The following is a 72,089-nucleotide window of genomic DNA, read 5'->3' on the forward strand; positions in this document are numbered from 1 at the left end:
TTCTCTACAAAAAAGGTCTCTTAACATTTTGCCATAGCTCGCTTCGTTTCCGAGATATTTGCAGATATATCTCAAGGGAAGGCGCCTGACGGACATATTTCGAGATATTTCTTCTTCTTGTTGTTCTTCTTCTGCACAGCTGAGCTGGAAGTGGCATTTGCAGGTCGCAATAGTGCAGAGTTATCTCAAAGAAAGGGGCCACGGTGTTTCTGTATCTCTATTATGTTGGTGCGGCTTCGCAACTTTTAAATATCTCGATATATCTCGAAAACTACGCTTCTGATCAAAAAATATCATAGAACGTAAATTGTAGGAAACATTATTCTCTACAAAAAGGGTCTCTTAACATTTTGCCATAGCTCGCTTCGTTTCCGAGATATTTGCAGATTCATCTCAAGGGAAGGGGTCTGACGGACATATTTCGAGATATTTCTTCTTCTTGTTGTTCTTCTTCTGCACATCTAAGCTCGAAGTGGCATTTGCAGCTCGCAATAGTGCAGAGTTATCTCAAAGAAAGGGGCCACGGTGTTTCTGTATCTCTATTATGTTGGTGCGGCTTCGGAACTTTTAAATATCTTGATATATCTCGAGAACTACGCATCTGATCAAAAAATATCATACTACATAAAAAGTAGGAAACTTAATTCTCTACAAGAAAGGTCTCTAAACATTTTGCCATAGCTCGCTTCGTTTCCGAGATATTTGCAGATTTATCTCAAGGGAAGGGGCGTGACGGACATATGTCGAGATATTTCTTCTTCTTGTGGTTCTTCTTCTGCACAGGTAAGCTGGAAGTGGCATTTGCAGCTCGCAATAGTGCAGAGTTATCTCAAACAGAGGGGCCACGGTGTTTCTGTATCTCTATTATGTTGGTGCGGCGTCGGAACTTTTAAATATCTTGATATATCTCGAGAACTACGCATCTGATCAAAAAATATCATACTACATAAAAAGTAGGAAACTTAATTCTCTACAAGAAAGGTCTCTAAACATTTTGCCATAGCTCGCTTCGTTTCCGAGATATTTGCAGATTTATCTCAAGGGAAGGGGCCTGACGGACATATATCGAGATATTTCTTCTTCTTGTTGTTCTTCTTCTGCACAGCTAAGCTGGAAGTGGCATTTGCAGCTCGCAATAGTGCAGAGTTATCTCAAACAGAGGGGCCACGGTGTTTCTGTATCTCTATTATGTTGGTGCGGCTTCGGAACTTTTAAATATCTTGATATATCTCGAGAACTACGCATCTGATCAAAAAATATCATAGAAGATAAAAAGTAGGAAACTTTATTCTCTACAAAAACGGTCCCTTAACATTTTGCCATAGCTCGCTTCGTTGCCGAGATATTTGCAGATTTATCTCAAGGGAAGGGGCCTGACGGACATATTTCGAGATATTTCTTCTTCTTGTTGTTCTTCTTCTGCACAGCTGAGCTGGAAGTGGCATTTGCAGGTCGCAATAGTGCAGAGTTATCACAAAGAAAGGGGCCACGGTGTTTCTGTATCTCTATTATGTTGGTGCGGCTTCGGAACTTTTAAATATCTCGATATATCTCGAAAACTACGCTTCTGATCAAAAAATATCATAGAACATAAAAAGTAGGAAACTTAATTCTCTACAAAAAAGGTCTCTTAACATTTTGCCATAGCTCGCTTCGTTTCCGAGATATTTGCAGATTTATCTCAAGGGAAGGGGCCTAACGGACATATTTCGAGATATTTCTTCTTCTTGTTGTTCTTCTTCTGCACAGCTAAACTGAAAGTGGCATTTCCAGCTCGCAATAGTGCAGAGTTATCTCAAAGAAAGGGGCCACGGTGTTTCTGTATCTCTATTATGTTGGTGCGGCTTCGGAACTTTTAAATATCTTGATATATCTCGAGAACTACGCATCTGATCAAAAAATATCATAGAACATAAAAAGTAGGAAACTTAATTCTCTACAAAAAAGGTCTCTTAACATTTTGCCATAACTCGCTTCGTTTCCGAGATATTTGCAGATATATCTCAAGGGAAGGCGCCTGACGGACATATTTCGAGATATTTCTTCTTCTTGTTGTTCTTCTTCTGCACAGCTGAGCTGGAAGTGGCATTTGCAGGTCGCAATAGTGCAGAGTTATCTCAAAGAAAGGGGCCACGGTGTTTCTGTATCTCTATTATGTTGGTGCGGCTTCGCAACTTTTAAATATCTCGATATATCTCGAAAACTACGCTTCTGATCAAAAAATATCATAGAACGTAAATTGTAGGAAACATTATTCTCTACAAAAAGGGTCTCTTAACATTTTGCCATAGCTCGCTTCGTTTCCGAGATATTTGCAGATTCATCTCAAGGGAAGGGGTCTGACGGACATATTTCGAGATATTTCTTCTTCTTGTTGTTCTTCTTCTGCACATCTAAGCTCGAAGTGGCATTTGCAGCTCGCAATAGTGCAGAGTTATCTCAAAGAAAGGGGCCACGGTGTTTCTGTATCTCTATTATGTTGGTGCGGCTTCGGAACTTTTAAATATCTTGATATATCTCGAGAACTACGCATCTGATCAAAAAATATCATACTACATAAAAAGTAGGAAACTTAATTCTCTACAAGAAAGGTCTCTAAACATTTTGCCATAGCTCGCTTCGTTTCCGAGATATTTGCAGATTTATCTCAAGGGAAGGGGCGTGACGGACATATGTCGAGATATTTCTTCTTCTTGTGGTTCTTCTTCTGCACAGGTAAGCTGGAAGTGGCATTTGCAGCTCGCAATAGTGCAGAGTTATCTCAAACAGAGGGGCCACGGTGTTTCTGTATCTCTATTATGTTGGTGCGGCGTCGGAACTTTTAAATATCTTGATATATCTCGAGAACTACGCATCTGATCAAAAAATATCATACTACATAAAAAGTAGGAAACTTAATTCTCTACAAGAAAGGTCTCTAAACATTTTGCCATAGCTCGCTTCGTTTCCGAGATATTTGCAGATTTATCTCAAGGGAAGGGGCCTGACGGACATATATCGAGATATTTCTTCTTCTTGTTGTTCTTCTTCTGCACAGCTAAGCTGGAAGTGGCATTTGCAGCTCGCAATAGTGCAGAGTTATCTCAAACAGAGGGGCCACGGTGTTTCTGTATCTCTATTATGTTGGTGCGGCTTCGGAACTTTTAAATATCTTGATATATCTCGAGAACTACGCATCTGATCAAAAAATATCATAGAAGATAAAAAGTAGGAAACTTAATTCTCTACAAAAACGGTCTCTTAACATTTTGCCATCGCTCGCTTCGTTTCCGAGATATTTGCATATTTATCTCAAGGGAAGGGGCCTGACGGACATATTTCGAGATATTTCTTCTTCTTGTTGTTCTTCTTCTGCACAGCTAAGCTGGAAGTGGCATTTGCGGCTCGCACTAGTGCAGAGTTATCTCAAAGAAAGGGGCCACGGTGTTTCTGTATCTCTATTATGTTGGTGCGGCTTCGGAACTTTTAAATATCTCGATATATCTCGAAAACTACGCTTCTGATCAAAAAATATCATAGAACATAAATTGTAGGAAACATAATTCTCTACAAAAAACGTCTCTTAACATTTTGCCATAGCTCGCTTCGTTTCCGAGATATTTGCAGATTCAGCTCAAAGGAACGGGCCTGACGGACATATTTCGAGATACTTCTTCTTCTTGTTGTTCTTCCTCTGCACAGCTAAGCTGGAAGTGGCATTTGCAGCTCGCAATAGTGCAGAGTTATCTCAAAGAAAGGGGCCACGGTGTTTCTGTATCTCTATTATGTTGGTGCGTCTTCGGAACTTTTAAATATCTCGATATATCTCGAAAACTACGCTTCTGATCAAAAAATATCATAGAACATAAATTGTAGGAAACATAATTCTCTACAAAAAACGTCTCTTAACATTTTGCCATAGCTCGCTTCGTTTCCGAGATATTTGCAGATTTATCTCAAGGGAAGTGGCCTGACGGACATATTTCGAGATAGTTCTTCTTCTTGTTGTTCTTCTTCTGCACAGCTAAGCTGGAAGTGGCATTTGCAGCTCGCAATAGTGCAGAGTTATCCCAAAGAAAGGGGCCACGTTGTGTCTGTATCTCTATTATGTTGGTGCGGCTTCGGAACTTTTAAATATCTCAATATATCTCGAAAACTACGCTTCTGATCAAAAAATATCATAGAACATAAATTGTAGGAAACATAATTCTCTACAAAAAAGGTCTCTTAACATTTTGCCATAGCTCGCTTCGTTTCCGAGATATTTGCAGATTTATCTCAAGGGAAGGGTCCTGATGGACATATTTCGAGATATTTCTTCTTCTTGTTGTTCTTCTTCTGCACAGCTAAACTGGAAGTGGCATTTCCAGCTCGCAATCGTGCAGGGTTATCTCAAAGAAAGGGGCCACGGTGTTTCTGTATCTCTATTATGTTGGTGCGGCTTCGGAACTTTTAAATATCTTGATATATCTCGAGAACTACGCATCTGATCAAAAAATATCATACTACATAAAAAGTAGGAAACTTAATTCTCTACAAGAAAGGTCTCTAAACATTTTGCCATAGCTCGCTTCGTTTCCGAGATATTTGCAGATTTATCTCAAGGGAAGGGGCGTGACGGACATATTTCGAGATATTACTTCTTCTTGTTGTTCTTCTTCTGCACAGCTAAGCTGGAAGTGGCATTTGCAGCTCGCAATAGTGCAGGGTTATCTCAAAGAAAGGGGCCACGGTGTTTCTGTATCTCTATTATGTTGGTGCGGCTTCGGAACTTTTAAATATCTTGATATATCTCGAGAACTGCGCATCTGATCAAAAAATATCATAGAACATAAAAAGTAGGAAACTTAATTCTCTACAAAAAAGGTCTCTTAACATTTTGCCATAGCTCGCTTCGTTTCCGAGATATTTGCAGATTTATCTCAAGGGAAGGGGCCTGACGGACATATTTCGAGATATTTCTTCTTCTTGTTGTTCTTCTTCTGCACAGCTGAGCTGGAAGTGGCATTTGCGGCTCGCACTATTGCAGAGTTATCTCAAAGAAAGGGGCCACGGTGTTTCTGTATCTCTATTATGTTGGTGCGGCTTCGGAACTTTTAAATATCTTGATATATCTCGAGAACTACGCGTCTGATCAAAAAATATCATAGAACATAAAAAGTAGGAAACATAATTCTCTACAAAAAAGGTCTCTTAACATTTTGCCATAGCTCGCTTCGTTTCCGAGATATTTGCAGATTTATCTCAAGGGAAGGGGCCTGACGGACATATTTCGAGATATTTCTTCTTCTTGTTGTTCTTCTTCTGCACAGCTAAGCTGGAAGTGGCATTTGCGGCTCGCACTATTGCAGAGTTATCTCAAAGAAAGGGGCCACGGTGTTTCTGTATCTCTATTATGTTGGTGCGGCTTCGGAACTTTTAAATATCTTGATATATCTCGAGAACTACGCGTCTGATCAAAAAATATCATAGAACATAAAAAGTAGGAAACATAATTCTCTACAAAAAAGGTCTCTTAACATTTTGCCATAGCTCGCTTCGTTTCCGAGATATTTGCAGATTTATCTCAAGGGAAGGGTCCTGATGGACATATTTCGAGATATTTCTTCTTCTTGTTGTTCTTCTTCTGCACAGCTAAACTGGAAGTGGCATTTCCAGCTCGCAATCGTGCAGGGTTATCTCAAAGAAAGGGGCCACGGTGTTTCTGTATCTCTATTATGTTGGTGCGGCTTCGGAACTTTTAAATATCTTGATATATCTCGAGAACTACGCATCTGATCAAAAAATATCATACTACATAAAAAGTAGGAAACTTAATTCTCTACAAGAAAGGTCTCTAAACATTTTGCCATAGCTCGCTTCGTTTCCGAGATATTTGCAGATTTATCTCAAGGGAAGGGGCGTGACGGACATATTTCGAGATATTACTTCTTCTTGTTGTTCTTCTTCTGCACAGCTAAGCTGGAAGTGGCATTTGCAGCTCGCAATAGTGCAGAGTTATCTCAAAGAAAGGGGCCACGGTGTTTCTGTATCTCTATTATGTTGGTGCGGCTTCGGAACTTTTAAATATCTTGATATATCTCGAGAACTGCGCATCTGATCAAAAAATATCATAGAACATAAAAAGTAGGAAACTTAATTCTCTACAAAAAAGGTCTCTTAACATTTTGCCATAGCTCGCTTCGTTTCCGAGATATTTGCAGATTTATCTCAAGGGAAGGGGCCTGACGGACATATTTCGAGATATTTCTTCTTCTTGTTGTTCTTCTTCTGCACAGCTGAGCTGGAAGTGGCATTTGCGGCTCGCACTATTGCAGAGTTATCTCAAAGAAAGGGGCCACGGTGTTTCTGTATCTCTATTATGTTGGTGCGGCTTCGGAACTTTTAAATATCTTGATATATCTCGAGAACTACGCGTCTGATCAAAAAATATCATAGAACATAAAAAGTAGGAAACATAATTCTCTACAAAAAAGGTCTCTTAACATTTTGCCATAGCTCGCTTCGTTTCCGAGATATTTGCAGATTTATCTCAAGGGAAGGGGCCTGACGGACATATTTCGAGATATTTCTTCTTCTTGTTGTTCTTCTTCTGCACAGCTAAGCTGGAAGTGGCATTTGCGGCTCGCACTATTGCAGAGTTATCTCAAAGAAAGGGGCCACGGTGTTTCTGTATCTCTATTATGTTGGTGCGGCTTCGGAACTTTTAAATATCTTGATATATCTCGAGAACTACGCGTCTGATCAAAAAATATCATAGAACATAAAAAGTAGGAAACATAATTCTCTACAAAAAAGGTCTCTTAACATTTTGCCATAGCTCGCTTCGTTTCCGAGATATTTGCAGATTTATCTCAAGGGAAGGGTCCTGATGGACATATTTCGAGATATTTCTTCTTCTTGTTGTTCTTCTTCTGCACAGCTAAACTGGAAGTGGCATTTCCAGCTCGCAATCGTGCAGGGTTATCTCAAAGAAAGGGGCCACGGTGTTTCTGTATCTCTATTATGTTGGTGCGGCTTCGGAACTTTTAAATATCTTGATATATCTCGAGAACTACGCATCTGAGCAAAAAATATCATACTACATAAAAGTAGGAAACTTAATTCTCTACAAGAAAGGTCTCTAAACATTTTGCCATAGCTCGCTTCGTTTCCGAGATATTTGCAGATTTATCTCAAGGGAAGGGGCGTGACGGACATATTTCGAGATATTACTTCTTCTTGTTGTTCTTCTTCTGCACAGCTAAGCTGGAAGTGGCATTTGCAGCTCGCAATAGTGCAGGGTTATCTCAAAGAAAGGGGCCACGGTGTTTCTGTATCTCTATTATGTTGGTGCGGCTTCGGAACTTTTAAATATCTTGATATATCTCGAGAACTGCGCATCTGATCAAAAAATATCATAGAACATAAAAAGTAGGAAACTTAATTCTCTACAAAAAAGGTCTCTTAACATTTTGCCATAGCTCGCTTCGTTTCCGAGATATTTGCAGATTTATCTCAAGGGAAGGGGCCTGACGGACATATTTCGAGATATTTCTTCTTCTTGTTGTTCTTCTTCTGCACAGCTGAGCTGGAAGTGGCATTTGCGGCTCGCACTATTGCAGAGTTATCTCAAAGAAAGGGGCCACGGTGTTTCTGTATCTCTATTATGTTGGTGCGGCTTCGGAACTTTTAAATATCTTGATATATCTCGAGAACTACGCGTCTGATCAAAAAATATCATAGAACATAAAAAGTAGGAAACATAATTCTCTACAAAAAAGGTCTCTTAACATTTTGCCATAGCTCGCTTCGTTTCCGAGATATTTGCAGATTTATCTCAAGGGAAGGGGCCTGACGGACATATTTCGAGATATTTCTTCTTCTTGTTGTTCTTCTTCTGCACAGCTAAGCTGGAAGTGGCATTTGCGGCTCGCACTATTGCAGAGTTATCTCAAAGAAAGGGGCCACGGTGTTTCTGTATCTCTATTATGTTGGTGCGGCTTCGGAACTTTTAAATATCTTGATATATCTCGAGAACTACGCGTCTGATCAAAAAATATCATAGAACATAAAAAGTAGGAAACATAATTCTCTACAAAAAAGGTCTCTTAACATTTTGCCATAGCTCGCTTCGTTTCCGAGATATTTGCAGATTTATCTCAAGGGAAGGGGCCTGACGGACATATTTCGAGATATTTCTTCTTCTTGTTGTTCTTCTTCTGCACAGCAAAGCTGGAAGTGGCATTTGCGGCTCGCACTATTGCAGAGTTATCTCAAAGAAAGGGGCCACGGTGTTTCTGTATCTCTATTATGTTGGTGCGGCTTCGGAACTTTTAAATATCTTGATATATCTCGAGAACTACGCGTCTGATCAAAAAATATCATAGAACATGAAAAGTAGGAAACATAATTCTCTACAAAAAAGGTCTCTTAACATTTTGCCATAGCTCGCTTCGTTTCCGAGATATTTGCAGATTTATCTCAAGGGAAGGGGCCTGACGGACATATTTCGAGATATTTCTTCTTCTTGTTGTTCTTCTTCTGCACAGCTAAACTGGAAGTGGCATTTCCAGCTCGCAATAGTGCAGAGTTATCTCAAAGAAAGGAGCCACGGTGTTTCTGTATCTCTATTATGTTGGTGCGGCTTCGGAACTTTTAAATATCTTGATATATCTCGAGAACTACGCATCTGATCAAAAAATATCATAGAACGTAAAAAGTAGGAAACTTAATTCTCTACAAAAAAGGTCTCTTAACATTTTGCCATAGCTCGCTTCGTTTCCGAGATATTTGCAGATTTATCTCAAGGGAAGGGGCCTAACGGACATATTTCGAGATATTTCTTCTTCTTGTTGTTCTTCTTCTGCACAGCTAAACTGGAAGTGGCATTTCCAGCTCGCAATAGTGCAGAGTTATCTCAAAGAAAGGAGCCACGGTGTTCCTGTATCTCTATTATGTTGGTGCGGCTTCGGAACTTTTAAATATCTTGATATATCTCGAGAACTACGCATCTGATCGAAAAATATCATAGAAGATAAAAAGTAGGAAACTTAATTCTCTACAAAAAAGGTCTCTTAACATTTTGCCATAGCTCGCTTCGTTTCCGAGATATTTGCAGATTTATCTCAAGGGAAGGGGCCTGACGGACATATTTCGAGATATTTCTTCTTCTTGTTGTTCTTCTTCTGCACAGCTAAGCTGGAAGTGGCATTTGCGGCTGGCACTAGTGCAGAGTTATCTCAAAGAAAGGGGCCACGGTGTTTCTGTATCTCTATTATGTTGGTGCGGCTTCGGAACTTTTAAATATCTTGATATATCTCGAGAACTACGCATCTGATCAAAAAATATCATAGAACATAAAAAGTAGGAAACTTAATTCTCTACAAAAGGGGTCTCTTAACATTTTGCCATAGCTCGCTTCGTTTCCGAGATATTTGCAGATTTATCTCAAGGGAAGGGGCCTGACGGACATATTTCGAGATATTTCTTCTTCTTGTTGTTCTTCTTCTGCACAGCTAAGCTGGAAGTGGCATTTGCGGCTCGCACTAGTGCAGAGTTATCTCAAAGAAAGGGGCCACGGTGTTTCTGTATCTCTATTATGTTGGTGCGGCTTCGGAACTTTTAAATATCTCGATATATCTCGAAAACTACGCTTCTGATCAAAAAATATCATAGAACATAAAAAGTAGGAAACTTAATTCTCTGCAAAAAAGGTCTCTTAACATTTTGCCATAGATCGCATCGTTTCCGAGATATTTGCAGATTTATCTTAAGGGAAGGGGCCTGACGGACATATTTCGAGATATTTCTTCTTCTTGTTGTTCTTCTTCTGCACAGCTGAGCTGGAAGTGGCATTTGCGGCTCGCACTATTGCAGAGTTATCTCAAAGAAAGGGGCCACGGTGTTTCTGTATCTCTATTATGTTGGTGCGGCTTCGGAACTTTTAAATATCTTGATATATCTCGAGAACTACGCGTCTGATCAAAAAATATCATAGAACATAAAAAGTAGGAAACATAATTCTCTACAAAAAAGGTCTCTTAACATTTTGCCATAGCTCGCTTCGTTTCCGAGATATTTGCAGATTTATCTCAAGGGAAGGGGCCTGACGGACATATTTCGAGATATTTCTTCTTCTTGTTGTTCTTCTTCTGCACAGCTAAGCTGGAAGTGGCATTTGCGGCTCGCACTATTGCAGAGTTATCTCAAAGAAAGGGGCCACGGTGTTTCTGTATCTCTATTATGTTGGTGCGGCTTCGGAACTTTTAAATATCTTGATATATCTCGAGAACTACGCGTCTGATCAAAAAATATCATAGAACATAAAAAGTAGGAAACATAATTCTCTACAAAAAAGGTCTCTTAACATTTTGCCATAGCTCGCTTCGTTTCCGAGATATTTGCAGATTTATCTCAAGGGAAGGGTCCTGATGGACATATTTCGAGATATTTCTTCTTCTTGTTGTTCTTCTTCTGCACAGCTAAACTGGAAGTGGCATTTCCAGCTCGCAATCGTGCAGGGTTATCTCAAAGAAAGGGGCCACGGTGTTTCTGTATCTCTATTATGTTGGTGCGGCTTCGGAACTTTTAAATATCTTGATATATCTCGAGAACTACGCATCTGAGCAAAAAATATCATACTACATAAAAGTAGGAAACTTAATTCTCTACAAGAAAGGTCTCTAAACATTTTGCCATAGCTCGCTTCGTTTCCGAGATATTTGCAGATTTATCTCAAGGGAAGGGGCGTGACGGACATATTTCGAGATATTACTTCTTCTTGTTGTTCTTCTTCTGCACAGCTAAGCTGGAAGTGGCATTTGCAGCTCGCAATAGTGCAGGGTTATCTCAAAGAAAGGGGCCACGGTGTTTCTGTATCTCTATTATGTTGGTGCGGCTTCGGAACTTTTAAATATCTTGATATATCTCGAGAACTGCGCATCTGATCAAAAAATATCATAGAACATAAAAAGTAGGAAACTTAATTCTCTACAAAAAAGGTCTCTTAACATTTTGCCATAGCTCGCTTCGTTTCCGAGATATTTGCAGATTTATCTCAAGGGAAGGGGCCTGACGGACATATTTCGAGATATTTCTTCTTCTTGTTGTTCTTCTTCTGCACAGCTGAGCTGGAAGTGGCATTTGCGGCTCGCACTATTGCAGAGTTATCTCAAAGAAAGGGGCCACGGTGTTTCTGTATCTCTATTATGTTGGTGCGGCTTCGGAACTTTTAAATATCTTGATATATCTCGAGAACTACGCGTCTGATCAAAAAATATCATAGAACATAAAAAGTAGGAAACATAATTCTCTACAAAAAAGGTCTCTTAACATTTTGCCATAGCTCGCTTCGTTTCCGAGATATTTGCAGATTTATCTCAAGGGAAGGGGCCTGACGGACATATTTCGAGATATTTCTTCTTCTTGTTGTTCTTCTTCTGCACAGCTAAGCTGGAAGTGGCATTTGCGGCTCGCACTATTGCAGAGTTATCTCAAAGAAAGGGGCCACGGTGTTTCTGTATCTCTATTATGTTGGTGCGGCTTCGGAACTTTTAAATATCTTGATATATCTCGAGAACTACGCGTCTGATCAAAAAATATCATAGAACATAAAAAGTAGGAAACATAATTCTCTACAAAAAAGGTCTCTTAACATTTTGCCATAGCTCGCTTCGTTTCCGAGATATTTGCAGATTTATCTCAAGGGAAGGGGCCTGACGGACATATTTCGAGATATTTCTTCTTCTTGTTGTTCTTCTTCTGCACAGCAAAGCTGGAAGTGGCATTTGCGGCTCGCACTATTGCAGAGTTATCTCAAAGAAAGGGGCCACGGTGTTTCTGTATCTCTATTATGTTGGTGCGGCTTCGGAACTTTTAAATATCTTGATATATCTCGAGAACTACGCGTCTGATCAAAAAATATCATAGAACATGAAAAGTAGGAAACATAATTCTCTACAAAAAAGGTCTCTTAACATTTTGCCATAGCTCGCTTCGTTTCCGAGATATTTGCAGATTTATCTCAAGGGAAGGGGCCTGACGGACATATTTCGAGATATTTCTTCTTCTTGTTGTTCTTCTTCTGCACAGCTAAACTGGAAGTGGCATTTCCAGCTCGCAATAGTGCAGAGTTATCTCAAAGAAAGGAGCCACGGTGTTTCTGTATCTCTATTATGTTGGTGCGGCTTCGGAACTTTTAAATATCTTGATATATCTCGAGAACTACGCATCTGATCAAAAAATATCATAGAACGTAAAAAGTAGGAAACTTAATTCTCTACAAAAAAGGTCTCTTAACATTTTGCCATAGCTCGCTTCGTTTCCGAGATATTTGCAGATTTATCTCAAGGGAAGGGGCCTAACGGACATATTTCGAGATATTTCTTCTTCTTGTTGTTCTTCTTCTGCACAGCTAAACTGGAAGTGGCATTTCCAGCTCGCAATAGTGCAGAGTTATCTCAAAGAAAGGAGCCACGGTGTTCCTGTATCTCTATTATGTTGGTGCGGCTTCGGAACTTTTAAATATCTTGATATATCTCGAGAACTACGCATCTGATCGAAAAATATCATAGAAGATAAAAAGTAGGAAACTTAATTCTCTACAAAAAAGGTCTCTTAACATTTTGCCATAGCTCGCTTCGTTTCCGAGATATTTGCAGATTTATCTCAAGGGAAGGGGCCTGACGGACATATTTCGAGATATTTCTTCTTCTTGTTGTTCTTCTTCTGCACAGCTAAGCTGGAAGTGGCATTTGCGGCTGGCACTAGTGCAGAGTTATCTCAAAGAAAGGGGCCACGGTGTTTCTGTATCTCTATTATGTTGGTGCGGCTTCGGAACTTTTAAATATCTTGATATATCTCGAGAACTACGCATCTGATCAAAAAATATCATAGAACATAAAAAGTAGGAAACTTAATTCTCTACAAAAGGGGTCTCTTAACATTTTGCCATAGCTCGCTTCGTTTCCGAGATATTTGCAGATTTATCTCAAGGGAAGGGGCCTGACGGACATATTTCGAGATATTTCTTCTTCTTGTTGTTCTTCTTCTGCACAGCTAAGCTGGAAGTGGCATTTGCGGCTCGCACTAGTGCAGAGTTATCTCAAAGAAAGGGGCCACGGTGTTTCTGTATCTCTATTATGTTGGTGCGGCTTCGGAACTTTTAAATATCTCGATATATCTCGAAAACTACGCTTCTGATCAAAAAATATCATAGAACATAAAAAGTAGGAAACTTAATTCTCTGCAAAAAAGGTCTCTTAACATTTTGCCATAGATCGCATCGTTTCCGAGATATTTGCAGATTTATCTTAAGGGAAGGGGCCTGACGGACATATTTCGAGATATTTCTTCTTCTTGTTGTTCTTCTTCTGCACAGCTAAGCTGGAAGTGGCATTTGCGGCTCGCACTAGTGCAGAGTTATCCCAAAGAAAGGGGCCACGGTGTTTCTGTATCTCTATTATGTTGGTGCGGCTTCGGAACTTTTAAATATCTCGATATATCTCGAAAACTACGCTTCTAATCAAAAAATATCATAGAACATAAATTGTAGGAAACATAATTCTCTACAAAAAAGGTCTCTCAACATTTTGCCATAGCTCGCTTCGTTTCCGAGATATTTGCAGATATATCTCAAGGGCAGGGGCCTGACGGACATATTTCGAGATATTTCTTCTTCTTGTTGTTCTTCTTCTGCACAGCTAAGCTGGAAGTGGCATTTACAGCTCGCAATAGTGCAGAGTTATCTCAAAGAAAGGGGCCACGGTGTTTCTGTATCTCTATTATGTTGGTGCGGCTTCGGAACTTTTAAATATCTTGATATATCTCGAGAACTGCGCATCTGATCAAAAAATATCATAGAACATAAAAAGTAGGAAACTTAATTCTCTACAAAAAAGGTCTCTTAACATTTTGCCATAGCTCGCTTCGTTTCCGAGATATTTGCAGATTTATCTCAAGGGAAGGGGCCTAACGGACATATTTCGAGATATTTCTTCTTCTTGTTGTTCTTCTTCTGCACAGCTAAGCTGGAAGTGGCATTTGCGGCTCGCACTATTGCAGAGTTATCTCAAAGAAAGGGGCCACGGTGTTTCTGTATCTCTATTATGTTGGTGCGGCTTCGGAACTTTTAAATATCTTGATATATCTCGAGAACTACGCGTCTGATCAAAAAATATCATAGAACATAAAAAGTAGGAAACATAATTCTCTACAAAAAAGGTCTCTTACCATTTTGCCATAGCTCGCTTCGTTTCCGAGATATTTGCAGATTTATCTCAAGGGAAGGGGCCTGACGGACATATTTCGAGATATTTCTTCTTCTTGTTGTTCTTCTTCTGCACAGCTAAGCTGGAAGTGGCATTTGCGGCTCGCACTAGTGCACAGTTATCTCAAAGAAAGGAGCCACGGTGTTTCTGTATCTCTATTATGTTGGTGCGGCTTCGGAACTTTTAAATATCTTGATATATCTCGAGAACTACGCATCTGATCAAAAAATATCATAGAACATAAAAAGTAGGAAACTTAATTCTCTACAAAAAAGGTCTCTTAACATTTTGCCATAGCTCGCTTCGTTTCCGAGATATTTGCAGATTTATCTCAAGGGAAGGGGCCTAACGGACATATTTCGAGATATTTCTTCTTCTTGTTGTTCTTCTTCTGCACAGCTAAACTGGAAGTGGCATTTCCAGCTCGCAATAGTGCAGAGTTATCTCAAAGAAAGGGGCCACGGTGTTTCTGTATCTCTATTATGTTGGTGCGGCTTCGGAACTTTTAAATATCTTGATATATCTCGAGAACTACGCATCTGATCAAAAAATATCATAGAACATAAAAAGTAGGAAACTTAATTCTCTACAAAAAAGGTCTCTTAACATTTTGCCATAGCTCGCTTCGTTTCCGAGATATTTGCAGATTTATCTCAAGGGAAGGGGCCTAACGGACATATTTCGAGATATTTCTTCTTCTTGTTATTCTTCTTCTGCACAGCTAAACTGGAAGTGGCATTTCCAGCTCGCAATAGTGCAGAGTTATCTCAAAGAAAGGAGCCACGGTGTTTCTGTATCTCTATTATGTTGGTGCGGCTTCGGAACTTTTAAATATCTTGATATATCTCGAGAACTACGCATCTGATCAAAAAATATCATAGAACATAAAAAGTAGGAAACTTAATTCTCTACAAAAAAGGTCTCTTAACATTTTGCCATAGCTCGCTTCGTTTCCGAGATATTTGCAGATTTATCTCAAGGGAAGGGGCCTAACGGACATATTTCGAGATATTTCTTCTTCTTGTTGTTCTTCTTCTGCACAGCTAAACTGGAAGTGGCATTTCCAGCTCGCAATAGTGCAGAGTTATCTCAAAGAAAGGGGCCACGGTGTTTCTGTATCTCTATTATGTTGGTGCGGCTTCGGAACTTTTAAATATCTTGATATATCTCGAGAACTACGCATCTGATCAAAAAATATCATAGAACATAAAAAGTAGGAAACTTAATTCTCTACAAAAAAGGTCTCTTAACATTTTGCCATAGCTCGCTTCGTTTCCGAGATATTTGCAGATTTATCTCAAGGGAAGGGGCCTAACGGACATATTTCGAGATATTTCTTCTTCTTGTTGTTCTTCTTCTGCACAGCTAAACTGGAAGTGGCATTTCCAGCTCGCAATAGTGCAGAGTTATCTCAAAGAAAGGAGCCACGGTGTTTCTGTATCTCTATTATGTTGGTGCGGCTTCGGAACTTTTAAATATCTTGATATATCTCGAGAACTACGCATCTGATCAAAAAATATCATAGAACATAAAAAGTAGGAAACTTAATTCTCTACAAAAAAGGTCTCTTAACATTTTGCCATAGCTCGCTTCGTTTCCGAGATATTTGCAGATTTATCTCAAGGGAAGGGGCCTAACGGACATATTTCGAGATATTTCTTCTTCTTGTTGTTCTTCTTCTGCACAGCTAAACTGGAAGTGGCATTTCCAGCTCGCAATAGTGCAGAGTTATCTCAAAGAAAGGGGCCACGGTGTTTCTGTATCTCTATTATGTTGGTGCGGCTTCGGAACTTTTAAATATCTTGATATATCTCGAGAACTACGCATCTGATCAAAAAATATCATAGAACATAAAAAGTAGGAAACTTAATTCTCTACAAAAAAGGTCTCTTAACATTTTGCCATAGCTCGCTTCGTTTCCGAGATATTTGCAGATTTATCTCAAGGGAAGGGGCCTGATGGACATATTTCGAGAAGTTTCTTCTTCTTGTTGTTCTTCTTCTGCACAGCTAAGCTGGAAGTGGCATTTGCGGCTCGCACTAGTGCACAGTTATCTCAAAGAAAGGGGCCACGGTGTTTCTGTATCTCTAATATGTTGGTGCGGCTTCGGAACTTTTAAGTATCTCGATATATCTCGAAAACTACGCTTCTGATCAAAAAATATCATAGAACATAAATTGTAGGAAACATAATTCTCTACAAAAAACGTCTCTTAACATTTTGCCAGAGCTCGCTTCGTTTCCGAGATATTTGCAGATTCAGCTCAAAGGAACTGGCCTGACGGACATATTTCGAGATATTTCTTCTTCTTGTTGTTCTTCCTCTGCACAGCTAAGCTGGAAGTGGCATTTGCGGCTCGCACTAGTGCAGAGTTATCTCAAAGAAAGGGGCCACGGTGTTTCTGTATCTCTATTATGTTGGTGCGGCTTCGGAACTTTTAAATATCTCGATATATCTCGAAAACTACGCTTCTGATCAAAAAATATCATAGAGCGTAAATTGTAGGAAACATTATTCTCTACAAAAAAGGTCTCTTAACATTTTGCCATAGCTCGCTTCGTTTCCGAGATATTTGCAGATTCATCTCAAGGGAACGGGTCTGACGGACATATTTCGAGATATTTCTTCTTCTTGTTGTTCTTCTTCTGCACAGCTAAGCTCGAAGCGGCATTTGCAGCTCGCAATAGTGCAGAGTTATCTCAAAGAAAGAGGCCACGGTGTTTCTGTACCTCTATTATGTTGGTGCTGCTTCGGAACTTTTAAATATCTTGATATATCTCGAGAACTACGCATCTGATCAAAAAATATCATCGAACATAAAAAGTAGGAAACTTAATTCTCTACAAAAAAGGTCTCTTAACATTTTGCCATAGCTCGCTTCGTTTCCGAGATATTTGCAGATTTATCTCAAGGGAAGTGGCCTGACTGACATATTTCGAGATATTTCTTCTTCTTGTTGTTCTTCTTCTGCACAGCTAAGCTGGAAGTAGCATTTGCAGCTCGCAATAGTGCAGAGTTATCCCAAAGAAAGGGGCCACGGTGTTTCTGTATCTCTATTATGTTGGTGCGGCTTCGGAACTTTTAAATATCTTGATATATCTCGAGAACTACGCATCTGATCAAAAAATATCATACTACATAAAAAGTAGGAAACTTGATTCTCTACAAGAAAGGTCTCTAAACATTTTGCCATAGCTCGCTTCGTTTCCGAGATATTTGCAGATTTATCTCAAGGGAAGGGGCCTGACGGACATATTTCGAGATATTTCTTCTTCTTGTTGTTCTTCTTCTGCACAGCTAAGCTGGAAGTGGCATTTGCAGCTCGCAATAGTGCAGAGTTATCTCAAAGAGAGGGGCCACGGTGTTTCTGTATCTCTATTATGTTGGTGCGGCTTCGGAACTTTTAAATATCTTGATATATCTCGAGAACTACGCATCTGATCAAAAAATATCATAGAACATAAATTGTAGGAAACATCATTCTCTACAAAAAAGGTCTCTTAACATTTTGCCATAGCGCGCTTCGTTTCCGAGATATTTGCAGATTTATCTCAAGGGAAGGGGCCTAACGGACATATTTCGAGATATTTCTTCTTCTTGTTGTTCTTCTTCTGCACAGCTAAACTGGAAGTGGCATTTCCAGCTCGCAATAGTGCAGAGTTATCTCAAAGAAATGGGCCACGGTGTTTCTGTATCTCTATTATGTTGGTGCGGCTTCGGAACTTTTAAATATCTTGATATATCTCGAGAACTACGCATCTGATCAAAAAATATCATACTACATAAAAAGTAGGAAACTTAATTCTCTACAAGAAAGGTCTCTAAACATTTTGCCATAGCTCGCTTCGTTTCCGAGATATTTGCAGATTTATCTCAAGGGAAGGGGCCTGACGGACATATTTCGAGATATTTCTTCTTCTTGTTGTTCTTCTTCTGCACAGCTAAGCTGGAAGTGGCATTTGCAGCTCGCAATAGTGCAGAGTTATCTCAAAGAGAGGGGCCACGGTGTTTCTGTATCTCTATTATGTTGGTGCGGCTTCGGAACTTTTAAATATCTTGATATATCTCGAGAACTACGCGTCTGATCAAAAAATATCATAGAACATAAAAAGTAGGAAACATAATTCTCTACAAAAAAGGTCTCTTAACATTTTGCCATAGCTCGCTTCGTTTCCGAGATATTTGCAGATTTATCTCAAGGGAAGGGGCCTGATGGACATATTTCGAGAAGTTTCTTCTTCTTGTTGTTCTTCTTCTGCACAGCTAAGCTGGAAGTGGCATTTGCGGCTCGCACTAGTGCACAGTTATCTCAAAGAAAGCGGCCACGGTGTTTCTGTATCTCTAATATGTTGGTGCGGCTTCGGAACTTTTAAGTATCTCGATATATCTCGAAAACTACGCTTCTGATCAAAAAATATCATAGAACATAAATTGTAGGAAACATAATTCTCTACAAAAAACGTCTCTTAACATTTTGCCAGAGCTCGCTTCGTTTCCGAGATATTTGCAGATTCAGCTCAAAGGAACTGGCCTGACGGACATATTTCGAGATATTTCTTCTTCTTGTTGTTCTTCCTCTGCACAGCTAAGCTGGAAGTGGCATTTGCAGCTCGCAATAGTGCAGAGTTATCTCAAAGAGAGGGGCCACGGTGTTTCTGTATCTCTATTATGTTGGTGCGGCTTCGGAACTTTTAAATATCTTGATATATCTCGAGAACTACGCATCTGATCAAAAAATATCATAGAACATAAATTGTAGGAAACATCATTCTCTACAAAAAAGGTCTCTTAACATTTTGCCATAGCGCGCTTCGTTTCCGAGATATTTGCAGATTTATCTCAAGGGGAGGGGCCTAACGGACATATTTCGAGATATTTCTTCTTCTTGTTGTTCTTCTTCTGCACAGCTAAACTGAAAGTGGCATTTCCAGCTCGCAATAGTGCAGAGTTATCTCAAAGAAATGGGCCACGGTGTTTCTGTATCTCTATTATGTTGGTGCGGCTTCGGAACTTTTAAATATCTTGATATATCTCGAGAACTACGCATCTGATCAAAAAATATCATACTACATAAAAAGTAGGAAACTTAATTCTCTACAAGAAAGGTCTCTAAACATTTTGCCATAGCTCGCTTCGTTTCCGAGATATTTGCAGATTTATCTCAAGGGAAGGGGCCTGACGGACATATTTCGAGATATTTCTTCTTCTTGTTGTTCTTCTTCTGCACAGCTAAGCTGGAAGTGGCATTTGCAGCTCGCAATAGTGCAGAGTTATCTCAAAGAGAGGGGCCACGGTGTTTCTGTATCTCTATTATGTCGGTGCGGCTTCGGAACTTTTAAATATCTTGATATATCTCGAGAACTACGCATCTGATCAAAAAATATCATAGAAGATAAAAAGTAGGAAACTTAATTCTCTACAAAAAAGGTCTCTTAACATTTTGCCATAGCTCGGTTCGTTTCCGAGATATTTGCAGATTTATCTCAAGGGAAGGGGGCTGACGGACATATTTCGAGATATTTCTTCTTCTTGTTGTTCTTCTTCTGCACAGCTAAGCTGGAAGTGGCATTTGCAGCTCGCAATAGTGCAGAGTTACCTCAAAGAAAGGGGCCACGGTGTTTCTGTATCTCTATTATGTTGGTGCGGCTTCGGAACTTTTAAATATCTGGATATATCTCGAGAACTACGCATCTGATCAAAAAATATCATAGAACATAAAAAGTAGCAAACTTAATTCTCTACAAAAAAGGTCTCTTAAGATTTTGCCATAGCTCGCTTCGTTTCCGAGATATTTGCAGATTTATCTCAAGGGAAGGGGCCTGACGGACATATTTCGAGATATTTCTTCTTCTTGTTGTTCTTCTTCTGCACAGCTAAGCTGGAAGTGGCATTTGCGGCTCGCACTAGTGCAGGGTTATCTCAAAGAAAGGGGCCACGGTGTTTCTGTATCTCTATTATGTTGGTGCGCCTTCGGAACTTTTAAATATCTCGATATATCTCGAAAACTACGCTTCTGATCAAAAAATATCATAGAACATAAATAGTAGGAAACATAATTTCCTACAACAAAGGTCTCTCAACATTTTGCCATAGCTCGCATCGTTTCCGAGATATTTGCAGATGTAGCTCAAGTGACGGGACCTGACGGACATATTCCGAGATATTTCTTCTTCTTGTTGTTCTTCTTCTGCGCAGCTAAGCTGGAACTCGCATTTGCAGCTCGCAGTAGTGCAGAGTTATCTCAAAGAAAGGGGCCACGGTGTTTCTGTATCTTTCTTATGTTGGTGCGGCTTCGGAACTTTTAAATATCTCCATACATCTCGAAAACTACGCATCTGATCAAAAAATATCATAGGACATGAATAGTAGGAAACTTAATTTCCTACAAAAAAGGTCTCTTAAGATTTTGCCATAGCTCGCATTGTTTCCGATATATTTGCAGATTTAACCCAAGGGAAGAGGCCTGACGGACATATTTCGACATATCGACTTCCCACATATCGATGTACATTTAATAACAATATCATTATTACTATATTTACATTAGATATAATGTCATATACAGATACATTCCAACAGATCAATGTACCTACATTTAATACCAATGTCATTATTACGATATCTACCAGAGATATAATGTAATATACTGATTCATTCCCACAGATCAATGGACATTTAATAACAATATCAATAGTACTATATCTACATATGATATAACGTAATATACTGATTCACTCCCACAGATCAATGTCATTTAATAACAATATCGTTATTACTATATCTACATGGATATAATGTAATATACAGATTCATTCCCACAGATCAATGTACATTTAATAACAATATCATTAGTATTTTATCTACATTCGGTATAAAGTAATATACTGATTCCTTCGCACAGATCAATGTACATTTAATAACAATATCATTGGTACTATATCTACATTCGATATAATGTAATATAGTGATTCATTCCCACAGATCAATGTAGCTACATTTAATACCAATGTCGTTAATACCATATCTACATTCGGTATAATGTCATATACAGATTCATTCCTACAGATCAATGTACATTTAATAACAATATCATTAGTACTACATCTACATTAGCTATAATGTCATATACAGATACATTCCAACAGATCGATGTACCTACATTTAATACCAATGTCATTATTACCATATCTAAATTAGATATAACGTAATATACTGATTACTACCCACAGATCAATGTACATTTAATAAGAATATCATTAGCGCTATATCTACATTAGATATAATGTCATATACAGATTCATTCCCACAGATCAATGTACATTTAATAACAATATCATTAGTACTATATCTACATTAGCTATAATGTCATATACAGATACATTCCAACAGATCGATCTACCTACCTTTAATACCAATGTCATTATTACCATATCTAAATTAGATATAACGTAATATACTGATTACTACCCACAGATCAATGTACATTTAATAAGAATATCATTAGCACTATATCTACATTAGATATAATGTCATATACAGATTCATTTCCACAGATCAATGTACATATAATATCAATATCATTAGTACTATATCTACATTCGATATAATGTAATATAGTTAGTCGTTCCCACAGATCAATGTACATTTAATAACAATATCATTAGTACTATAACTACATTAGATATGTAATATACATTTTGAAACGATGCCATTATTACTATATCTGCGTTGGACATAATCTAATATACTGATTCCTTCCCCCAGATCAATGTACATTTAATAACAATATCATTAGTACTATATCTTCATTCGATATAATGTAAGAGACTGATTCATGTCCACAGATCAACATACATTTAATAACAATATCATTATCACTATATCTACATTAGATACAATTTCATATACAGATTCATTCCCACAGATCAATGTACGCTTAATAACAATATCATTATTAATGACATTGTTATGAAATGTACATTGATCTTTGGGAACGAATAAGTATATTACATTATATCGAATGTAGATATAGTACTAATGATATTGTTCTTAAATGTTCACTGATCTGGGGGAAGGAATCAGTATATTACATTATGTCCAACGCAGATATAGTAATAATGGCATAGTTCCTAAATGTATATAACATATCTAATGTAGATATAGTGGTAATGATATTGTTATTAAATGTACATTGATCTGTGGAAATGATTCTGTATATGACATTATATCTAATGTAGATATCGTAATAATGATATTGGTATTAAATGTACATTGATCTGTAGGAATGAATCAATATATTACATTATATCGAAAGTAGATATAGTACTAATGATATTGTTATAAAATGTACATTGATCTGTGGGAATGAATCAGTATATTACATTATATCGAATGTAGATATAGTACTAAGGATATTGTTATTAAATATACATTGATCTGTTGGAAGGAATCAGTATATTACATTATGTCCAACGGAAATATAGTAATAATGGCATTGTTTGTAAATGTACATTACATATCTACTGTAGATATAGTACTAATGATATTGTTATTAAATGTACATTGTTCTGTGGGAACGAATCAGTATATTACATTATTTCGAATGTAGATATAGTAATAATGATATTGTTATTAAATGTACATTGATCTGTGGGATGGAATCAGTATATTACATTATGTCTAGTGTAGAGATGGTAATAACGACATTGGTACCAAATGTAGGCACATTCATCTGTTGGAATGTATCATTATATGACATTATATGTAATGTAGTCATAGTAATAATGATATTGTTATTAAATGTACATTGATCTGTGGGTAGTAATCAGTACATTACATTATATCTCATGTAGATATCGTAATAATGACATTGGTACAAAATGTAGGCACATTGATCTGTTGGAATGTATCACTATATGACATTATATCTAATGTAGTCATCTGAATAATGATATTGTTTATAAATGTACATTGATCTGTGGGAAGGTATCAGTATATTACATTATATCTAATGTAGATATGGTAATAATAATATCGTTATTAAATGTACATTGATCTGTGGGATGGAATCAGTATATTACATTATGTCTAGTGTAGATATGGTAATAACGACATTGGTACCAAATGTAGGCACATTCATCTGTTGGAATGTATCATTATATGACATTATATCTAATGTAGTCATAGTAATAATGATATTGTTATTAAATGTACATTGATCTGTGGGAATGAATCAATATATTACATTATATAGAATGTAGATATAGTACCAATGATATTGTTATTAAACGTACATTGATCTGTGGGAAGGAATCCGTATATTACGTTATATCTATTGTAGATATGGTAATAATGATATTGTTATTAAATGTACATTGATCTGTGGGTAGTAATCAGTATATTACATTATATCTAATGTAGATATCGTAATAATGACATTGGTATTAAATGTAGGCACATTGATCTGTTGGAATGTATCTGTATATGACATTATTTATAATGTAGATATAGTAATAATGATATTGTTATTAAATGTACATTGGTCTGTGGGTAGTAATCAGTACATTACATTATATCTAATCTAGATATGGTAATAATGACATTGGTATTAAATGCACATTACATATCTAATGTAGATATAGTACTAATGGTAGTGTTATTAAATGTACATTGATCTGCGGGAATGAATCAATATATTACATTATATAGGATGTAGCTGTAGTACCAAGGATATTGTTAGAAAATGTACATTTATCTGTGGGAAGGAATCAGTATATTACATTATATCTAATGTAGATATGGTAATAATGATATTGTTATTAAATGTACATAGATCTGTGGGTAGCAATCAGTATATTACATTATATCTCATGTAGATATCGTAATAATGACATTGGCATTAAATGTAGGTACATTGATCTGTTGAAATGTATCTGTATATGACATTATTTATAATGTAGATATAGTAATAATGATATTGTTATTAAATGTACATTGATCTGTGGGTAGTGATCAGTACATTACATTATACCTAATGTAGATATAGTAATAATGATATTGTTATTAAATGTACATTACGTATCTAATGTAGATATAGTACTAATGATATTGTTACTAAATGTACATTGATCTGTGGGAATGAATGAGTATATTACATTATATTCAATGTAGATATAGTACCAATGATACTGTTATTAAATGTACATTGATCTGTGGGAAGGAGTCTGTATATTACATTATATCTAATGTAGATATGGTAATAATGATATTGTTTTTAAATATACATTACATATCTAATGTAGATACAGTACTAATGATAATGTTATTAAATGCACATTCATCTGTGGGAACGAATAAGTATATTACATTATATCTAATGTAGATATAGTAATAATGATATTGTTATTAAATGTACATTGATCTGTTGGAATGAATCAATATATTGCATTATATCGAATGTAGATATAGTACTAATGATATTGTTATTAAATGTACATTACATATCTAATGTAGATATAGTACTAATGATTTTGTTACTAAATGAACATTGATCTGTGGGAATGAATCAGTATATTACATTATATCGTAGGTAGATATAGTGTTCACGATATTGTTATTAAATGTACATTGATCTGTGGGAATGAATCTGTACGTGACATTTTATCTAATGTAGATGTAGTAATAGAGATATTGATATTAAAGGAACATTGATCTGTGGGTGGGAATCAGTGTATTACATTATATCTAGTGTAGATATGGTAATTATGACATTGGTACTAAATGTAGGTACATTAGTCTGTTGGAATGTATCACTATATGACATTATATCTAATGTAGATATAGTACTAATGATATTGTTATTAAATGTACATTGATCTGTGGGGATTAATCAGTATATTACATTATATCTAGTGTAGATATGGTAATAATGATATTGTTATTAAGTGCACATTACATATCCAATGTAGATATAGTACTAATGATATTGTTATTAAATGCACATTCATCTGTGGGAACGAATAACTATATTACATTATATCGAATGTAGATATAGTACTAAGGATATTGTTATTAAATATACATTGATCTGTTGGAAGGAATCAGTATATTACATTATGTCCAACGGAAATATAGTAATAATGGCATTGTTTGTAAATGTATATTACATATCTACTGTAGATATAGTACTAATGATATTGTTATTAAATGTACATTGTTCTGTGGGAACGAATCAGTATATTACATTATTTCGAATGTAGATATAGTAATAATGATATTGTTATTAAATGTACATTGATCTGTGGGAGGGAATCAGTATATTACATTATATCGAATGTAGATATAGTGCTAATGATATTGTTATTAAATGTACATTACATATATAATGTAGATATAGTACTAATGATATTGTTATTAAATGTACATTGATCTGTGGGGATTAATCAGTATATTACATTATATCTAGTGTAGATATGGTAATAACGACATTGGTACAAAATGTAGGCACATTGATCTGTTGGAATGTATCACTATATGACATTATATCTAATGTAGTCATAGTAATAATGATATTGTTTATAAATGTACATTGATCTTAGGGAAGGTATCAGTATATTACATTATATCTAATGTAGATATGGTAATAATAATATCGTTATTAAATGTACATTGATCTGTGGGATGGAATCAGTATATTACATTATGTCTAGTGTAGATATGGTAATAACGACATTGGTACCAAATGTAGGCACATTCATCTGTTGGAATGTATCATTATATGACATTATATGTAATGTAGTCATAGTAATAATGATATTGTTATTAAATGTACATTGATCTGTGGGTAGTAATCAGTACATTACATTATATCTCATGTAGATATCGTAATAATGACATTGGTACAAAATGTAGGCACATTGATCTGTTGGAATGTATCACTATATGACATTATATCTAATGTAGTCATGTGAATAATGATATTGTTTATAAATGTACATTGATCTGTGGGAAGGTATCAGTATATTACATTATATCTAATGTAGATATGGTAATAATAATATCGTTATTAAATGTACATTGATCTGTGGGATGGAATCAGGATATTACATTATGTCTAGTGTAGATATGGTAATAACGACATTGGTACCAAATGTAGGCACATTCATCTGTTGGAATGTATCATTATATGACATTATATCTAATGTAGTCATAGTAATAATGATATTGTTATTAAATGTACATTGATCTGTGGGAACGAATCAATATATTACATTATATAGAATGTAGATATAGTACCAATGATATTGTTATTAAATGTACATTGATCTGCGGGAATGAATCAATATATTACATTATATAGGATGTAGCTGTAGTACCAAGGATATTGTTAGAAAATGTACATTTATCTGTGGGAAGGAATCAGTATATTACATTATATCTAATGTAGATATGGTAATAATGATATTGTTTTTAAATGTACATTACATATCTAATGTAGATATAGTACCAATGATATTGTTATTAAATGTACATAGATCTGTGGGTAGCAATCAGTATATTACATTATATCTCATGTAGATATCGTAATAATGACATTGGCATTAAATGTAGGTACATTGATCTGTTGAAATGTATCTGTATATGACATTATTTATAATGTAGATATAGTAATAATGATATTGTTATTAAATGTACATTGGTCTGTGGGTAGTAATCAGTACATTACATTATATCTAATCTAGATATGGTAATAATGACATTGGTATTAAATGCACATTACATATCTAATGTAGATATAGTACTAATGGTAGTGTTATTAAATGTACATTGATCTGCGGGAATGAATCAATATATTACATTATATAGGATGTAGCTGTAGTACCAAGGATATTGTTAGAAAATGTACATTTATCTGTGGGAAGGAATCAGTATATTACATTATATCTAATGTAGATATGGTAATAATGATATTGTTTTTAAATGTACATTACATATCTAATGTAGATATAGTACCAATGATATTGTTATTAAATGTACATAGATCTGTGGGTAGCAATCAGTATATTACATTATATCTCATGTAGATATCGTAATAATGACATTGGCATTAAATGTAGGTACATTGATCTGTTGAAATGTATCTGTATATGACATTATTTATAATGTAGATATAGTAATAATGATATTGTTATTAAATGTACATTGATCTGTGGGTAGTGATCAGTACATTACATTATACCTAATGTAGATATAGTAATAATGATATTGTTATTAAATGTACATTACGTATCTAATGTAGATATAGTACTAATGATATTGTTATTAAATGTACATTGATCTGTGGGAATGAATGAGTATATTACATTATATTCAATGTAGATATAGTACCAATGATACTGTTATTAAATGTACATTGATCTGTGGGAAGGAGTCTGTATATTACATTATATCTAATGTAGATATGGTAATAATGATATTGTTTTTAAATATACATTACATATCTAATGTAGATACAGTACTAATGATAATGTTATTAAATGCACATTCATCTGTGGGAACGAATAAGTATATTACATTATATCTAATGTAGATATAGTAATAATGATATTGTTATTAAATGTACATTGATCTGTTGGAATGAATCAATATATTACATTATATCGAATGTAGATATAGTACTAATGATATTGTTATTAAATGTACATTACATATCTAATGTAGATATAGTACTAATGATTTTGTTACTAAATGAACATTGATCTGTGGGAATGAATCGGTATATTACATTATATCGTAGGTAGATATAGTGTTCACGATATTGTTATTAAATGTACATTGATCTGTGGGAATGAATCTGTACGTGACATTTTATCTAATGTAGATGTAGTAATAGAGATATTGATATTAAAGGAACATTGATCTGTGGGTGGGAATCAGTGTATTACATTATATCTAATGTAGATATGGTAATAATGATATTGTTATTAAATGTACATTACATATCTAATGTAGATGTAGTACCAATGATATTGTTATTAAATGTACATTGATCTGTGGGAATGAATCAATATATTACATTGTATAGAATGTAGCTATAGTACCAATGATATTGTTATTAAATGTCCATTGATCTGTGGGAAGGAATCAGTATTATACGTTATATCTAATGTAGACATGGTATTAGTGATATTGTTATTAAATGTACATTACATATCTAATGTAAATATAGTACTAATGATATTGTTATTAAATGTACATTGATCTGTGGGAATGAATCAGTATATTACATTATATCGTATGTAGATATAGTACCAATGATATGGTTATTAAATGTACATTGATCGGTGGGAATGAATCAGTATATCGCATTATATAGAATGTACACATAGTACCAATGATATTGTTATTAAATGTACATTGATCTGTTGTAATGAATTAATATATTACATTATATCGAATGTAGATATAGTACTAATGATATTGTTATTAAATGTACATTACATATCTAATGTAGATATAGTACTAATGATTTTGTTACTAAATGAACATTGATCTGTGGGAATGAATCAGTATATTACATTATATCGAATGTAGATATAGGACTAATGGTATTCTTATTAAATGTAAATTGATTTGTGGGAATGAATCAGTATATTACATTATATCGATTGTAGATATAGTACTAATGATATTGTTATTAAATGTACATTACACATCTCATGTAGATATAGTACTAATGATATTGTTATTAAATGCACATTGATCTGTGGGATGAATCAGTATATTACATTATATCGTAGGTAGATATAGTGTTCACGATATTGTTATTAAATGTACATTGATCTGTGGGAATGAATCTGTATGTGACATTTTATCTAATGTAGATGTAGTAATAGAGATATTGATATTAAAGGAACATTGATCTGTGGGTGGGAATCAGTGTATTACATTATATCTAATGTAGATATGGTAATAATGATATTGTTATTAAATGTACATTACATATCTAATGTAGATGTAGTACCAATGATATTGTTATTAAATGTACATTGGTCTGTGGGAATGAATCAATATATTACATTGTATAGAATGTAGCTATAGTACCGATGATATTGTTATTAAATGTCCATTGATCTGTGGGAAGGAATCAGTATTATACGTTATATCTAATGTAGACATGGTATTAGTGATATTGTTATTAAATGTACATTACATACCTAATGTAAATATAGTACTAATGATATTGTTATTAAATGTACATTGATCTGTGGGAATGAATCAGTATATTACATTATATCGAATGTAGACATAGTACCAATGATATGGTTATTAAATGTACATTGATCGGTGGGAATGAATCAGTATATCGCATTATATAGAATGTACACATAGTACCAATGATATTGTTATTAAATGTACATTGATCTGTGGGAAGGAATCAGTATATTACATTATATCTAATGTAGATGTGATAATAATGATATTGCTATTAAATGTACATTGATCTGTGGGAACGAGTAAGTATATTACATTATATCGAATGTAGATATAGTACTAATGATATTGTTATTAAATGTACATTGATCTGTGGGAATGAATCAGTATATTACATTGTATCTAATGAAGATATGGTAATAATGATATTGTACTTACATGTACATTGATCTGTGGGTAGAGATCAGTATATTACATTATACCGAATGTAGATATAGTACCAATGATATTGTTATTAAATGTATATTGATTTGTGGGAATGTATCAGTATATTACATTACATCGAATGTAGATATAGATCCAATGATATTGTTATTAAATGTACATTGATCTGTGGGAATGGATCTGTGTATTACATTATATCTAATGTAGATATGGTAATAATGAAATTGTTTTTAAATGTACATTACATATATAATGTAGATACAGTACTAATGATGTTGTTATTAAATGTACATTTTTTGCTAATTTTCATTTATCCCGACCTTGCGTTCCTCATCGGGTACGCTGCATCTGGAACTTTCCACGTGAGGGGCGCAAGGAAGGGCCTTGCTAATTTATTTCTTCTCATCGTTACCTGTTCGCGCTTCTCCGATCTTGTGCTCTTCTAATAAAACAAAGATCTCTTTCGATACCGGAAATATCATTGTAAAGGCCACTTTAATTAAGCAAACACGAATGAACTAAGTCGTAATAGATTTCGAATATTCCAGAACTTTAGAATTGCGACGCATGAAACCTGTTGTAGCGTTAGAGGGGTAGAAAGAAATGGACAACCTTGGACGAAGGTAGAAGGAAAAGCCAGGAAGGGCTGAGGGAACTAGGAAGAGCGGCCAATTAGCCCAATACGCGCGGGATTTCCCCTCCGTCACGTACCCCGATTTGCCAAATGATGTCCCCACTTTGGGCCCTTGATCGCGGGTCGAACCCTCAGACACGATCGCTTGACGGAGGCAAATCACTCTTCGTCGATAAGTCGCAAGGTGCGTGACGGGGAGCCCGTGTTCGCGTAGAGATAGAGTTGTTAATCAAATCCCGCGTAATTAGATTGCTCGGCAAGTCCTCTTCAAGGCAGAGTGTCGAGAGAGTTTCGGTTCGGGGTTTTGTGACAAGGACTCAAACGGATACGTTAAATTCTTTTCATACTCTTCAAATTCTATCTTTTCTCTTTCATTTTATATCGTCTCGTGTATTAATTATTTTTCTTTCTTTTTCTGCGCCGCGTTGATTTAAAAATACTTTGTGTTCGTTTGTAATAGTTTGAATTCGTCTCGTAACACCGTAATAAAGGCCGATCGCGAACGCGTGGTGCAGTGGCAGTTTCCTCATCTTTTCTTTGATTTCCAGATTTCTCAACGACACCAGCAAAAGAAAGCGTCTATCACTCACTATTATTAGATATTATTTCATCTTGTTTCCTGGTAAGTTGTCCATTTCATTTTATCTAATACGACGAATCTGGACGTAGCGAGGCAAAACGGGCGATCTACGAAACCGCGTATTCTGGAAAGTTTCCCTCTAGATCGTTCCGTTCACAATAGAGACATAAGGTATCGAATATTTAAAATATTTAGAAAACTCCGATTTCACACAAAAGAAGGCGGCCCCACGAAACCGTGATTCTGGTAGTTTACCCTCTGGGACCGTTCTTTCCTTTTGTTCGCGTTTAATTCTTTATACGACATCGTCGCTCGAATCGTCGAATCGTTTAATCAAACATTAACTATTCCATAATCAATAGTCTCACTTTCATACAACCTAAACCTTTCTTAACAATGCATTTATTTTCCCTTGTATTTCAAACAGCTCGCATTTTCTGTTAACCAACCATTTTATTGTCACGTTTACCTTTTTTTGAGATTATATTTTTGTTACGCCTAAACTGTTTTAATTCATTTACGTTTCAAGCCACTTCTTTTCCTGCATTTTCACGCCTACCATCTCCGTACAAATTCACACGACGGGCCCGTATGGGACTAGAGCATTGACGAACCCAAATAAATTCTTAATTAACTATTAATTAATCTATCAACTCTTTTATTGTTCTAATCGCGAAAGATCTAACATCGTCTCAAGCGATTAGGACTGGTGGCAGCCGCTAATACCGTTCTCAACCGCGTATCAGCCAACAATTTAATTAACCTCACGTAAAATCAAAAATTTTTCTTATTTTGTACGTCGCGCGCCGTCTCTCTCTCTCTCTCGCTCGCGACGTAACAGTACATTGATCTGTGGGAACGAATAAGTATATTACAATATATCGAATGTAGATATAGTACTAATGATATTGTTATTAAATGTACATTGATCTGTGGGAATGGATCTGTATATTACATTATATCTAATGTAGATATGGTAATAATGATATTGTTTTTAAATGTGCACTACAAATCTAATGTAGATATCGTACTAACGATATTGTTATTAAATGTACATTGATCTGTGGGAATGAATCAGTATATTACATTATATCTAATGTAGATATGGCAATAATGATATTGTTATTAAATGTACATTGATCTGCGGGTAGTAATCAGTACATTACATTATATCTCATGTAGATATCGTAATAATGATATTGGTATTAAATGTACATTACATATCTGCAGATCTAGCTCAAGGAAAGGGGCCTCACGGGCATATTCGGAGATATTTCTTCCTATTGTTGTTCTTCTTCTGCACAGCTAAGCTGGAAGTGGCATTTGCAGCTCGCAATAGTGCAGAGTTATCTCAAAGAACAGGGCCACGGTGTTTCTGTATCTTTATTATGTTGGTGCGGCTTCGGAACTTTTAAATATCTCGATATATCTCGAAAACTACGCATCTGATCAAAAAATATCATAGAAGATAAATAGTAGGAAACTTAATTTCCTACGAAAAAGGTCTCTTAACATTTTGCCATAGCTCGCATCGTTTCCGAGATATTTGCAGATTTAGCTCAAGGGAAGGGGCCTGACGGACATATCCCGAGATATTTCTTGTTCTTGTTGTGCTTCTTCTGCACAGTTAAGCTGGACCTGGCATTTGCAGCTCGCAATAGTGCAGAGTTATCTCAAAGAAAGGGGCCACGGTGTTTCTGTATCTCTATTATGTTGGTGCGCCTTCGGAACTTTTAAATATCTCGATATATCTCGAAAACTACGCTTCTGATCAAAAAATATCATAGAACATAAATTGTAGAAAACATAATTCTCTACAAAAAAGGTCTCTTAACATTTTGCCATAGCTCGCTTCGTTTCCGAGATATTTGCAGATACATCTCAAGGGAAGGGGCCTGACGGACATATTTCGAGATATTTCTTCTTCTTGTTGTTCTTCTTCTGCACAGCTAAGCTGGAAGTGGCATTTGCAGCTCGCAATAGTGCAGAGTTATCTCAAAGAAAGGGGCCACGGTGTTTCTGTATCTCTATTATGTTGGTGCGGCTTCGGAACTTTTAAATATCTTGATATATCTCGAGAACTACGCATCTGATCAAAAAATATCATAGAACATAAAAAGTTGCAAACTTAATTCTCTACAAAAAAGGTCTCTTAACATTTTGCCATAGCTCGCTTCGTTTCCGAGATATTTGCAGATATATCTCAAGGGAAGGGGCCTGACGGACATATTTCGAGATATTTCTTCTTCTTGTTGTTCTTCTTCTGCACAGCTAAGCTGGAAGTGGCATTTACAGCTCGCAATAGTGCAGAGTTATCTCAAAGAAAGGGGCCACGGTGTTTCTGTATCTCTATTATGTTGGTGCGGCTTCGGAACTTTTGAATATCTTGATATATCTCGAGAACTACGCATCTGATCAAAAAATATCATAGAACATAAAAAGTAGGAAACTTAACTCTCTACAAAAAAGGTCTCTTAACATTTTGCCATAGCTCGCTTCGTTTCCGAGATATTTGCAGATTTATCTCAAGGGAAGGGGCCTAACGGACATATTTCGAGATATTTCTTCTTCTTGTTGTTCTTCTTCTGCACAGCTAAACTGGAAGTGGCATTTCCAGCTCGCAATAGTGCAGAGTTATCTCAAAGAGAGGGGCCACGGTGTTTCTGTATCTCTATTATGTTGGTGCGCCTTCGGAACTTTTAAATATCTTGATATATCTCGAGAACTACGCATCTGATCAAAAAATATCATAGAAGATAAAAAGTAGGAAACTTAATTCTCTACAAAAAAGGTCTCTTAACATTTTGCCATAGCTCGCTTCGTTTCCGAGATATTTGCAGATTTATCTCAAGGGAAGGGGCCTGACGGACATATTTCGAGATATTTCTTCTTCTTGTTGTTCTTCTTCTGCACAGCTAAGCTGGAAGTGGCATTTGCCGCTCGCACTAGTGCAGAGTTATCTCAAAGAAAGGGGCCACGGTGTTTCTGTATCTCTATTATGTTGGTGCGGCTTCGGAACTTTTAAATATCTCGATATATCTCGAAAACTACGCTTCTGATCAAAAAATATCATAGAACATGAAAAGTAGGAAACTTAATTCTCTACAAAAAAGGTCTCTTAACATTTTGCCATAGCTCTCTTCGTTTCCGAGATATTTGCAGATTTATCTCAAGGGAAGGGGCCTGACGGACATATTTCGAGATATTTCTTCTTCTTGTTGTTCTTCTTCTGCACAGCTAAACTGGAAGTGGCATTTCAGCTCGCAATAGTGCAGAGTTATCTCAAAGAGAGGGGCCACGGTGTTTCTGTATCTCTATTATGTTGGTGCGGCTTCGGAACTTTTAAATATCTCGATATATCTCGAAAACTACGCATCTGATCAAAAAATATCATAGAACATAAAAAGTAGGAAACTTAATTCTCTACAAAAAAGGTCTCTTAACATTTTGCCATAGCTCGCTTCGTTTCCGAGATATTTGCAGATATATCTCAAGGGAAGGGGCCTGACGGACATATTTCGAGATATTTCTTCTTCTTGTTGTTCTTCTTCTGCACAGCTAAGCTGGAAGTGGCATTTACAGCTCGCAATAGTGCAGAGTTATCTCAAAGAAAATGGCCACGGTGTTTCTGTATCTCTATTATGTTGGTGCGGCTTCGGAACTTTTAAATATCTTGATATATCTCGAGAACTACGCATCTGATCAAAAAATACCATAGAACATAAAAAGTAGGAAACTTAACTCTCTACAAAAAAGGTCTCTTAACATTTTGCCATAGCTCGCTTCGTTTCCGAGATATTTGCAGATTTATCTCAAGGGAAGGGGCCTAACGGACATATTTCGAGATATTTCTTCTTCTTGTTGTTCTTCTTCTGCACAGCTAAACTGGAAGTGGCATTTCCAGCTCGCAATAGTGCAGAGTTATCTCAAAGAGAGGGGCCACGGTGTTTCTGTATCTCTATTATGTTGGTGCGCCTTCGGAACTTTTAAATATCTTGATATATCTCGAGAACTACGCATCTGATCAAAAAATATCATAGAAGATAAAAAGTAGGAAACTTAATTCTCTACAAAAAAGGTCTCTTAACATTTTGCCATAGCTCGCTTCGTTTCCGAGATATTTGCAGATTTATCTCAAGGGAAGGGGCCTGACGGACATATTTCGAGATATTTCTTCTTCTTGTTGTTCTTCTTCTGCACAGCTAGGCTGGAAGTGGCATTTGCCGCTCGCACTAGTGCAGAGTTATCTCAAAGAAAGGGGCCACGGTGTTTCTGTATCTCTATTATGTTGGTGCGGCTTCGGAACTTTTAAATATCTTGATATATCTCGAGAACTACGCATCTGATCAAAAAATATCATAGAACATAAAAAGTAGGAAACCTAATTCTCTACAAAAAAGGTCTCTTAACATTTTGCCATAGCTCGCTTCGTTTCCGAGATATTTGCAGATTTATCTCAAGGGAAGGGGCCTGACGGACATATTTCGAGATATTTCTTCTTCTTGTTGTTCTTCTTCTGCACAGCTAGGCTGGAAGTGGCATTTGCCGCTCGCACTAGTGCAGAGTTATCTCAAAGAAAGGGGCCACGGTGTTTCTGTATCTCTATTATGTTGGTGCGGCTTCGGAACTTTTAAATATCTTGATATATCTCGAGAACTACGCATCTGATCAAAAAATATGATAGAACATAAAAAGTAGGAAACTTAATTCTCTACAAAAAAGGTCTCTTAACATTTTGCCATAGCTCGCTTCGTTTCCGAGATATTAACAGATTTATCTCAAGGGAAGGGCCTGTCGGACAGATTTCGAGATATTTCTTCTTCTTGTTGTTCTTCTTCTGCACAGCTAAGCTGGAAGTGACATTTGCAGCTCGCAATAGTGCAGAGTTATCTCAAAGAAAGGGGCCACGGTGTTTCTGTATCTCTATTATGTTGGTGCGGCTTCGGAACTTTTAAATATCTTGATATATCTCGAGAACTACGCATCTGATCAAAAAATATCATAGAACATAAAAAGTAGGAAACCTAATTCTCTACAAAAAAGGTCTCTTAACATTTGGCCATAGCTCGCTTCGTTTCCGAGATATTTGCAAATTTATCTCAAGGGAAGGGGCCTGACGGACATATTTCGAGATATTTCTTCTTCTTGTTGTTCTTCTTCTGCACAGCTAAGCTGGAAGTGGCATTTACAGCTCGCAATAGTGCAGAGTTATCTCAAAGAAAGGGGCCACGATGTTTCTGTATCTCTATTATGTTGGTGCGGCTTCGGAACTTTTAAATATCTTGATATATCTCGAGAACTACGCATCTGATCAAAAAATATCATAGAACATAAAAAGTAGGAAACTTAATTCTCTACAAAAAAGGTCTCTTAACATTTTGCCATAGCTCGCTTCGTTTCCGAGATATTTGCAGATTTATCTCAAGGGAAGGGGCCTGACGGACATATTTCGAGATATTTCTTCTTCTTGTTGTTCTTCTTCTGCACAGCTATGCTGGGAGTGGCATTTGCAGCTCGCAATAGTGCAGAGTTATCTCAAAGAAAGGGGCCACGGTGTTTCTGTATCTCTATTATCTTGGTGCGGCTTCGGAACTTTTAAATATCTTGATATATCTCGAGAACTACGCATCTGATCAAAAAATATCATAGAACATAAAAAGTAGGAAACTTAATTCTCTACAAAAAAGGTCTCTTAACATTTTGCCATAGCTCGCTTCGTTTCCGAGATATTTGCACATTTATCTCAAGGGAAGGGGCCTGACGGACATATTCCGAGATATTTCTTCTTCTTGTTGTTCCTCTTCTGCACAGCTAAGCTGGAACTGGCATTTGCAGGTCGCAATAGTGCAGAGTTATCTCAAAGAAAGGGGCCACGGTGTTTCTGTATCTCTATTATGTTGGTGCGGCTTCGGAACTTTTAAATATCTCGATATATCTCGAAAACTACGCTTCTGATCAAAAAATATCAGAGAACGTAAATTGTAGGAAACATAATTCTCTACAAAAAAGGTCTCTTAACATTTTGCCATAGCTCTCTTCGTTTCCGAGATATTTGCAGATTTATCTCAAGGGAAGGGTCCTGATGGACATATTTCGAGATATTTCTTCTTCTTGTTGTTGTTCTTCTGCACAGCTAAACTGGAAGTGGCATTTCCAGCTCGCAATCGTGCAGAGTTATCTCAAAGAAAGGGGCCACGGTGTTTCTGTATCTCTATTATGTTGGTGCGGCTTCGGAACTTTTAAATATCTTGATATATCTCGAGAACTACGCATCTGATAAAAAAATATCATAGAACATAAAAAGTAGGAAACTTAATTCTCTACAAAAAAGGTCTCTTAACATTTGGCCATAGCTCGCTTCGTTTCCGAGATATTTGCAGATTTATCTCAAGGGAAGGGGCCTGACGGACATATTTCGAAATATTTCTTCTTCTTGATGTTCTTCTTCTGCACAGCTAAGCTGGAAGTGGCATTTGCAGCTCGCAATAGTGCAGAGTTATCTCAAAGAAAGGGGCCACGGTGTTTCTGTATCTCTATTATGTTGGTGCGGCTTCGGAACTTTTAAATATCTTGATATATCTCGAGAACTGCGCATCTGATCAAAAAATATCATAGAACATAAAAAGTAGAAAACTTAATTCTCTACAAAAAAGGTCTCTTAACATTTTGCCATAGCTCGCTTCGTTTCCGAGATATTTGCAGATTTATCTCAAGGGAAGGGGCCTGACGGACATATTTCGAGATATTTCTTCTTCTTGTTGTTCTTCCTCTGCACAGCTAAGCTGGAAGTGGCATTTGCAGCTCGCAATAGTGCAGAGTTATCTCAAAGAAAGGGGCCACGGTGTTTCTGTATCTCTATTATGTTGGTGCGGCTTCGGAACTTTTAAATATCTTGATATATCTCGAGAACTACGCTTCTGATCAAAAAATATCATAGAACATAAAAAGTAGGAAACTTAATTCTCTACAAAAAAGGTCTCTTAACATTTTGCCATAGCTCGCTTCGTTTCCGAGATATTTGCAGATTTATCTCAAGGGAAGGGGCCTGACGGACATATTTCGAGATATTTCTTCTTCTTGTTGTTCTTCTTCTGCACAGCTATGCTGGGAGTGGCATTTGCAGCTCGCAATCGTGCAGAGTTATCTCAAAGAAAGGGGCCACGGTGTTTCTGTATCTCTATTATGTTGGTGCGGCTTCGGAACTTTTAAATATCTTGATATATCTCGAGAACTACGCATCTGATCAAAAAATATCATAGAACATAAAAAGTAGCAAACTTAATTCTCCACAAAAAAGCTCTCTTAACATTTTGCCATAGCTCGCTTCGTTTCCGAGATATTTGCAGATTTATCTCAAGGGAAGGGGCCTGACGGACATGTTTCGAGATATTTCTTCTTCTTGTTGTTCTTCTTCTGCACAGCTAAACTGGAAGTGGCATTTCCAGCTCGCAATAGTGCAGAGTTATCTCAAAGAAAGGGGCCACGGTGTTTCTGTATCTCTATTATGTTGGTGCGGCTTCGGAACTTTTAAATATCTCGATATATCTCGAAAACTACGCTTCTGATCAAAAAATATCATAGAACATAAATTGTAGGAAACATAATTCCCTACAAATAAAGTCTCTCAACATTTTGCCATAGCTCGCTTCGTTTCCGAGATATTTGCACATTTATCTCAAGGGAAGGGGCCTAACGGACATATTTCGAGATATTTCTTCTTCTTGTTGTTCTTCTTCTGCACAGCTAAGCTGGAAGTGGCATTTGCGGCTCGCACTAGTGCAGAGTTATCTCAAAGAAAGGGGCCACGGTGTTTCTGTATCTCTATTATGTTGGTGCGGCTTCGGAACTTTTAAATATCTCGATATATCTCGAAAACTACGCTTCTGATCAAAAAATATCATAGAACATAAATTGTAGGAAACGTAATTCTCTACAAAAAAGGTCTCTTAACATTTTGCCATAGCTCGCTTCGTTTCCGAGATATTTGCAGATATATCTCAAGGGAAGGGGCCTGACGGACATATTTCGAGATATTTCTTCTTCTTGTTGTTCTTCTTCTGCACAGCGAAGCTGGAAGTGGCATTTGCAGCTCGTAAGAGTGCAGAGTTATCTCAAAGAAAGGGGCCACGGTGTTTCTGTATCTCTATTATGTTGGTGCGGCTTCGGAACTTTTAAATATCTTGATATATCTCGAGAACTACGCATCTGATCAAAAAATATGATAGAACATAAAAAGTAGGAAACTTAATTCTCTACAAAAAAGGTCTCTTAACATTTTGCCATAGCTCGCTTCGTTTCCGAGATATTAACAGATTTATCTCAAGGGAAGGGCCTGTCGGACAGATTTCGAGATATTTCTTCTTCTTGTTGTTCTTCTTCTGCACAGCTAAGCTGGAAGTGACATTTGCAGCTCGCAATAGTGCAGAGTTATCTCAAAGAAAGGGGCCACGGTGTTTCTGTATCTCTATTATGTTGGTGCGGCTTCGGAACTTTTAAATATCTTGATATATCTCGAGAACTACGCATCTGATCAAAAAATATCATAGAACATAAAAAGTAGGAAACCTAATTCTCTACAAAAAAGGTCTCTTAACATTTGGCCATAGCTCGCTTCGTTTCCGAGATATTTGCAAATTTATCTCAAGGGAAGGGGCCTGACGGACATATTTCGAGATATTTCTTCTTCTTGTTGTTCTTCTTCTGCACAGCTAAGCTGGAAGTGGCATTTACAGCTCGCAATAGTGCAGAGTTATCTCAAAGAAAGGGGCCACGATGTTTCTGTATCTCTATTATGTTGGTGCGGCTTCGGAACTTTTAAATATCTTGATATATCTCGAGAACTACGCATCTGATCAAAAAATATCATAGAACATAAAAAGTAGGAAACTTAATTCTCTACAAAAAAGGTCTCTTAACATTTTGCCATAGCTCGCTTCGTTTCCGAGATATTTGCAGATTTATCTCAAGGGAAGGGGCCTGACGGACATATTTCGAGATATTTCTTCTTCTTGTTGTTCTTCTTCTGCACAGCTATGCTGGGAGTGGCATTTGCAGCTCGCAATAGTGCAGAGTTATCTCAAAGAAAGGGGCCACGGTGTTTCTGTATCTCTATTATCTTGGTGCGGCTTCGGAACTTTTAAATATCTTGATATATCTCGAGAACTACGCATCTGATCAAAAAATATCATAGAACATAAAAAGTAGGAAACTTAATTCTCTACAAAAAAGGTCTCTTAACATTTTGCCATAGCTCGCTTCGTTTCCGAGATATTTGCACATTTATCTCAAGGGAAGGGGCCTGACGGACATATTCCGAGATATTTCTTCTTCTTGTTGTTCCTCTTCTGCACAGCTAAGCTGGAACTGGCATTTGCAGGTCGCAATAGTGCAGAGTTATCTCAAAGAAAGGGGCCACGGTGTTTCTGTATCTCTATTATGTTGGTGCGGCTTCGGAACTTTTAAATATCTCGATATATCTCGAAAACTACGCTTCTGATCAAAAAATATCAGAGAACGTAAATTGTAGGAAACATAATTCTCTACAAAAAAGGTCTCTTAACATTTTGCCATAGCTCTCTTCGTTTCCGAGATATTTGCAGATTTATCTCAAGGGAAGGGTCCTGATGGACATATTTCGAGATATTTCTTCTTCTTGTTGTTGTTCTTCTGCACAGCTAAACTGGAAGTGGCATTTCCAGCTCGCAATCGTGCAGAGTTATCTCAAAGAAAGGGGCCACGGTGTTTCTGTATCTCTATTATGTTGGTGCGGCTTCGGAACTTTTAAATATCTTGATATATCTCGAGAACTACGCATCTGATAAAAAAATATCATAGAACATAAAAAGTAGGAAACTTAATTCTCTACAAAAAAGGTCTCTTAACATTTGGCCATAGCTCGCTTCGTTTCCGAGATATTTGCAAATTTATCTCAAGGGAAGGGGCCTGACGGACATATTTCGAGATATTTCTTCTTCTTGTTGTTCTTCTTCTGCACAGCTAAGCTGGAAGTGGCATTTACAGCTCGCAATAGTGCAGAGTTATCTCAAAGAAAGGGGCCACGATGTTTCTGTATCTCTATTATGTTGGTGCGGCTTCGGAACTTTTAAATATCTTGATATATCTCGAGAACTACGCATCTGATCAAAAAATATCATAGAACATAAAAAGTAGGAAACTTAATTCTCTACAAAAAAGGTCTCTTAACATTTTGCCATAGCTCGCTTCGTTTCCGAGATATTTGCAGATTTATCTCAAGGGAAGGGGCCTGACGGACATATTTCGAGATATTTCTTCTTCTTGTTGTTCTTCTTCTGCACAGCTATGCTGGGAGTGGCATTTGCAGCTCGCAATAGTGCAGAGTTATCTCAAAGAAAGGGGCCACGGTGTTTCTGTATCTCTATTATCTTGGTGCGGCTTCGGAACTTTTAAATATCTTGATATATCTCGAGAACTACGCATCTGATCAAAAAATATCATAGAACATAAAAAGTAGGAAACTTAATTCTCTACAAAAAAGGTCTCTTAACATTTTGCCATAGCTCGCTTCGTTTCCGAGATATTTGCAGATTTATCTCAAGGGAAGGGTCCTGACGGACATATTTCGAGATATTTCTTCTTCTTGTTGTTCTTCTTCTGCACAGCTAAACTGGAAGTGGCATTTCCAGCTCGCAATAGTGCCGAGTTATCTCAAAGAAAGGGGCCACGGTGTTTCTGTATCTCTATTATGTTGGTGCGGCTTCGGAACTTTTAAATATCTTGATATATCTCGAGAACTACGCATCTGATCAAAAAATATCATAGAACATAAAAAGTAGGAAACTTAATTCTCTACAAAAAAGGTCTCTTAACATTTTGCCATAGCTCTCTTCGTTTCCGAGATATTTGCAGATTTATCTCAAGGGAAGGGGCCTGACGGACATATTTCGTGATATTTCTTCTTCTTGTTGTTCTTCTTCTGCACAGCTAAGCTGGAAGTGGCATTTGCGGCTCGCACTAAACGCAGAGTTATCTCGAAGAAAGGGGCCACGGTGTTTCTGAATCTCTATTATGTTGGTGCGGCTTCGGAACTTTTAAATATCTCGATATATCTCGAGAACTACGCTTCTGATCAAAAAATATCATAGAACATAAATTGTAGGAAACATAATTCTCTACAAAAAAGGCCTCTTAAGATTTTCCCATAGCTCGTTTCGTTTCCGAGATATTTGCAGATATATCTCAAGGGAAGGGGCCTGACGGACATATTTCGAGATATTTCTTCTTCTTGTTGTTCTTCTTCTGCACAGCTAAACTGGAAGTGGCATTTCCAGCTCGCAATAGTGCAGAGTTATCTCAAAGAAAGGGGCCACGGTGTTTCTGTATCTCTATTATGTTGGTGCGGCTTCGGAACTTTTAAATATCTTGATATATCTCGAGAACTACGCGTCTGATCAAAAAATATCATAGAACATAAAAAGTAGGAAACATAATTCTCTACAAAAAAGGTCTCTTAACATTTTGCCATAGCTCGCTTCGTTTCCGAGATATTTGCAGATTTATCTCAAGGCAAGGGGCCTGACGGACATATTTCGAGATATTTCTTCTTCTTGTTGTTCTTCTTCTGCACAGCTAAGCTGGAAGTGGCATTTGCGGCTCGCACTAGTGCAGAGTTATCTCAAAGAAAGGGGCCACGGTGTTTCTGTATCTCTATTATGTTGGTGCGGCTTCGGAACTTTTAAATATCTTGATATATCTCGAGAACTACGCATCTGATCAAAAAATATTATAGAACATAAAAAGTAGGAAACTTAATTCTCTACAAAAAAGGTCTCTTAACATTTTGCCATAGCTCGCTTCGTTTCCGAGATATTTGCAGGTTTATCTCAAGGGAAGGGGACTAACGGACATATTTCGAGATATTTCTTCTTCTTGTTGTTCTTCTTCTGCACAGCTAAACTGGAAGTGGCATTTCCAGCTCGCAATAGTGCAGAGTTATCTCAAAGAAAGGAGCCACGGTGTTTCTGTATCTCTATTCTGTTGGTGCGGCTTCGGAACTTTTAAATATCTTGATATATCTCGAGAACTACGCGTCTGATCAAAAAATATCATAGAACATAAAAAGTAGGAAACATAATTCTCTACAAAAAAGGTCTCTTAACATTTTGCCATAGCTCGCTTCGTTTCCGAGATATTTGCAGATTTATCTCAAGGGAAGGGGCCTGACGGACATATTTCGAGATATTTCTTCTTCTTGTTGTTCTTCTTCTGCACAGCTAAGCTGGAAGTGGCATTTGCGGCTCGCACTAGTGCAGCGTTATCTCAAAGAAGGGGGCCACGGTGTTTCTGTATTTCTATTATGTTGGTGCGGCTTCGGAACTTTTAAATATCTTGATATATCTCGAGAACTACGCATCTGATCAAAAAATATCATAGAACATAAAAAGTAGGAAACTTAATTCTCTACAAAAAAGGTCTCTTAACATTTTGCCACAGCTCGCTTCGTTTCCGAGATATTTGCAGATATATCTCAAGGGAAGGGGCCTGACGGACATATTTCGAGATATTTCTTCTTCTTGTTGTTCTTCTTCTGCACAGCTAAGCTGAAAGTGGCATTTACAGCTCGCAATAGTGCAAAGTTATCTCAAAGAAAGGGGCCACGATGTTTCTGTATCTCTATTATGTTGGTGCGGCTTCGGAACTTTTAAATATCTCGATATATCTCGAAAACTACGCTTCTGATCAAAAAATATCATAGAACATAAATTGTAGGAAACTTAATTCTCTACAAAAAAGGTCTCTTAACATTTTGCCATAGCTCGCTTCGTTTCCGAGATATTTGCAGATTTATCTCAAGGGATGGGGCCTGACGGACATATTTCGAGATATTTCTTCTTCTTGTTGTTCTTCTTCTGCACAGCTAAGCTGGAAGTGGCATTTGCGGCTCGCACTAGTGCAGAGTTATCTCAAAGAAAGGGGCCACGGTGTTTCTGTATCTCTATTATGTTGGTGCGGCTTCGGAACTTTTAAATATCTCGATATATCTCGAAAACTACGCTTCTGATCAAAAAATATCATAGAACATAAATTGTAGGAAACATAATTCTCTACAAAAAAGGTCTCTTAACATTTTGCCATAGCTCGCTTCGTTTCCGAGATATTTGCAGATATATCTCAAGGGAAGGGGCCTGACGGACATATTTCGAGATATTTCTTCTTCTTGTTGTACTTCTTCTGCACAGCTAAGCTGGAAGTGGCATTTGCGGCTCGCACTAGTGCAGCGTTATCTCAAAGAAAGGGGCCACGGTGTTTCTGTATCTCTATTATGTTGGTGCGGCTTCGGAACTTTTAAATATCTTGATATATCTCGAGAACTACGCATCTGATCAAAAAATATCATAGAACATAAAAAGTAGGAAACTTAATTCTCTACAAAAAAGGTCTCTTATCATTTTGCCATAGCTCGCTTCGTTTCCGAGATATTTGCAGATTTATCACAAGGGAAGGGGCATGACGGACATATTTCGAGATATTTCTTATTCTTGTTGTTCTTCTTCTGCACAGCTAAGCTGGAAGTGGCATTTGCAGCTCGCAATAGTGCAGAGTTATCTCAAAGAAAGGGGCCACGGTGTTTCTGTATCTCTATTATGTTGGTGCGACTTCGGAACTTTTAAATATCTTGATATATCTCGAGAACTACGCATCTGATCAAAAAATATCATAGAACATAAAAAGTAGGAAACTTAATTCTCTACAAAAACGGTCTCTTAACATTTTGCCATAGCTCGCTTCGTTTCCGAGATATTTGCAGATTTATCTCAAGGCAAGGGGCCTGACGGACATATTTCGAGATATTTCTTCTTCCTGTTGTTCTTCTTCTGCACAGCTAAGCTGGAAGTGGCATTTGCGGCTCGCACTAGTGCAGAGTTATCTCAAAGAAAGGGGCCACGGTGTTTCTGTATCTCTATTATGTTGGTGCGGCTTCGGAACTTTTAAATATCTTGATATATCTCGAGAACTACGCATCTGATCAAAAAATATCATAGAACATAAAAAGTAGGAAACTTAATTCTCTACAAAAAAGGTCTCTTAACATTTTGCCATAGCTCGCTTCGTTTCCGAGATATTTGCAGGTTTATCTCAAGGGAAGGGGCCTAACGGACATATTTCGAGATATTTCTTCTTCTTGTTGTTCTTCTTCTGCACAGCTAAACTGGAAGTGGCATTTCCAGCTCGCAATAGTGCAGAGTTATCTCAAAGAAAGGAGCCACGGTGTTTCTGTATCTCTAATCTGTTGGTGCGGCTTCGGAACTTTTAAATATCTTGATATATCTCGAGAACTACGCATCTGATCAAAAAATATCATAGAACATAAAAAGTAGGAAACTTAATTCTCTACAAAAAAGGTCTCTTAACATTTTGCCATAGCTCGCTTCGTTTCCGAGATATTTGCAGATTTATCTCAAGGGAAGGGGCCTGACGGACATATTTCGAGATATTTCTTCTTCTTGTTGTACTTCTTCTGCACAGCTAAGCTGGAAGTGGCATTTGCGGCTCGCACTAGTGCAGCGTTATCTCAAAGAAAGGGGCCACGGTGTTTCTGTATCTCTATTATGTTGGTGCGGCTTCGGAACTTTTAAATATCTTGATATATCTCGAGAACTACGCATCTGATCAAAAAATATCATAGAACATAAAAAGTAGGAAACTTAATTCTCTACAAAAAAGGTCTCTTAACATTTTGCCATAGCTCGCTTCGTTTCCGAGATATTTGCAGATTTATCTCAAGGGAAGGGGCATGACGGACATATTTCGAGATATTTCTTCTTCTTGTTGTTCTTCTTCTGCACAGCTAAGCTGGAACTGGCATTTGCGGCTCGCACTAGTGCAGCGTTATCTCAAAGAAAGGGGCCACGGTGTTTCTGTATCTCTATTATGTTGGTGCGACTTCGGAACTTTTAAATATCTTGATATATCTCGAGAACTACGCATCTGATCAAAAAATATCATAGAACATAAAAAGTAGGAAACTTAATTCTCTACAAAAACGGTCTCTTAACATTTTGCCATAGCTCGCTTCGTTTCCGAGATATTTGCAGATTTATCTCAAGGGAAGGGGCCTGACGGACATATTTCGAGATATTTCTTCTTCTTGTTGTTCTTCTTCTGCACAGCTAAGGTGGAAGTGGCATTTGCGGCTCGCACTAGTGCACAGTTATCTCAAAGAAAGGGGCCACGGTGTTTCTGCATCTCTATTATGTTGGTGCGGCTTCGGAACTTTTAAATATCTCGATATATCTCGAAAACTACGCTTCTGATCAAAAAATATCATAGAACATAAATTGTAGGAAACATAATTCTCTACAAATAAGGTCTCTTAACATTTTGCCATAGCTCGCTTCGTTTCCGAGATATTTGCAGATATATCTCAAGGGAAGGGGCCTGACGGACATATTTCGAGATATTTCTTCTTCTTGTTGTACTTCTTCTGCACAGCTAAGCTGGAAGTGGCATTTGCGGCTCGCACTAGTGCAGCGTTATCTCAAAGAAAGGGGCCACGGTGTTTCTGTATCTCTATTATGTTGGTGCGGCTTCGGAACTTTTAAATATCTTGATATATCTCGAGAACTACGCATCTGATCAAAAAATATCATAGAACATAAAAAGTAGGAAACTTAATTCTCTACAAAAAAGGTCTCTTAACATTTTGCCATAGCTCGCTTCGTTTCCGAGATATTTGCAGATTTATCACAAGGGAAGGGGCATGACGGACATATTTCGAGATATTTCTTCTTCTTGTTGTTCTTCTTCTGCACAGCTAAGCTGGAAGTGGCATTTGCGGCTCGCACTAGTGCAGCGTTATCTCAAAGAAAGGGGCCACGGTGTTTCTGTATCTCTATTATGTTGGTGCGGCTTCGGAACTTTTAAATATCTTGATATATCTCGAGAACTACGCATCTGATCAAAAAATATCATAGAACATAAAAAGTAGGAAACTTAATTCTCTACAAAAAAGGTCTCTTAACATTTTGCCATAGCTCGCTTCGTTTCCGAGATATTTGCAGATTTATCTCAAGGGAAGGGGCATGACGGACATATTTCGAGATATTTCTTCTTCTTGTTGTTCTTCTTCTGCACAGCTAAGCTGGAACTGGCATTTGCGGCTCGCACTAGTGCAGCGTTATCTCAAAGAAAGGGGCCACGGTGTTTCTGTATCTCTATTATGTTGGTGCGACTTCGGAACTTTTAAATATCTTGATATATCTCGAGAACTACGCATCTGATCAAAAAATATCATACAACATAAAAAGTAGGAAACTTAATTCTCTACAAAAACGGTCTCTTAACATTTTGCCATAGCTCGCTTCGTTTCCGAGATATTTGCAGATTTATCTCAAGGGAAGGGGCCTGACGGACATATTTCGAGATATTTCTTCTTCTTGTTGTACTTCTTCTGCACAGCTAAGCTGGAAGTGGCATTTGCGGCTCGCACTAGTGCAGCGTTATCTCAAAGAAAGGGGCCACGGTGTTTCTGTATCTCTATTATGTTGGTGCGGCTTCGGAACTTTTAAATATCTTGATATATCTCGAGAACTACGCATCTGATCAAAAAATATCATAGAACATAAAAAGTAGGAAACTTAATTCTCTACAAAAAAGGTCTCTTAACATTTTGCCATAGCTCGCTTCGTTTCCGAGATATTTGCAGATTTATCTCAAGGGAAGGGGCATGACGGACATATTTCGAGATATTTCTTCTTCTTGTTGTTCTTCTTCTGCACAGCTAAGCTGGAACTGGCATTTGCGGCTCGCACTAGTGCAGCGTTATCTCAAAGAAAGGGGCCACGGTGTTTCTGTATCTCTATTATGTTGGTGCGACTTCGGAACTTTTAAATATCTTGATATATCTCGAGAACTACGCATCTGATCAAAAAATATCATAGAACATAAAAAGTAGGAAACTTAATTCTCTACAAAAACGGTCTCTTAACATTTTGCCATAGCTCGCTTCGTTTCCGAGATATTTGCAGATTTATCTCAAGGGAAGGGGCCTGACGGACATATTTCGAGATATTTCTTCTTCTTGTTGTTCTTCTTCTGCACAGCTAAGGTGGAAGTGGCATTTGCGGCTCGCACTAGTGCACAGTTATCTCAAAGAAAGGGGCCACGGTGTTTCTGCATCTCTATTATGTTGGTGCGGCTTCGGAACTTTTAAATATCTCGATATATCTCGAAAACTACGCTTCTGATCAAAAAATATCATAGAACATAAATTGTAGGAAACATAATTCTCTACAAATAAGGTCTCTTAACATTTTGCCATAGCTCGCTTCGTTTCCGAGATATTTGCAGATATATCTCAAGGGAAGGGGCCTGACGGACATATTTCGAGATATTTCTTCTTCTTGTTGTACTTCTTCTGCACAGCTAAGCTGGAAGTGGCATTTGCGGCTCGCACTAGTGCAGCGTTATCTCAAAGAAAGGGGCCACGGTGTTTCTGTATCTCTATTATGTTGGTGCGGCTTCGGAACTTTTAAATATCTTGATATATCTCGAGAACTACGCATCTGATCAAAAAATATCATAGAACATAAAAAGTAGGAAACTTAATTCTCTACAAAAAAGGTCTCTTAACATTTTGCCATAGCTCGCTTCGTTTCCGAGATATTTGCAGATTTATCACAAGGGAAGGGGCATGACGGACATATTTCGAGATATTTCTTCTTCTTGTTGTTCTTCTTCTGCACAGCTAAGCTGGAAGTGGCATTTGCGGCTCGCACTAGTGCAGCGTTATCTCAAAGAAAGGGGCCACGGTGTTTCTGTATCTCTATTATGTTGGTGCGGCTTCGGAACTTTTAAATATCTTGATATATCTCGAGAACTACGCATCTGATCAAAAAATATCATAGAACATAAAAAGTAGGAAACTTAATTCTCTACAAAAAAGGTCTCTTAACATTTTGCCATAGCTCGCTTCGTTTCCGAGATATTTGCAGATTTATCTCAAGGGAAGGGGCATGACGGACATATTTCGAGATATTTCTTCTTCTTGTTGTTCTTCCTCTGCACAGCTAAGCTGGAAGTGGCATTTGCAGCTCGCAATAGTGCAGAGTTATCTCAAAGAAAGGGGCCACGGTGTTTCTGTATCTCTATTATGTTGGTGCGTCTTCGGAACTTTTAAATATCTCGATATATCTCGAAAACTACGCTTCTGATCAAAAAATATCATAGAACATAAATTGTAGGAAACATAATTCTCTACAAAAAACGTCTCTTAACATTTTGCCATAGCTCGCTTCGTTTCCGAGATATTTGCAGATTTATCTCAAGGGAAGTGGCCTGACGGACATATTTCGAGATAGTTCTTCTTCTTGTTGTTCTTCTTCTGCACAGCTAAGCTGGAAGTGGCATTTGCAGCTCGCAATAGTGCAGAGTTATCCCAAAGAAAGGGGCCACGTTGTGTCTGTATCTCTATTATGTTGGTGCGGCTTCGGAACTTTTAAATATCTCAATATATCTCGAAAACTACGCTTCTGATCAAAAAATATCATAGAACATAAATTGTAGGAAACATAATTCTCTACAAAAAAGGTCTCTTAACATTTTGCCATAGCTCGCTTCGTTTCCGAGATATTTGCAGATTTATCTCAAGGGAAGGGTCCTGATGGACATATTTCGAGATATTTCTTCTTCTTGTTGTTCTTCTTCTGCACAGCTAAACTGGAAGTGGCATTTCCAGCTCGCAATCGTGCAGGGTTATCTCAAAGAAAGGGGCCACGGTGTTTCTGTATCTCTATTATGTTGGTGCGGCTTCGGAACTTTTAAATATCTTGATATATCTCGAGAACTACGCATCTGATCAAAAAATATCATACTACATAAAAAGTAGGAAACTTAATTCTCTACAAGAAAGGTCTCTAAACATTTTGCCATAGCTCGCTTCGTTTCCGAGATATTTGCAGATTTATCTCAAGGGAAGGGGCGTGACGGACATATTTCGAGATATTACTTCTTCTTGTTGTTCTTCTTCTGCACAGCTAAGCTGGAAGTGGCATTTGCAGCTCGCAATAGTGCAGGGTTATCTCAAAGAAAGGGGCCACGGTGTTTCTGTATCTCTATTATGTTGGTGCGGCTTCGGAACTTTTAAATATCTTGATATATCTCGAGAACTGCGCATCTGATCAAAAAATATCATAGAACATAAAAAGTAGGAAACTTAATTCTCTACAAAAAAGGTCTCTTAACATTTTGCCATAGCTCGCTTCGTTTCCGAGATATTTGCAGATTTATCTCAAGGGAAGGGGCCTGACGGACATATTTCGAGATATTTCTTCTTCTTGTTGTTCTTCTTCTGCACAGCTGAGCTGGAAGTGGCATTTGCGGCTCGCACTATTGCAGAGTTATCTCAAAGAAAGGGGCCACGGTGTTTCTGTATCTCTATTATGTTGGTGCGGCTTCGGAACTTTTAAATATCTTGATATATCTCGAGAACTACGCGTCTGATCAAAAAATATCATAGAACATAAAAAGTAGGAAACATAATTCTCTACAAAAAAGGTCTCTTAACATTTTGCCATAGCTCGCTTCGTTTCCGAGATATTTGCAGATTTATCTCAAGGGAAGGGGCCTGACGGACATATTTCGAGATATTTCTTCTTCTTGTTGTTCTTCTTCTGCACAGCTAAGCTGGAAGTGGCATTTGCGGCTCGCACTATTGCAGAGTTATCTCAAAGAAAGGGGCCACGGTGTTTCTGTATCTCTATTATGTTGGTGCGGCTTCGGAACTTTTAAATATCTTGATATATCTCGAGAACTACGCGTCTGATCAAAAAATATCATAGAACATAAAAAGTAGGAAACATAATTCTCTACAAAAAAGGTCTCTTAACATTTTGCCATAGCTCGCTTCGTTTCCGAGATATTTGCAGATTTATCTCAAGGGAAGGGTCCTGATGGACATATTTCGAGATATTTCTTCTTCTTGTTGTTCTTCTTCTGCACAGCTAAACTGGAAGTGGCATTTCCAGCTCGCAATCGTGCAGGGTTATCTCAAAGAAAGGGGCCACGGTGTTTCTGTATCTCTATTATGTTGGTGCGGCTTCGGAACTTTTAAATATCTTGATATATCTCGAGAACTACGCATCTGATCAAAAAATATCATACTACATAAAAAGTAGGAAACTTAATTCTCTACAAGAAAGGTCTCTAAACATTTTGCCATAGCTCGCTTCGTTTCCGAGATATTTGCAGATTTATCTCAAGGGAAGGGGCGTGACGGACATATTTCGAGATATTACTTCTTCTTGTTGTTCTTCTTCTGCACAGCTAAGCTGGAAGTGGCATTTGCAGCTCGCAATAGTGCAGAGTTATCTCAAAGAAAGGGGCCACGGTGTTTCTGTATCTCTATTATGTTGGTGCGGCTTCGGAACTTTTAAATATCTTGATATATCTCGAGAACTGCGCATCTGATCAAAAAATATCATAGAACATAAAAAGTAGGAAACTTAATTCTCTACAAAAAAGGTCTCTTAACATTTTGCCATAGCTCGCTTCGTTTCCGAGATATTTGCAGATTTATCTCAAGGGAAGGGGCCTGACGGACATATTTCGAGATATTTCTTCTTCTTGTTGTTCTTCTTCTGCACAGCTGAGCTGGAAGTGGCATTTGCGGCTCGCACTATTGCAGAGTTATCTCAAAGAAAGGGGCCACGGTGTTTCTGTATCTCTATTATGTTGGTGCGGCTTCGGAACTTTTAAATATCTTGATATATCTCGAGAACTACGCGTCTGATCAAAAAATATCATAGAACATAAAAAGTAGGAAACATAATTCTCTACAAAAAAGGTCTCTTAACATTTTGCCATAGCTCGCTTCGTTTCCGAGATATTTGCAGATTTATCTCAAGGGAAGGGGCCTGACGGACATATTTCGAGATATTTCTTCTTCTTGTTGTTCTTCTTCTGCACAGCTAAGCTGGAAGTGGCATTTGCGGCTCGCACTATTGCAGAGTTATCTCAAAGAAAGGGGCCACGGTGTTTCTGTATCTCTATTATGTTGGTGCGGCTTCGGAACTTTTAAATATCTTGATATATCTCGAGAACTACGCGTCTGATCAAAAAATATCATAGAACATAAAAAGTAGGAAACATAATTCTCTACAAAAAAGGTCTCTTAACATTTTGCCATAGCTCGCTTCGTTTCCGAGATATTTGCAGATTTATCTCAAGGGAAGGGGCCTGACGGACATATTTCGAGATATTTCTTCTTCTTGTTGTTCTTCTTCTGCACAGCAAAGCTGGAAGTGGCATTTGCGGCTCGCACTATTGCAGAGTTATCTCAAAGAAAGGGGCCACGGTGTTTCTGTATCTCTATTATGTTGGTGCGGCTTCGGAACTTTTAAATATCTTGATATATCTCGAGAACTACGCGTCTGATCAAAAAATATCATAGAACATGAAAAGTAGGAAACATAATTCTCTACAAAAAAGGTCTCTTAACATTTTGCCATAGCTCGCTTCGTTTCCGAGATATTTGCAGATTTATCTCAAGGGAAGGGGCCTGACGGACATATTTCGAGATATTTCTTCTTCTTGTTGTTCTTCTTCTGCACAGCTAAACTGGAAGTGGCATTTCCAGCTCGCAATAGTGCAGAGTTATCTCAAAGAAAGGAGCCACGGTGTTTCTGTATCTCTATTATGTTGGTGCGGCTTCGGAACTTTTAAATATCTTGATATATCTCGAGAACTACGCATCTGATCAAAAAATATCATAGAACGTAAAAAGTAGGAAACTTAATTCTCTACAAAAAAGGTCTCTTAACATTTTGCCATAGCTCGCTTCGTTTCCGAGATATTTGCAGATTTATCTCAAGGGAAGGGGCCTAACGGACATATTTCGAGATATTTCTTCTTCTTGTTGTTCTTCTTCTGCACAGCTAAACTGGAAGTGGCATTTCCAGCTCGCAATAGTGCAGAGTTATCTCAAAGAAAGGAGCCACGGTGTTCCTGTATCTCTATTATGTTGGTGCGGCTTCGGAACTTTTAAATATCTTGATATATCTCGAGAACTACGCATCTGATCGAAAAATATCATAGAAGATAAAAAGTAGGAAACTTAATTCTCTACAAAAAAGGTCTCTTAACATTTTGCCATAGCTCGCTTCGTTTCCGAGATATTTGCAGATTTATCTCAAGGGAAGGGGCCTGACGGACATATTTCGAGATATTTCTTCTTCTTGTTGTTCTTCTTCTGCACAGCTAAGCTGGAAGTGGCATTTGCGGCTGGCACTAGTGCAGAGTTATCTCAAAGAAAGGGGCCACGGTGTTTCTGTATCTCTATTATGTTGGTGCGGCTTCGGAACTTTTAAATATCTTGATATATCTCGAGAACTACGCATCTGATCAAAAAATATCATAGAACATAAAAAGTAGGAAACTTAATTCTCTACAAAAGGGGTCTCTTAACATTTTGCCATAGCTCGCTTCGTTTCCGAGATATTTGCAGATTTATCTCAAGGGAAGGGGCCTGACGGACATATTTCGAGATATTTCTTCTTCTTGTTGTTCTTCTTCTGCACAGCTAAGCTGGAAGTGGCATTTGCGGCTCGCACTAGTGCAGAGTTATCTCAAAGAAAGGGGCCACGGTGTTTCTGTATCTCTATTATGTTGGTGCGGCTTCGGAACTTTTAAATATCTCGATATATCTCGAAAACTACGCTTCTGATCAAAAAATATCATAGAGCGTAAATTGTAGGAAACATTATTCTCTACAAAAAAGGTCTCTTAACATTTTGCCATAGCTCGCTTCGTTTCCGAGATATTTGCAGATTCATCTCAAGGGAACGGGTCTGACGGACATATTTCGAGATATTTCTTCTTCTTGTTGTTCTTCTTCTGCACAGCTAAGCTCGAAGCGGCATTTGCAGCTCGCAATAGTGCAGAGTTATCTCAAAGAAAGAGGCCACGGTGTTTCTGTACCTCTATTATGTTGGTGCTGCTTCGGAACTTTTAAATATCTTGATATATCTCGAGAACTACGCATCTGATCAAAAAATATCGTACTACATAAAAAGTAGGAAACTTGATTCTCTACAAGAAAGGTCTCTAAACATTTTGCCATAGCTCGCTTCGTTTCCGAGATATTTGCAGATTTATCTCAAGGGAAGGGGCCTGACGGACATATTTCGAGATATTTCTTCTTCTTGTTGTTCTTCTTCTGCACAGCTAAGCTGGAAGTGGCATTTGCAGCTCGCAATAGTGCAGAGTTATCTCAAAGAGAGGGGCCACGGTGTTTCTGTATCTCTATTATGTTGGTGCGGCTTCGGAACTTTTAAATATCTTGATATATCTCGAGAACTACGCATCTGATCAAAAAATATCATAGAACATAAATTGTAGGAAACATCATTCTCTACAAAAAAGGTCTCTTAACATTTTGCCATAGCGCGCTTCGTTTCCGAGATATTTGCAGATTTATCTCAAGGGAAGGGGCCTAACGGACATATTTCGAGATATTTCTTCTTCTTGTTGTTCTTCTTCTGCACAGCTAAACTGGAAGTGGCATTTCCAGCTCGCAATAGTGCAGAGTTATCTCAAAGAAATGGGCCACGGTGTTTCTGTATCTCTATTATGTTGGTGCGGCTTCGGAACTTTTAAATATCTTGATATATCTCGAGAACTACGCATCTGATCAAAAAATATCATACTACATAAAAAGTAGGAAACTTAATTCTCTACAAGAAAGGTCTCTAAACATTTTGCCATAGCTCGCTTCGTTTCCGAGATATTTGCAGATTTATCTCAAGGGAAGGGGCCTGACGGACATATTTCGAGATATTTCTTCTTCTGCACAGCTAAGCTCGAAGTGGCATTTGCAGCTCGCAATAGTGCAGAGTTATCTCAAAGAAAGAGGCCACGGTGTTTCTGTACCTCTATTATGTTGGTGCAGCTTCGGAACTTTTAAATATCTTGATATATCTCGAGAACTACGCATCTGATCAAAAAATATCATCGAACATAAAAAGTAGGAAACTTAATTCTCTACAAAAAAGGTCTCTTAACATTTTGCCATAGCTCGCTTCGTTTCCGAGATATTTGCAGATTTATCTCAAGGGAAGTGGCCTGACGGACATATTTCGAGATATTTCTTCTTCTTGTTGTTCTTCTTCTGCACAGCTAAGCTGGAAGTGGCATTTGCAGCTCGCAATAGTGCAGAGTTATCCCAAAGAAAGGGGCCACGGTGTTTCTGTATCTCTATTATGTTGGTGCGGCTTCGGAACTTTTAAATGTCTCGATATATCTCGAAAACTACGCTTCTGATAAAAAATATCATACAACATAAAAAGTAGGAAACTTAATTCTCTACAAAAAAGGTCTCTTAACATTTCGCCATAGCTCGCATCGTTTCCGAGATATCTGCAGATTTATCTCAAGGGAAGGGGCCTGTCGGACATATTTCGAGATATTTCTTCTTCTTGTTGCTCTTCTTCTGCACAGCTAAGCTGGAAGTGGCGTTTGCGGCTCGCACTAGTGCAGAGTTATCTCAAAGAAAGGGGCCACGGTGTTTCTGTATCTCTATTATGTTGGTGCGGCTTCGGAACTTTTAAATATCTCGATATATCTCGAAAACTACGCTTCTGATCAAAAAATATCATAGAACATAAATTGTAGGAAACATAATTCTCTACAAAAAACGTCTCTTAACATTTTGCCATAGCTCGCTTCGTTTCCGAGATATTTGCAGATTCAGCTCAAAGGAACTGGCCTGACGGACATATTTCGAGATATTTCTTCTTCTTGTTGTTCTTCTTCTGCACAGCTAAGCTGGAAGTGGCATTTGCAGCTCGCACTAGTGCAGAGTTATCTCAAAGAAAGGGGCCACGGTGTTTCTGTATCTCTATTATGTTGGTGCGGCTTCGGAACTTTTAAATATCTCGATATATCTCGAAAACTACGCTTGGGATCAAAAAATATCATAGAACATAAAAAGTAGGAAACTTAATTCTCTACAAAAAAGGTCTCTTAACATTTTGCCATAGCTCGCTTCGTTTCCGAGATATTTGCAGATTTATCTCAAGGGAAGTGGCCTGACGGACATATTTCGAGATATTTCTTCTTCTTGTTGTTCTTCTTCTGCACAGCTAAGCTGGAAGTGGCATTTGCAGCTCGCAATAGTGCAGAGTTATCCCAAAGAAAGGGGCCACGGTGTTTCTGTATCTCTATTATGTTGGTGCGGCTTCGGAACTTTTAAATATCTCGATATATCTCGAAAACTACGCTTCTGATAAAAAATATCATACAACATAAAAAGTAGGAAACTTAATTCTCTATAAAAAAGGTCTCTTAACGTTTTGCAATAGCTCGCTTCGTTTCCGAGATATTTGCAGATTTATCTCAAGGGAAGGGTCCTGACGGACATATTTCGAGATATTACTTCTTCTTGTTGTTCTTCTTCTGCACAGCTAAACTGGAAGTGGCATTTCCAGCTCGCAATAGTGCAGAGTTATCCCAAAGAAAGGGGCCACGATGTTTCTGTATCTCTATTATGTTGGTGCGGCTTCGGAACTTTTAAATATCTCGATATATCTCGAAAACTACGCTTCTGATCAAAAAATATCATACAACATAAATTGTAGGAAACATAATTCTCTACAAAAAAGGTCTCTTAACATTTTGCCATAGCTCGCTTCGTTTCCGAGATATTTGCAGATTTATCTCAAGGGAAGGGGCCTGACGGACATATTTCGAGATATTTCTTCCTCTTGTTGTTCTTCTTCTGCACAGCTAAGCTGGAAGTGGCATTTGCAGCGCGCAATAGTGCAGAGTTATCTCAAAGAAAGGGGCCACGGTGTTTCTGTATCTCTATTATGTTGGTGCGGCTTCGGAACTTTTAAATATCTTGATATATCTCGAGAACTACGCATCTGATCAAAAAATATCATACTACATAAAAAGTAGGGAACTTAATTCTCTACAAGAAAGGTCTCTAAACATTTTGCCATAGCTCGCTACGTTTCCGAGATATTTGCAGATTTATCTCAAGGGAAGGGGCCTGACGGACATATTTCGAGATATTTCTTCTTCCTGTTGTTCTTCTTCTGCACAGCTAAGCTGGAAGTGGCATTTGCAGCTCGCAATAGTGCAGAGTTATCTCAAAGAGAGGGGCCACGGTGTTTCTGTATCTCTATTATGTTGGTGCGGCTTCGGAACTTTTAAGTATCTTGATCTATCTCGAGAACTACGCATCTGATCAAAAAATATCATAGAAGATAAAAAGTAGGAAACTTAATTCTCTACAAAAAAGGTCTCTTAACATTTCGCCATAGCTCGCATCGTTTCCGAGATACTTGCAGATTTATCTCAAGGGAAGGGGCCTGTCGGACATATTTCGAGATATTTCTTCTTCTTGTTGCTCTTCTTCTGCACAGCTAAGCTGGAAGTGGCATTTGCAGCTCGCAATAGTGCAGAGTTATCTCAAAGAGAGGGGCCACGGTGTTTCTGTATCTCTATTATGTTGGTGCGGCTTCGGAACTGTTATATCTCGAGAACTACGCATCTGATCAAAAAATCTCATAGAAGATAAAAAGTAGGAAACTTAATTCTCTACAAAAAAGGTCTCTTATCATTTTGCCATAGCTCGCTTCGTTTCCGAGATATTTGCAGATTTATCTCAAGGGAAGGGGCCTGACGGACATATTTCGAGATATTTCTTCTTCTTGTTGTTCTTCTTCTGCACAGCTAAGCTGGAAGTGGCATTTGCGGCTCGCACTAGTGCAGAGTTATCTCAAAGAAAGGGGCCACGGTGTTTCTGTATCTCTATTATGTTGGTGCGGCTTCGGAACTTTTAAATATCTCGATATATCTCGAAAACTACGCTTCTGATCAAAAAATATCATAGAACATAAAAAGTAGGAAACTTAATTCTCTACAAAAAAGGTCTCTTAACATTTTGCCATAGCTCGGTTCGTTTCCGAGATATTTGCAGATTTATCTCAAGGGAAGGGGGCTGACGGACATATTTCGAGATATTTCTTCTTCTTGTTGTTCTTCTTCTGCACAGCTAAGCTCGAAGTGGCATTTGCAGCTCGCAATAGTGCAGAGTTATCTCAAAGAAAGGGGCCACGGTGTTTCTGTATCTCTATTATGTTGGTGCGGCTTCGGAACTTTTAAATATCTTGATATATCTCGAGAACTACGCATCTGATCAAAAAATATCATAGAACATAAAAAGTAGGAAACTTAATTCTCTACAAATAAGGTCTCTTAACATTTTGCCATAGCTCGGTTCGTTTCCGAGATATTTGCAGATTTATCTCAAGGGAAGGGGGCTGACGGACATATTTCGAGATATTTCTTCTTCTTGTTGTTCTTCTTCTGCACAGCTAAGCTGGAAGTGGCATTTGCAGCTCGCAATAGTGCAGAGTTACCTCAAAGAAAGGGGCCACGGTGTTTCTGTATCTCTATTATGTTGGTGCGGCTTCGGAACTTTTAAATATCTGGATATATCTCGAGAACTACGCATCTGATCAAAAAATATCATAGAACATAAAAAGTAGCAAACTTAATTCTCTACAAAAAAGGTCTCTTAAGATTTTGCCATAGCTCGCTTCGTTTCCGAGATATTTGCAGATTTATCTCAAGGGAAGGGGCCTGACGGACATATTTCGAGATATTTCTTCTTCTTGTTGTTCTTCTTCTGCACAGCTAAGCTGGAAGTGGCATTTCCAGCCCGCAATAGTGCAGAGTTATCTCAGAGAAAGGATCCACGGTGTTTCTGTATCTTTATTATGTTGGTGCGGCTTCGGAACTAATAAATATCTCGATATATCTCGAAAACTACGCATCTGACCAAAAAATATCATAGAACATAAATAGTAGGAAACATAATTTCCTACAACAAAGGTCTCTCAACATTTTGCCATAGCTCGCATCGTTTCCGAGATATTTGCAGATGTAGCTCAAGTGACGGGACCTGACGGACATATTCCGAGATATTTCTTCTTCTTGTTGTTCTTCTTCTGCGCAGCTAAGCTGGAACTCGCATTTGCAGCTCGCAGTAGTGCAGAGTTATCTCAAAGAAAGGGGCCACGGTGTTTCTGTATCTTTCTTATGTTGGTGCGGCTTCGGAACTTTTAAATATCTCCATACATCTCGAAAACTACGCATCTGATCAAAAAATATCATAGGACATGAATAGTAGGAAACTTAATTTCCTACAAAAAAGGTCTCTTAAGATTTTGCCATAGCTCGCATTGTTTCCGATATATTTGCAGATTTAACCCAAGGGAAGAGGCCTGACGGACATATTTCGACATATCGACTTCCCACATATCGATGTACATTTAATAACAATATCATTATTACTATATTTACATTAGATATAATGTCATATACAGATACATTCCAACAGATCAATGTACCTACATTTAATACCAATGTCATTATTACGATATCTACCAGAGATATAATGTAATATACTGATTCATTCCCACAGATCAATGGACATTTAATAACAATATCAATAGTACTATATCTACATATGATATAACGTAATATACTGATTCACTCCCACAGATCAATGTCATTTAATAACAATATCGTTATTACTATATCTACATGGATATAATGTAATATACAGATTCATTCCCACAGATCAATGTACATTTAATAACAATATCATTAGTATTTTATCTACATTCGGTATAAAGTAATATACTGATTCCTTCGCACAGATCAATGTACATTTAATAACAATATCATTGGTACTATATCTACATTCGATATAATGTAATATAGTGATTCATTCCCACAGATCAATGTAGCTACATTTAATACCAATGTCGTTAATACCATATCTACATTCGGTATAATGTCATATACAGATTCATTCCTACAGATCAATGTACATTTAATAACAATATCATTAGTACTACATCTACATTAGCTATAATGTCATATACAGATACATTCCAACAGATCGATGTACCTACATTTAATACCAATGTCATTATTACCATATCTAAATTAGATATAACGTAATATACTGATTACTACCCACAGATCAATGTACATTTAATAAGAATATCATTAGCGCTATATCTACATTAGATATAATGTCATATACAGATTCATTCCCACAGATCAATGTACATTTAATAACAATATCATTAGTACTATATCTACATTAGCTATAATGTCATATACAGATACATTCCAACAGATCGATCTACCTACCTTTAATACCAATGTCATTATTACCATATCTAAATTAGATATAACGTAATATACTGATTACTACCCACAGATCAATGTACATTTAATAAGAATATCATTAGCACTATATCTACATTAGATATAATGTCATATACAGATTCATTTCCACAGATCAATGTACATATAATATCAATATCATTAGTACTATATCTACGTTCGATATAATGTAATATAGTTAGTCGTTCCCACAGATCAATGTACATTTAATAACAATATCATTAGTACTATAACTACATTAGATATGTAATATACATTTTGAAACGATGCCATTATTACTATATCTGCGTTGGACATAATCTAATATACTGATTCCTTCCCCCAGATCAATGTACATTTAATAACAATATCATTAGTACTATATCTTCATTCGATATAATGTAAGAGACTGATTCATGTCCACAGATCAACATACATTTAATAACAATATCATTATCACTATATCTACATTAGATACAATTTCATATACAGATTCATTCCCACAGATCAATGTACGCTTAATAACAATATCATTATTAATGACATTGTTATGAAATGTACATTGATCTTTGGGAACGAATAAGTATATTACATTATATCGAATGTAGATATAGTACTAATGATATTGTTCTTAAATGTTCACTGATCTGGGGGAAGGAATCAGTATATTACATTATGTCCAACGCAGATATAGTAATAATGGCATAGTTCCTAAATGTATATAACATATCTAATGTAGATATAGTGGTAATGATATTGTTATTAAATGTACATTGATCTGTGGAAATGATTCTGTATATGACATTATATCTAATGTAGATATCGTAATAATGATATTGGTATTAAATGTACATTGATCTGTAGGAATGAATCAATATATTACATTATATCGAAAGTAGATATAGTACTAATGATATTGTTATAAAATGTACATTGATCTGTGGGAATGAATCAGTATATTACATTATATCGAATGTAGATATAGTACTAAGGATATTGTTATTAAATATACATTGATCTGTTGGAAGGAATCAGTATATTACATTATGTCCAACGGAAATATAGTAATAATGGCATTGTTTGTAAATGTACATTACATATCTACTGTAGATATAGTACTAATGATATTGTTATTAAATGTACATTGTTCTGTGGGAACGAATCAGTATATTACATTATTTCGAATGTAGATATAGTAATAATGATATTGTTATTAAATGTACATTGATCTGTGGGATGGAATCAGTATATTACATTATGTCTAGTGTAGAGATGGTAATAACGACATTGGTACCAAATGTAGGCACATTCATCTGTTGGAATGTATCATTATATGACATTATATGTAATGTAGTCATAGTAATAATGATATTGTTATTAAATGTACATTGATCTGTGGGTAGTAATCAGTACATTACATTATATCTCATGTAGATATCGTAATAATGACATTGGTACAAAATGTAGGCACATTGATCTGTTGGAATGTATCACTATATGACATTATATCTAATGTAGTCATCTGAATAATGATATTGTTTATAAATGTACATTGATCTGTGGGAAGGTATCAGTATATTACATTATATCTAATGTAGATATGGTAATAATAATATCGTTATTAAATGTACATTGATCTGTGGGATGGAATCAGTATATTACATTATGTCTAGTGTAGATATGGTAATAACGACATTGGTACCAAATGTAGGCACATTCATCTGTTGGAATGTATCATTATATGACATTATATCTAATGTAGTCATAGTAATAATGATATTGTTATTAAATGTACATTGATCTGTGGGAATGAATCAATATATTACATTATATAGAATGTAGATATAGTACCAATGATATTGTTATTAAACGTACATTGATCTGTGGGAAGGAATCCGTATATTACGTTATATCTATTGTAGATATGGTAATAATGATATTGTTATTAAATGTACATTGATCTGTGGATAGTAATCAGTATATTACATTATATCTAATGTAGATATCGTAATAATGACATTGGTATTAAATGTAGGCACATTGATCTGTTGGAATGTATCTGTATATGACATTATTTATAATGTAGATATAGTAATAATGATATTGTTATTAAATGTACATTGGTCTGTGGGTAGTAATCAGTACATTACATTATATCTAATCTAGATATGGTAATAATGACATTGGTATTAAATGCACATTACATATCTAATGTAGATATAGTACTAATGGTAGTGTTATTAAATGTACATTGATCTGCGGGAATGAATCAATATATTACATTATATAGGATGTAGCTGTAGTACCAAGGATATTGTTAGAAAATGTACATTTATCTGTGGGAAGGAATCAGTATATTACATTATATCTAATGTAGATATGGTAATAATGATATTGTTATTAAATGTACATAGATCTGTGGGTAGCAATCAGTATATTACATTATATCTCATGTAGATATCGTAATAATGACATTGGCATTAAATGTAGGTACATTGATCTGTTGAAATGTATCTGTATATGACATTATTTATAATGTAGATATAGTAATAATGATATTGTTATTAAATGTACATTGATCTGTGGGTAGTGATCAGTACATTACATTATACCTAATGTAGATATAGTAATAATGATATTGTTATTAAATGTACATTACGTATCTAATGTAGATATAGTACTAATGATATTGTTACTAAATGTACATTGATCTGTGGGAATGAATGAGTATATTACATTATATTCAATGTAGATATAGTACCAATGATACTGTTATTAAATGTACATTGATCTGTGGGAAGGAGTCTGTATATTACATTATATCTAATGTAGATATGGTAATAATGATATTGTTTTTAAATATACATTACATATCTAATGTAGATACAGTACTAATGATAATGTTATTAAATGCACATTCATCTGTGGGAACGAATAAGTATATTACATTATATCTAATGTAGATATAGTAATAATGATATTGTTATTAAATGTACATTGATCTGTTGGAATGAATCAATATATTGCATTATATCGAATGTAGATATAGTACTAATGATATTGTTATTAAATGTACATTACATATCTAATGTAGATATAGTACTAATGATTTTGTTACTAAATGAACATTGATCTGTGGGAATGAATCAGTATATTACATTATATCGTAGGTAGATATAGTGTTCACGATATTGTTATTAAATGTACATTGATCTGTGGGAATGAATCTGTACGTGACATTTTATCTAATGTAGATGTAGTAATAGAGATATTGATATTAAAGGAACATTGATCTGTGGGTGGGAATCAGTGTATTACATTATATCTAGTGTAGATATGGTAATTATGACATTGGTACTAAATGTAGGTACATTAGTCTGTTGGAATGTATCACTATATGACATTATATCTAATGTAGATATAGTACTAATGATATTGTTATTAAATGTACATTGATCTGTGGGGATTAATCAGTATATTACATTATATCTAGTGTAGATATGGTAATAATGATATTGTTATTAAGTGCACATTACATATCCAATGTAGATATAGTACTAATGATATTGTTATTAAATGCACATTCATCTGTGGGAACGAATAACTATATTACATTATATCGAATGTAGATATAGTACTAAGGATATTGTTATTAAATATACATTGATCTGTTGGAAGGAATCAGTATATTACATTATGTCCAACGGAAATATAGTAATAATGGCATTGTTTGTAAATGTATATTACATATCTACTGTAGATATAGTACTAATGATATTGTTATTAAATGTACATTGTTCTGTGGGAACGAATCAGTATATTACATTATTTCGAATGTAGATATAGTAATAATGATATTGTTATTAAATGTACATTGATCTGTGGGAGGGAATCAGTATATTACATTATATCGAATGTAGATATAGTGCTAATGATATTGTTATTAAATGTACATTACATATATAATGTAGATATAGTGCTAATGATGTTGTTATTAAATGTACATTACACATATAATGTAGATATGGTACTAATGATATTGTTATTAAATGTACATTACATATATAATGTAGATATAGTACTAATGATATTGTTATTAAATGTACATTGATCTGTGGGGATTAATCAGTATATTACATTATATCTAGTGTAGATATGGTAATAACGACATTGGTACAAAATGTAGGCACATTGATCTGTTGGAATGTATCACTATATGACATTATATCTAATGTAGTCATAGTAATAATGATATTGTTTATAAATGTACATTGATCTTAGGGAAGGTATCAGTATATTACATTATATCTAATGTAGATATGGTAATAATAATATCGTTATTAAATGTACATTGATCTGTGGGATGGAATCAGTATATTACATTATGTCTAGTGTAGATATGGTAATAACGACATTGGTACCAAATGTAGGCACATTCATCTGTTGGAATGTATCATTATATGACATTATATGTAATGTAGTCATAGTAATAATGATATTGTTATTAAATGTACATTGATCTGTGGGTAGTAATCAGTACATTACATTATATCTCATGTAGATATCGTAATAATGACATTGGTACAAAATGTAGGCACATTGATCTGTTGGAATGTATCACTATATGACATTATATCTAATGTAGTCATGTGAATAATGATATTGTTTATAAATGTACATTGATCTGTGGGAAGGTATCAGTATATTACATTATATCTAATGTAGATATGGTAATAATAATATCGTTATTAAATGTACATTGATCTGTGGGATGGAATCAGGATATTACATTATGTCTAGTGTAGATATGGTAATAACGACATTGGTACCAAATGTAGGCACATTCATCTGTTGGAATGTATCATTATATGACATTATATCTAATGTAGTCATAGTAATAATGATATTGTTATTAAATGTACATTGATCTGTGGGAACGAATCAATATATTACATTATATAGAATGTAGATATAGTACCAATGATATTGTTATTAAATGTACATTGATCTGCGGGAATGAATCAATATATTACATTATATAGGATGTAGCTGTAGTACCAAGGATATTGTTAGAAAATGTACATTTATCTGTGGGAAGGAATCAGTATATTACATTATATCTAATGTAGATATGGTAATAATGATATTGTTTTTAAATGTACATTACATATCTAATGTAGATATAGTACCAATGATATTGTTATTAAATGTACATAGATCTGTGGGTAGCAATCAGTATATTACATTATATCTCATGTAGATATCGTAATAATGACATTGGCATTAAATGTAGGTACATTGATCTGTTGAAATGTATCTGTATATGACATTATTTATAATGTAGATATAGTAATAATGATATTGTTATTAAATGTACATTGGTCTGTGGGTAGTAATCAGTACATTACATTATATCTAATCTAGATATGGTAATAATGACATTGGTATTAAATGCACATTACATATCTAATGTAGATATAGTACTAATGGTAGTGTTATTAAATGTACATTGATCTGCGGGAATGAATCAATATATTACATTATATAGGATGTAGCTGTAGTACCAAGGATATTGTTAGAAAATGTACATTTATCTGTGGGAAGGAATCAGTATATTACATTATATCTAATGTAGATATGGTAATAATGATATTGTTTTTAAATGTACATTACATATCTAATGTAGATATAGTACCAATGATATTGTTATTAAATGTACATAGATCTGTGGGTAGCAATCAGTATATTACATTATATCTCATGTAGATATCGTAATAATGACATTGGCATTAAATGTAGGTACATTGATCTGTTGAAATGTATCTGTATATGACATTATTTATAATGTAGATATAGTAATAATGATATTGTTATTAAATGTACATTGATCTGTGGGTAGTGATCAGTACATTACATTATACCTAATGTAGATATAGTAATAATGATATTGTTATTAAATGTACATTACGTATCTAATGTAGATATAGTACTAATGATATTGTTATTAAATGTACATTGATCTGTGGGAATGAATGAGTATATTACATTATATTCAATGTAGATATAGTACCAATGATACTGTTATTAAATGTACATTGATCTGTGGGAAGGAGTCTGTATATTACATTATATCTAATGTAGATATGGTAATAATGATATTGTTTTTAAATATACATTACATATCTAATGTAGATACAGTACTAATGATAATGTTATTAAATGCACATTCATCTGTGGGAACGAATAAGTATATTACATTATATCTAATGTAGATATAGTAATAATGATATTGTTATTAAATGTACATTGATCTGTTGGAATGAATCAATATATTACATTATATCGAATGTAGATATAGTACTAATGATATTGTTATTAAATGTACATTACATATCTAATGTAGATATAGTACTAATGATTTTGTTACTAAATGAACATTGATCTGTGGGAATGAATCGGTATATTACATTATATCGTAGGTAGATATAGTGTTCACGATATTGTTATTAAATGTACATTGATCTGTGGGAATGAATCTGTACGTGACATTTTATCTAATGTAGATGTAGTAATAGAGATATTGATATTAAAGGAACATTGATCTGTGGGTGGGAATCAGTGTATTACATTATATCTAATGTAGATATGGTAATAATGATATTGTTATTAAATGTACATTACATATCTAATGTAGATGTAGTACCAATGATATTGTTATTAAATGTACATTGATCTGTGGGAATGAATCAATATATTACATTGTATAGAATGTAGCTATAGTACCAATGATATTGTTATTAAATGTCCATTGATCTGTGGGAAGGAATCAGTATTATACGTTATATCTAATGTAGACATGGTATTAGTGATATTGTTATTAAATGTACATTACATATCTAATGTAAATATAGTACTAATGATATTGTTATTAAATGTACATTGATCTGTGGGAATGAATCAGTATATTACATTATATCGTATGTAGATATAGTACCAATGATATGGTTATTAAATGTACATTGATCGGTGGGAATGAATCAGTATATCGCATTATATAGAATGTACACATAGTACCAATGATATTGTTATTAAATGTACATTGATCTGTTGTAATGAATTAATATATTACATTATATCGAATGTAGATATAGTACTAATGATATTGTTATTAAATGTACATTACATATCTAATGTAGATATAGTACTAATGATTTTGTTACTAAATGAACATTGATCTGTGGGAATGAATCAGTATATTACATTATATCGAATGTAGATATAGGACTAATGGTATTCTTATTAAATGTAAATTGATTTGTGGGAATGAATCAGTATATTACATTATATCGATTGTAGATATAGTACTAATGATATTGTTATTAAATGTACATTACACATCTCATGTAGATATAGTACTAATGATATTGTTATTAAATGCACATTGATCTGTGGGATGAATCAGTATATTACATTATATCGTAGGTAGATATAGTGTTCACGATATTGTTATTAAATGTACATTGATCTGTGGGAATGAATCTGTATGTGACATTTTATCTAATGTAGATGTAGTAATAGAGATATTGATATTAAAGGAACATTGATCTGTGGGTGGGAATCAGTGTATTACATTATATCTAATGTAGATATGGTAATAATGATATTGTTATTAAATGTACATTACATATCTAATGTAGATGTAGTACCAATGATATTGTTATTAAATGTACATTGGTCTGTGGGAATGAATCAATATATTACATTGTATAGAATGTAGCTATAGTACCGATGATATTGTTATTAAATGTCCATTGATCTGTGGGAAGGAATCAGTATTATACGTTATATCTAATGTAGACATGGTATTAGTGATATTGTTATTAAATGTACATTACATACCTAATGTAAATATAGTACTAATGATATTGTTATTAAATGTACATTGATCTGTGGGAATGAATCAGTATATTACATTATATCGAATGTAGACATAGTACCAATGATATGGTTATTAAATGTACATTGATCGGTGGGAATGAATCAGTATATCGCATTATATAGAATGTACACATAGTACCAATGATATTGTTATTAAATGTACATTGATCTGTGGGAAGGAATCAGTATATTACATTATATCTAATGTAGATGTGATAATAATGATATTGCTATTAAATGTACATTGATCTGTGGGAACGAGTAAGTATATTACATTATATCGAATGTAGATATAGTACTAATGATATTGTTATTAAATGTACATTGATCTGTGGGAATGAATCAGTATATTACATTGTATCTAATGAAGATATGGTAATAATGATATTGTACTTACATGTACATTGATCTGTGGGTAGAGATCAGTATATTACATTATACCGAATGTAGATATAGTACCAATGATATTGTTATTAAATGTATATTGATTTGTGGGAATGTATCAGTATATTACATTACATCGAATGTAGATATAGATCCAATGATATTGTTATTAAATGTACATTGATCTGTGGGAATGGATCTGTGTATTACATTATATCTAATGTAGATATGGTAATAATGAAATTGTTTTTAAATGTACATTACATATATAATGTAGATACAGTACTAATGATGTTGTTATTAAATGTACATTTTTTGCTAATTTTCATTTATCCCGACCTTGCGTTCCCCATCGGGTACGCTGCATCTGGAACTTTCCACGTGAGGGGCGCAAGGAAGGGCCTTGCTAATTTATTTCTTCTCATCGTTACCTGTTCGCGCTTCTCCGATCTTGTGCTCTTCTAATAAAACAAAGATCTCTTTCGATACCGGAAATATCATTGTAAAGGCCACTTTAATTAAGCAAACACGAATGAACTAAGTCGTAATAGATTTCGAATATTCCAGAACTTTAGAATTGCGACGCATGAAACCTGTTGTAGCGTTAGAGGGGTAGAAAGAAATGGACAACCTTGGACGAAGGTAGAAGGAAAAGCCAGGAAGGGCTGAGGGAACTAGGAAGAGCGGCCAATTAGCCCAATACGCGCGGGATTTCCCCTCCGTCACGTACCCCGATTTGCCAAATGATGTCCCCACTTTGGGCCCTTGATCGCGGGTCGAACCCTCAGACACGATCGCTTGACGGAGGCAAATCACTCTTCGTCGATAAGTCGCAAGGTGCGTGACGGGGAGCCCGTGTTCGCGTAGAGATAGAGTTGTTAATCAAAACCCGCGTAATTAGATTGCTCGGCAAGTCCTCTTCAAGGCAGAGTGTCGAGAGAGTTTCGGTTCGGGGTTTTGTGACAAGGACTCAAACGGATACGTTAAATTCTTTTCATACTCTTCAAATTCTATCTTTTCTCTTTCATTTTATATCGTCTCGTGTATTAATTATTTTTCTTTCTTTTTCTGCGCCGCGTTGATTTAAAAATACTTTGTGTTCGTTTGTAATAGTTTGAATTCGTCTCGTAACACCGTAATAAAGGCCGATCGCGAACGCGTGGTGCAGTGGCAGTTTCCTCATCTTTTCTTTGATTTCCAGATTTCTCAACGACACCAGCAAAAGAAAGCGTCTATCACTCACTATTATTAGATATTATTTCATCTTGTTTCCTGGTAAGTTGTCCATTTCATTTTATCTAATACGACGAATCTGGACGTAGCGAGGCAAAACGGGCGATCTACGAAACCGCGTATTCTGGAAAGTTTCCCTCTAGATCGTTCCGTTCACAATAGAGACATAAGGTATCGAATATTTAAAATATTTAGAAAACTCCGATTTCACACAAAAGAAGGCGGCCCCACGAAACCGTGATTCTGGTAGTTTACCCTCTGGGACCGTTCTTTCCTTTTGTTCGCGTTTAATTCTTTATACGACATCGTCGCTCGAATCGTCGAATCGTTTAATCAAACATTAACTATTCCATAATCAATAGTCTCACTTTCATACAACCTAAACCTTTCTTAACAATGCATTTATTTTCCCTTGTATTTCAAACAGCTCGCATTTTCTGTTAACCAACCATTTTATTGTCACGTTTACCTTTTTTTGAGATTATATTTTTGTTACGCCTAAACTGTTTTAATTCATTTACGTTTCAAGCCACTTCTTTTCCTGCATTTTCACGCCTACCATCTCCGTACAAATTCACACGACGGGCCCGTATGGGACTAGAGCATTGACGAACCCAAATAAATTCTTAATTAACTATTAATTAATCTATCAACTCTTTTATTGTTCTAATCGCGAAAGATCTAACATCGTCTCAAGCGATTAGGACTGGTGGCAGCCGCTAATACCGTTCTCAACCGCGTATCAGCCAACAATTTAATTAACCTCACGTAAAATCAAAAATTTTTCTTATTTTGTACGTCGCGCGCCGTCTCTCTCTCTCTCTCGCTCGCGACGTAACAGTACATTGATCTGTGGGAACGAATAAGTATATTACAATATATCGAATGTAGATATAGTACTAATGATATTGTTATTAAATGTACATTGATCTGTGGGAATGGATCTGTATATTACATTATATCTAATGTAGATATGGTAATAATGATATTGTTTTTAAATGTGCACTACAAATCTAATGTAGATATCGTACTAACGATATTGTTATTAAATGTACATTGATCTGTGGGAATGAATCAGTATATTACATTATATCTAATGTAGATATGGCAATAATGATATTGTTATTAAATGTACATTGATCTGCGGGTAGTAATCAGTACATTACATTATATCTCATGTAGATATCGTAATAATGATATTGGTATTAAATGTACATTACATATCTGCAGATCTAGCTCAAGGAAAGGGGCCTCACGGGCATATTCGGAGATATTTCTTCCTATTGTTGTTCTTCTTCTGCACAGCTAAGCTGGAAGTGGCATTTGCAGCTCGCAATAGTGCAGAGTTATCTCAAAGAACAGGGCCACGGTGTTTCTGTATCTTTATTATGTTGGTGCGGCTTCGGAACTTTTAAATATCTCGATATATCTCGAAAACTACGCATCTGATCAAAAAATATCATAGAAGATAAATAGTAGGAAACTTAATTTCCTACGAAAAAGGTCTCTTAACATTTTGCCATAGCTCGCATCGTTTCCGAGATATTTGCAGATTTAGCTCAAGGGAAGGGGCCTGACGGACATATCCCGAGATATTTCTTGTTCTTGTTGTGCTTCTTCTGCACAGTTAAGCTGGACCTGGCATTTGCAGCTCGCAATAGTGCAGAGTTATCTCAAAGAAAGGGGCCACGGTGTTTCTGTATCTCTATTATGTTGGTGCGCCTTCGGAACTTTTAAATATCTCGATATATCTCGAAAACTACGCTTCTGATCAAAAAATATCATAGAACATAAATTGTAGAAAACATAATTCTCTACAAAAAAGGTCTCTTAACATTTTGCCATAGCTCGCTTCGTTTCCGAGATATTTGCAGATACATCTCAAGGGAAGGGGCCTGACGGACATATTTCGAGATATTTCTTCTTCTTGTTGTTCTTCTTCTGCACAGCTAAGCTGGAAGTGGCATTTGCAGCTCGCAATAGTGCAGAGTTATCTCAAAGAAAGGGGCCACGGTGTTTCTGTATCTCTATTATGTTGGTGCGGCTTCGGAACTTTTAAATATCTTGATATATCTCGAGAACTACGCATCTGATCAAAAAATATCATAGAACATAAAAAGTTGCAAACTTAATTCTCTACAAAAAAGGTCTCTTAACATTTTGCCATAGCTCGCTTCGTTTCCGAGATATTTGCAGATATATCTCAAGGGAA

This window comes from Osmia lignaria, unplaced genomic scaffold (assembly GCF_051020975.1).
Source record: "Osmia lignaria lignaria isolate PbOS001 unplaced genomic scaffold, iyOsmLign1 scaffold0002, whole genome shotgun sequence".
In the NCBI taxonomy this organism is placed as follows: Eukaryota; Metazoa; Arthropoda; class Insecta; order Hymenoptera; family Megachilidae; genus Osmia; species Osmia lignaria.